The sequence below is a fragment of the Gopherus flavomarginatus genome, assembly GCF_025201925.1.
Source record: "Gopherus flavomarginatus isolate rGopFla2 chromosome 13 unlocalized genomic scaffold, rGopFla2.mat.asm SUPER_13_unloc_1, whole genome shotgun sequence".
NCBI lineage: Eukaryota > Metazoa > Chordata > Testudines > Testudinidae > Gopherus > Gopherus flavomarginatus.
The window spans coordinates 3573974-3636708 of record NW_026114609.1 but is presented as its reverse complement, the minus strand read 5'-3'; the positions used below and the strand labels follow the sequence as shown (position 1 = coordinate 3636708).

The window sequence follows — 62735 nt, the reverse complement described above, 5'->3', positions numbered from 1 at the left end:
CTACACTACAGAAACTGTGTCCCAGGGATCTGCCCCTCCCTTCATAAGGACATAAGAATGGCCATACTGGGTCAGACCAAAGGTCCATCCAACCCCATATCCTATCTGCCAACAGTGGCCAATGCCAGGTGCCCCAGAGGAACTGAACCTAACAGGTAATGATCAAGTGATCTCTCTCCTGCCATCTATCTCCACCCTCTGACAAACAGAGGCTAGGGATCCCATTCCTTACCCATCCTGGCTAATAGCCATTCATGGACTTAACCTCCATTAATTTATCTGCAAAAAGAACAAGGAGTAATAGTGGCACCTTAGAAAATGAACAAATTTATTTGAGCATCAGCTTTCCCGGGCTAAAACCCACTTCATTGGATGCATGCAGTGTAAAATACAGTAGGAAGGTATGTGTGTATATATATATATATTCACAGAGAACATGAAAAAATGAGTGTTGCCATACACACTATAACGAGAGTAATTAGTTAAGGTGAGCTATTATCAGCAGGAGAAAAAATCCGTTTTGTAGTGATAGGATGGTCCATTTCCAACAGGATGGTGTGAGTAACAGTAGGGGGCAAATAAACATGGGGAAATAGTTTTACTTTGTGTAATGACCCATCCACTCCAAGTCTTTATTCAAGCCTAATTTAATGGTGTCCAGTCTGCAAATTAATTCCAATTCAGCAGTCTCTTTTTGGAGTCTGTTTTTGAAGTTTTTTTGTTGTAATATCGTGACTTTTAGGTTTGTAATCGAGTGACCAGGGAGATTGAAGTGTTCTCCGACTGGCTTTTGAATGTTATAATTCTTGACATCTGATTTGTGTCCATTTATTCTTTTACGCAGAGACTGTCTGGTTTAGCCAATGAAGGAAGGGGCTGGATTCAATGGATCCTTCCAGTTCTAGGAGATAGGGTACATCCATTATCTTTTTTTTTTTTTCTTACTGCACATCAGACCCAGGACGTTCACCTAGCAGTTCTTGGGGCTGTGGGACAGAACTGAGCTTCAGTGGCAGCAGAGGGAGAACGGTTGGGACTGAGCTGTCTGGGGAATATTTTAATCCTTATTTAATTTTCAGAGGATTAAATCAATGCAGCTTCCACTTCTCTGTCTTTCCCAAGGAAATAACGTTTCTGTGTGAAGTACGCAAACCTTTTAACAATAAGAAGTGAAATGAAATGGCCACATGATGGCAACAGAATCTAAGAAATTTGTTAGTCTCTAGGGTGCCACACGTACTCCTGTTCTTTTTGAGGAAACAGACTAACACAACTGCTCTTCTCAAACCTGAGAAGCCATGTTCTTGTTCAATGAGCATTGAAGCTGAAAAGGGAGATGTTTTCTCTTTGACTTCTAGGCCCTCACCTCTAATCCATTAGACACACCTTTCCTCCCACAGCCAGGAATAGAACCCCACAGTCATGCTAATAGCACCCTCTGGCCCAATGAAAGAGAAGCTCTATGACCCCATGCTGTCCCATCACCTCCTTGCCTGCCCTGCCCTTGAAACCCAATGGGGTTTCCTTGGGCAGTTTTGACACTCCCAGAAAGGTGCAATTTTAGGAGCAGGTTCCAAATAGTGCAATTAACCAGCTAGAAGGGGCAGGAGATATCAGTGTAGGAGCCATTGAAATAACTCTGCACTTACTTAGATGCAGACATAACAAGCTCTGTGGTTGGTCAACTTACAGAGACTCTGCTCCTGCTCATGAACTAGCAGCCCATGACCTCTAAACAGCTGCCATTTGAATGCATCTGAAAGTTACAAGGAATAATGATCTGTGTTACAGGAAGGTTAACATTTGTTAGAGCCCCAATCGATACTGTGCGCACAAAGAGAGGTTTGAATGTGTAACAGAGAGTTTGGTAAATCTTGGTTATTTTATTTTTGTAACAGGCTCCTGTCCATCTCCAATAGAGTTTTCAGTCCGAGTGGCAACTTATTTACCAAATGTAATAGAAACTAGTCCATTCCTCCCAAGTGGATGTGGTTCTTGTTCTTCTGCACATTGTAGCCCATGGAGGCCAAGAAGCTGCAAATGTGACTTCATGTGCCTTTGTTTAATTGATGAAAACAAACCCAGACACGTAGAGGATTGGAACTGATTTCAGCAGAGGGACATGTTTGCTAGGTTTTTATTCATTTGCACAGGAAAACATTGAATGTGTCTATTTGTTGCAGGGACCCCTATTTAGTGGAGATTCTGAACATACTGGAAATGGAATCACTTTTGTTGAAAGAACAGGTTTGTAAGGGAGCACTTGGATTTGAACCAAGGACTATTTGATCTGCAGTCAAGCACTCTACCACTGAGCTATACTCCCATGACATTTACAAAGGCAAGTCAGTGCTCTTAAGGATTTTGACGGACTGGCTCTGCCTCAGAGAGCTCCTTTTTTATTCCCAGACCACAGGGGTTTTAAAAATGGGGTTTGATTAAACTTTATATATACATGTAGACACCACAGCTTGCACACCCACCAGCATAGCTTCCCCCAGTGACATATCTACCACCTCTCGGGGAGATGGATTAACTGCATGGACGGAACAGCTCTCTCCTCTCCACTTAGAGCATCTTCATTATTTATAAATAGGTGGGAAATAACCTCCTGAATGGACAGGAACCAATTTATCAAATATTGCTGTGTCTGCATTCAATATGGGGAACTGGTCAGATTGGGCTAGGTTAGTAGGAGCGTTGCCAGCAGATGGAGGGAAGTGATTATTCCCCTCCATTCAGCACTGGTGAGGCCACATCTGGAGCATTGCGTCCAGTTTCTGCACCCCTCTCCCAGTACAGAAACAAATTGGAGAGAGTTTAGGGGAGGGCAACAAAAATGATTAGAGGACAGAGGAGTTACAAGAAGAGGCTGAGGGCAGGGCCGCTCAGAGGGGGGGCAGGTGGGGCAATTTGCCCCAGACCCTGCAGGGGCCCCCATGAGAATATAGTATTCTATGGTATTGCAACTTTTTTTTATGGAAGGGGCCCCGAAATTGTTTTGCCCCAGGCCCCCTGAATCCTGTGGGCAGCCCTGCCCAGACCAAGGTGCTATCCCCCCACTCCACCCCCTTCACTCATTCTCCTCCATATGAGGCCCCACCTGTGCTCTGCCCTCACTCCCATTTGGCCACTTCCCACCCCTGCTCTTCCTCTCTGGCTGAGGCCTGCTGGTCCACCTTTCGCACGCTCCTCTCCTCCCCCAAGGCCTCCTCACGCCTCTCCACCCTTTACCCCAAGGTCTGCCTGCTGCCCACACCTCTCTGCCTCCTCCCCTGAGACTCACCCTGCCCATTGCCCACACCTCTCTGAGCCCTCCCCTGGGACCCCCCTGCCCACACCTCTCTGCCTCCTCCCCTGAGACTCACCCTGCTCATTGCCCACACCTCTCTGCCCCCTCCCCTGAGACCTGCCCTGCCCACACCTCTCTGCCCCCTCCCCTGAGACTCACTCTACCCATTGCCCACACCTCTCTGAGCCCTCCCCTGAGACCCGCACTGCCCACACCTCTCTGCCCCCTCCCTTGAGACTCACCCTACCCACTCCTCTCTGCCCCCTCCCCTGAGACTCACCCTACCCACTCCTCTCTGCCCCTTTCCCGAGACTCACCCTGCCCACCACCCACACCTCTGCCCCTCCCCTGAGACCTGCCCTGCCTACTGCTCGTACCTCTCTGCCCCCTCCCCTGAGACCCACCCTGCCCATTGCTCACACCTCTCTGTCCCCTCCGCTAAGACTAGCCCTGCCCACCACTTGCACCTCTCTGACCCTCACCTGAGACCTGCCCTAGCCCACTGCTTGTACCTCTCTGACCCCTCCCCTGAGGCCGGCCCTGCCCACCACCCACATCTCTCTGCCCCTCCCCTGAGACTCACCCTGTCCACCTCTTTCTTTGGCCATCTGTTGTTATTCCTTGAAACATCAAGGATGGAATAAAAAGCTGAGTTTACTCCAGGGTGAGGAAAGAAAGGAGCCATCAACCCCCTGGCAAAGCCCTGCGGATATGGCGGGAAGGGGACTGTCTGAATGATCAAGGCAGGAAATGGACAAGCTACAGCAACGTCATTAACCACGAACACACTCTCCTCATGCTCCAACCAGAAGGGAAAGGAGCAGGAATTCTTGCTGTTCAGCCATGGACACACTTACACAACGGCACAGCAGTGTGTGTGTTGTGGAAGCTGGTCTGAGGAAACCACTGGAATTGATCACTCAGTGAGAACAGAACTAGAGTGCAGTGAGAGCCACATGTCAAGCACATAGTTGTGGCCAAGTGGTTAAGGCAATGGGCTAGAAATCCATTGTGGGCTCCTTGCACAGGTTCAAGTCCTGCCAACTGCAGAGGAAGTTGTGGTCCTTTAATTTCAAAGGAGCTGGGTCTTGTCTCACATTCATGCTAGGCCTACAATAAAGGGGGATGTGGCTTTAGTAAAAATGTTTTAATTAAACAGCTGTTGCATGTCCATCCTGTGTCACCAGAGCACATCCATGCTAGCATCTCTTGGATGGCCACAGAGAGCAGTGCATTGTGGTAGCTATCCCACTGTGCAACTGGCTGCAGGGTGCTTTGGGAAGGGTTTGCAATGCCTCACGGGCTGGTACAGCATCACATGATACAGTTTTCTATCCCATTGTTCTATGGGCATCCTACTAGATTGCCAGCTGCTTTTCAACTGCAATGTGCGTGCTGGGGTAGAGAGCATGTGTGTATGGGGAGGAGAGACAGTGTGTGCGTTGCGGAAGAGTGAGTGTGTCGGCACACTGTCTCTAAGTTCAGACAGCTGCTGGAAGCAACCAGTCCTGAGGCAGGGGACAGCCCCAACATCAGCCCCTCTTCTCTCACTGGCTCAGCTCAGCACAGCACAGCACTCTCTGTCACACACACACACATACACGTACACACTGCTGCCTGCGTAGCTCTGTGTCAGGGGTGCTGGAACAGGGGGGTTAGAGGGCCATGGCCCCACCACTCTTTACTGGCTGTTAGGACAAATGATCGAGGGGGGGAAGGGTGCAGTCTTGGGGAAGAGGCGTTCTGTGGGTGTGGCCTCAAGGGGAGAGGTGCTGTGAGTGGGGGTCCTTAAGGAAGGGGTGTCATGGGGGTGCCACAGTTCGGATAACAGTGCCCCCCCCCACTGTAAGGAAGCTTCTGCCGCCCCTGCTTTGTGTTTGCAGAGCGGGAGAGAGCAGCATCCACGGCAGTGATTTGCTCCCCGGGGCTCCGGCAGGGGGGCTTGGGAGGTGATTTAAAGGTCCCGGGGCTCCAACCGCAGCAGGGAGCCATGGACCCTTTAAATCACCAGCCTGGGGAAGACGGGCCGGGCTGGCACAGCGTACTGGCTCTTGCCAGTACCCCATACCGTAACATACCGGCTTACTTTCACCTCCAGAAGGTCCTCACGTGGATCAATAACTGGTTAAAAGATAGGAAACAAAGGGTAGGACTAAATCGTCAGTTTTCAGGATGGAAACAGGTATCTGGTGGTGTCTGTACTGGGACCAGGACTAGTCAACATATTAATAAATGATCTGCTGAGCAGTGAGGTGACAAAATTTGCAGATGATCCAAAACTACTGGCTTGCTTCCTAGAACGAACGCTCCTTGAGTGGGGTGATCCAGAGGGAGTAGCTCAAACCTCCAAAGTGCCTGGCCAGGGGCAGGACATTAGCACAGCAAGGGAGGGGTGTGGCAGTGACATCACAAAAGCCTTTTGCAGGACCTCAGACTATTGGTCAAAAGTGGTGGGGAAGTGATGACCTCACAGAGAGATGCTGACATCAGCCAGGCAGGAGAGGGGCGAGGGGCCAGGGAAACCTCAAAGACCCCTGTGGCTTTGCTTCAGCAAGTCTCCTTCTCCAGGTCTCTCTTTGAGGACTGAGAGAGTATTCGGGTTCACGTACGTGAGCGCCAGGAGAAATCTCTCTCAAGTTTTCTCCTTCCCTTTGCCTGATTTTACTAGAAAACAGCCATTCCTGTTTAGAAGGTAAGAGCCTCCTCGAGGTTTGAAACCTGTTCAGTCTGATCAGTCTGGTGACAGCTGAATGCTAGGCATGGAAAACATGAGGTTAAGGAGGCAGAATTTTATTCCACACCTGAGATTTTGTCCCTTAGAATCACTGGGGACATTAGGGTTTGTCCTTTTTGTTTCACTTTTTCCTCCATCCATCCCTTCCTCCTTCCTCTTTGTCTCTTGCTTTTGTCCTTTCACCTGTTCCCCTCCCAACACCAAGAGTAAAGTGTGTGTGTGTGTGTGTGTGTGTGTGTGTGTGTGTGTGTGTGTGTTGTGGGGGAATGATCTGTAGCTCCCACTCTGGGAGGTCCACCCAAAAATGTGCGGCTGAGATAATGCTCAGGCAGTGATCCTCACCGGTGACCTGGGCCATACTTTGGGCTCTCTGGTGAGAACCCTCAGCCTCCCATCCTGAGTCTCTACCCTGATTGGCTGAGCAGGGGGTTATTGACAAGAAGGAGACTCAGGTCCTTGTTCTTCTCTTTTAAGACCAAGTAAATAAGTCATAACCAGTCATATGTTTGAAGAATTTTGCTGCTTCTCTGCATTAATGGTCTCTGAGCAGTTCGTGATTCTCTCTAACATTGCAGTTCTCCTCAGATACTTGCTGAATAATTACTGTGCACTGTTGTTGGTCTTGAGCTCATGTGAGAGCACTTTACTCAGGTCAATCCATGTATGAAATTCAAGATCTGATGGTTAGTTTCAAAATCAGGGCTCTTGAGTCCTTTTCCCTACTCTGCCACTGACTGGCTGTGAGACCTAAGACAAGTCAATTCTCCTTTCTCAGCCTTAGCTTCTCCCTCTTTCAAGTAGGGATAATAATGATTCGGTCTTACCTACCTCAACACACACACTGTCTCTCCCCGCACACAAACAATCTCCACACTGCAGCTGAAAGGCAGCTGGCAATCTAGTAGGATGCCCGTGGAACAATGGGATAGAGAAACCTGCATCACTGAAAGTACAGCCATGAAGACAAGACACACCAGCCTTTCCTAGCTGGCAAAAATCAAACCTCCACAGAAAGACCCCTAGGGTGTCATACCCCAGCTCCCTAAGCCCTCAGCCACAACCACTTAATACAGGGGCCTTTCTACACTCTGGTTCTGTTCTCACTGAAGGGGCATTTCGAATTGTTTGCTCAGACCAGCTACCCCAGCACACTCACTGCTGTGCAGCTCTGTACATGTGGCCATGGCTGAACGGCAAGAATTCCTGCCCATTTCCCTACTGGCTGGATTATGGTTAGAGTGTGTTTGTGGTTAATGATGTCACTGTAGATTGTTCTTTTCCTGCCTTGGGAATTCAGACAGTCCCTTTCCCAACATATCTCCAGCACATCAGTCCCTGGCTGGGTCTCCTGCGCAGTGGAAAACATCCCTTGTTTGGTGCTGCCAAGGGGAACGTGCAGAGCTGAGACGCCCCTCAGCTTGGATCAAAGGGGGATGTTGGATGGAATTTATCACACAACGCTCCCTGCTCCCCAGAGCCCCATGGGGAGAATCTAGAGAAGGAGGAGTCATTTCTCCCCTGCACTCCCAGAAGAGCTGCTAGGACTCCTTCCTGCCAGCTACTCACCCCTGGATTCCTCCTCAGCTCCTGGGATCTTTCTGCTCCAAAGGCTCCAGAGGCCTGGGGTAGGGAGGGCGTCACTGCACAGTCTGAAACACAAGGGAGGTTTCTGGGATTGAAGGAAGGAGCAGAAAATGGAGAGGAAAGAAACAGAGAGAAAACGCCTCATCTCTCCCCCTCCCCGTCCCAGCAAGAAATGTTATCAAGGATCAGCGTTAGGGGAAATGGTGCCCTGGGCAAAACTTGTACTTTAGCACTTCCCCATCGGCCCTGGACGATCCCCCTCCCCCTTTCCCCCCAGCTCCTGCACTCCTAACCCCTGCACCTCCTTCACCCCTATCTCCTGCCTCCTCCTGTGCCCTAACCCCTACACTGTGTCACCTTTGCCCTTAAGTCCCACACTCCCCTCCTGTGCTACCAGGCACTGCCCCTCTCCTGCCCCCCTTCACCCCTAACCCCTGCACCCCCTCCTGCACCCACGTGGGGACACTGACCTGTGTGCATGGAGCAGCTGGCATTGCTGCCCGCTTCTCCCTGGAAGGCTGCTCCTCCAGGCACCCCTAGGACCTGCGGGGGTGGGGTGCGGGGGCAAGAAGCGACATCATCCGAGCTCCCTGCATCCAGGTCGCTTTCCTCAGCCAGGCTGCATAAGGGGAGGGCAGAGAGCAGCAGCTTCTGATGCTCCCCTCACAGCACAGCCCAGGTGGGGAAAGTGACCAGGATGCATGGAGCACATAGTGTTGCTTCTCTCTCCCCCCAACCCCCTATGGGGCCATGGAGGAGCACTGGGGCAAGGGAGAGCAGTGAGCACCTTTGCACTGGCACACAGTGCCCTTTGACCCCCTGGAGCCCTGGGCGGCTGCCGGAGGGCCCCACCCCTAAGGCCAGCCAGGCTTCCCAGCACAAATAGCAGAGAACACAGAGAGACTGGCCACACACTGAGCAGCGGTAGCCTTGGCAGCACATAATGGAGACTTGGGGGTGGCTCAGCCTCCCCAAACCTTGTGTCACCAAGGGGCAGTGGAGCCCATGACTAGGGGCCCTGGAGAAATTAGGTCCCCCTTGAAAAGTCTCCCCCATGTCAGCCCCAGGGCTGGAGGAGCTCTCACTCCATGCTACGGCCCGGGGGCTCCAGAAGGGGCACAGAGCTTCTCTGGTCTTGGGGACACAGTGGGACAGGGGTAAAGGAGTGACAGGGTGGGGCTAGTGGGGGAAGTGGTGGAACAGAGGTGACATAGTGGATGGGGCTGTGGGTGGAAGGTGTGGCAGGGGGCAGAGCCACAGACAGAAGTGAGGGGGCCTATTTCCAGTGCTGGGGCCCCTGCACTTGTTCTCCCTTTCCCTGGGCTTTGGCATCACTAGCCCCTGCTTAACGTGTAGGGTTCAGTGGTCCCCAAAATGTGGGGCATGACTCCTAGGGGAACAAAGAGGAAGATTCATAGGGGCACCTCAGGGGCAGAGCCAGCCCCCATGGAGGGAGCACCAGTCAACCCGACTCTGTCCCAGCTCTTTTCCAACCCCACCCTCAGCCTGGGCCCCTGACTGCCAGCTCGGCCTTGACCCCCTTACCCCTGTCTGCACCCCACTCTTCAGCAACCAACACCCCACTCCCAGCCCCAGTTTTCAACTGTGGCTCCGAGGGCCCACAGCCATGGATAAAAGGGCACAGTGTGAAATGTTTGGGGACCACTGGTTTAGGTGACGTTCTGAATCACTTCTATGCAGTCCAATAAAAGCTATTCCTGACCCATCAGGACCGACTAAGTATGTTCTGCTGCCCTTCACTCATGCAGGAAGGATAATAACATTTCATACCACTCAGTGCTAAAGTGATTTGTAACCCGCCACCAGCTAAAACTGGTCATTTTGGGGAAGCGGCCCCATGATGCTGCATACCTAGGCAGAGTAGGTGTGTCTATGCAAACACGGTCTGTTCCTAAAGCCTTTCCCACAGCTGGTCACTAGGTGTTAAGGGGGGAGCTCATTCAGCCCCTGCTTCCGCTTAGTATTTAAAAATACCTTAGTGTCCCTATCTCTGCTGGCCTTAGATTTCTCATCCTGTCCATTTTCTGAGATCTCAGATGAGGTGGCCGAGTGGTTAAGGTGATGGACTGCTAATCCCTTGTGCTCTGCATGCATGGGTTCGCATCCCATCCTCATCAGATGCATTTAGTCTTTACTCCTCCTTTCAAAACAACCATCTCCCCTCTGATACAATGGCAGATCAAACAATGTTGTGTCCTGCCATACAAAAGCCTGCTCAGAAACCTCCTTGCTTTAAATAAAATGTCTAAATCTCAGATTTCTAAAAAAAAATTTCTCTAGTCCTGTATGTCTTAGTTTTTATCTCAAAAGGTAACAGTCTCAAAATCTCCCCCAAACACCCTGAGACCTCCCCAAATTATTAAAATACCCCAGTTCTCAGCAAGGCCATGACAGTGACCCACAGCTAGAGTGTCTAGGCTAAGCTGTTCTGAAGGAGGCAACTCAAACATTTTCTCCCTGCTTCCCTTGGCAAGGTCTGACTGGGAAAACAAAATTCCCCAAACTGAAAATTTTCAGCTGAAAAACCAGTACTAGCTATTTGGGGACTTTGGTTTGAATGTATTATTATTATTATCTTCTGATTTATGAATCAGTTTTGTCACACAGGTGTGTTTCCAGCTGTTGATTTGTGGGGGAGAGATGCCAAGTCATGATGTCTCTTCCCCTCTTTCATAGTTTCTTCCAACTTTCTAGAAAGCTCTTTTGCTATGATGTGAGTCAAGCAGTGTCCATTGTTGCTGTGTTATCTCGGTGAAGTCTGCATTGTTCACGGTTCCTGGGATAGTCCTTGGGACTGTAGCCACCTTTAATGGGCCAGCAGTGAGTCTGGCTCCTCCATTTTTGAACCTGAAAGGCTGGTGGGGGGCATTTCCCAACCTCATAACATATTTCTGTAATGCACACAGAGCAAACTTCATAACTTCCCAAACCAATGTGAGCACACAGAATGCAAGAAGACATTAAGGTTCAACAGATGAACAGTTCAAGATTTTTAAAATGATACCTCACCAGGCAGACTTTGTTCAAATGTATCATCACTATATGAGAGTGGTGAATATGGGGCTTGCAGGGTGCTGCTTTAAGCACAGTGTGCTACACCTGGGCTTCCATTGCAATGGGAACGTACCCTTAGAGTCCATCTTTCCCGGGATAAAGATGGCAGGATGGCTGGCCTGGGTCATCTGACTTGGGCTCATTATGCTAAAGCTGAGAGGCTAAAAACTGTGGTGCAGATATTTGTGTTCACACTGAAGCCTGGGTTCAAGTCCATATGTCTGCACTGTAATTTTATAGTCTTGCAGTCCAAGTCCCATAACCCTGAGTCAGCTGACCTGGGCTTTGAGACAGGTGACCTGGGTGTTTTAATCATAGTGTAGACATAACATTAGGATAGGTCTAGGAGCCCAGAAGGCTGGGAGGGAGTTTAGCAAGTGGAAATGGTAAAACTGCAGGGAAGTATCACCCTGGACTCATGGCAGTTCTCCATTGGTCTGTCTGCTTTTGAGGCAGGGATAATAACTGCCAGTGGTGCCCTGTTGAGTGGCTTTTGGGGTACCTGCTCTTGGCTGTTGTCAGAAGGACCTTTGGTCTAGCCCAGTGTGGGTTTTCTTATGGTTTAAATTACACACACAGGCACCGATAACAGAGTTACTGAACGTTTGGGAGTTAGGAGCTGGTAGGTCAGTGGTCCAGTCCCCTCATGGATGACCCCCTCCCTCTGGGACAGGGGCTGGTCTGAACTCTCACACCAAATGCTCATTGTGGCTGCCAGAATCTGTGGCCAGCTCATTTAGTTTATGCCGAAGGTTGAGTCCTGCTTTGTGCCTAGTGTCTGAGAATGAAAATCCTAAACCACCCTATGAAATAACGAATGCAGCAGGATGTGCTATTGTCCCTGCCCCAAAGCAGGCAGACCAATGGAGAAATGCCATTGAGTCCAGGGTAGCACTTCATTGCGGTTTTACCTTTTTTACTTGCTAAACTCCCTCCCAACTTTGAGGGGGCCCAGAGCCCAGTATTGAGCGTGAGCTGAGACATCTACACTGCAAATTTACCACCCCACGGCCAAAGCCTCGGGAGCCTGAGCTGGAATGGGGCAGCCCTGGGTGTTTCATTGCAGCGTGGACATAGCGTAATATTACGTCTGCACTGTCATAAACACACCCAAGTCACTATTCTCAAACCCTGGGTCAGTTGATTCAGGCTTGTGGGGCTTGTGCTGCTGGGTTATAAAATTACAGTGTAGACACTTGGGCTTGAACCCACCCTACAAGACCCCACAAAGGGTGAGGGTCTCCTAACCTGGGCTCCAGTCTGAGCCTAAATGTCTGCACTGCACTTTATAGCCTCACAACCTGAGCCCCAGGAGTCCAAGTCAGATGATCCAGGCCAGCCGGGCCACACAGCTTTTATTACGTTATAGATGCCCTCTCAGGGTATGTCTGCATTGCAATGTAAGCCCAGGGTTAGCAGAAGTCATGTCAGCAGCCCCAACGCATAAACATAAACCAAGAGGAAAAGACCCACCCACAAATAAGCTGGACAGTGTCCTTCCCCCTACAGTTCATAAGTCCAGCAACCACAAGTCCTTTAACATGAGCCATCCCCTCTCTGCACCCCACTCACAGCTGTTGTCCTTAGTCAGTACAAGTGTAGAGGTGCCTCTGTAGAGTTTACCTGCCATCCTGGGTGGATAAGGGGGAAAATAAGAAGGCACTATTCTCACTAACTTGTCTGCGGACTCACTCATCCCTCCACAGCCGCCCTGTCCTAACACTGATCTAACCCCTAAATTTTAGTATTAGGACCCATGCGCCAGCCAATTTGGCTTTCAAACCCCTGTCCCCTGCCTAGCAAGTGCTATTGAACTGAGCGTGAGTCCCTCAGTCGGGGTCTGCCGAGCACAGTTGTGCTGCCCTCAATTTACACAACAAGGATAACAACGCTTTATTTCTCCTACCCCAATAGCAAGGAGACTGGGAATCCAACACGAGCCAAAAGTGATCATTTTGGCAAGCAATGCAACATATTTCCAACACACTTGGTTGCCTGGGGCTCTCACCCAGAGTGGCTGTTTGACTCTCTTGTTCTTTAGTAGGCTTGCCTGATAGTCTAGACAGGACTGACTCTCCCTTTAGACAAAACTCAAAGAAGGGAATGACCTGGGGAGTCATTCCCATTTTTGTCCATGCGCCCCTGGCCAGCCTCACCGAGGCCGGCCAGGAGCACCCATGACAGCAGCAGATGGTTCAGTATAACTGGTAACTGTCACTGTCAACTTGCAAAGCAGCAGACGGGACGGTATGGCTGGTAACCATCTGTCATGGTATAATCCCCACTCTGAACCTTAGCGTCCAAAAGATGGGGCACCAGCAGGAATTCCTCTAAGCTTAATTACCAGCTTAGAACCTGTAGCGCTGCCACCAACCCGGAATTCCAGTGCCTGGTACACTCTGGTCCCCACAAAACCTTGCCCGGGGACCCCCAAGACCCAGACCCTCTGGATCTTAACACAAGGAAAGTAAACCCTTTCCCTCACCATTGCCTCTCCCAGACTTCCCCTCCCTGGGTTACCCTGGAAGATCACTGTGATTCAACTCCTTGAATCACAAAACAGAGAGGACAATTCACCTTCCTCCCTCCTTCTCTTTCCCCCTCCCAGACTCTTCCTGAGAGAAAGTAATCCTGGCACAGAGAGAAATCAGCCTCTCTCTCCCTCTTCCCTCCTTTCTCCCCACCAATTCCCTGGTGAATCCAGACCCAATCCCCTGGGGTCTCACCAGAATAAAAAAACAATCAGGTTCTTAAACAAGAAAAGCTTTTAATTAAAGAAAGAAAAAACAGTAAAAATTATCTTTGTAAATTTAAAAAAATGAAATAGGTGCAGGGTCTTTCAGCTGTAGACACTGGGAGCACCCTCCCAGCCTAAGTAAACAAGTACAAATTAAAACCTTTTCAGAAAAATACCAATTTGAACTCCTTCCAGCCCAATACACATTTGCAAATAAAGAAAACAAACATAAGCCTAACTCGCTTTATCTATCTAGTACTCACTATTTGGAATCTATAAGAACCTGTATCAGGGAGATTGGAGAGAAACCTGGTTGCACGTCGGGTCCCTCTGAGCCCCCAGAGTGAACAACAACCAAAACTAACAGCAAGGCATGAAAACTTCCCTCCCTCAAGATTTGAAAGTATCCTGTCCTCTGATCGGTCCTCTGGTCAGGTGACAGCCAGGCTCACTGTTCTTGTTAACCCTTTCCAGGCAAAAGAGATATGAAGCACTTCTGTGCTATTAACTCTTACTTATCTGTTTATGACACCATCTTTGCTAACTTGAAAAGGCAAGGGGATGCTGCTGTGTAGTGATGCAGTACCGCGTCTGTCAGCACCATCCAGTAGTCATACAGTGACAGTGAAAAAAGGCTGAACGGGCTCCATGGTTGTCGTGCTATGGCGTCTGCCCAGGCAATACAGGGAAAAGGGCGCGAAATGATGGTCTGCCATTGCTTTCACGGAGGAAGGACTGAGTGACGACATGTACCCAGAATCACCCACGACACTGTTTTTGCCCCATCAGGCATTGGGACCTCAACCCAGATTTCCAATGGGTGGGAGAAACTGCAGAAACTATGGGATAGCTATGGGATAGCTACCCACAGTGCAACACTCCGGAAATTGACACTAGCCTCGGTATATGAACGCACACCATCGAACTAATGTGCTTAGTGGGGCCGCGTGCACTCGACTTTATACAATCTGTTTCCAAAAACTGGTTTCTGTAAAATCGGAATAATCCCCTAGTGTAGACATACCCTGTGATTAACAACTTTGGTGGCTAACTGAAAGGCTGATGGTTCAAACCCAAGTGAAGATGGAGGTGGTTTTTTTTAGTGATGAGAATCCAGTTCATTTTAATGGGCAGAAAATCTCCTCAATGCTTGTCTAGCCTCATTGGGCAACCATAAGTGACACTGCCACCAGATGCATTAGTGGTATAGTGGTGAGTATAGCTGCCTTTCAAACAGTTGACTGGGGTTTGATTGCCAGCCAGTGCAGTGATGTGGTGTTTTCTCTGCTGGGAATTAGTTTAATTTCAGTCACATTGTATCAGTTTAGCAATGGAATGAGAGAATCAATGTTCTGCAGGTCATTCAACGCACAGTGGAGGAAGAAAGGGGTGGGACTAGACAATGAGCAGGTGGAGTTATCCTGGTATTACAATGTTTGGTTTTTTTAAAAAAACTTCCTTTACTTCCCTCTCCCTTTTAGACTCAGAGCCTTTAAGGTCAGAAAGGACCAATGTGATCATCTAGTCTGACCTGCTGCACCTTACAGGCCAAAAGACCCCCCACCCCTCCTGTAATAGACCCAGTAGGGGAGGCAGCTCTGTGCACTGCCCCTACCCCAGGCAGCACATGGACGACCTCTGACCCCCTCCCCTAATGGGTGTGCAGAGATGTGCCAGCAGCACTAAGGTGGCTCCCTGCCCACTCTGCCTCCGTCCCTCTGTGTCACTCCCAGAAATGGCCGGCATGTCCCAGCATCCTCTGGGTTGGGGGGAGTGTCTCCATTCACTACCCCTGCCCCGAGTACCAACTCCACAGCTCCCATTGGCCAGGAACTGCAGCCAATGGGAGCTCTGGGGGCAGCGCTTGCAGGCAGCGGCACACAGAGACCCCCTGGCACGGCCCACCTAGGACCTGCTCCCCAGGGTTGTGTGTACCAGTCACTTTGGGAGCTGCAGTGCCCGGGGTAAGCGCGACCCCTCCTGCACCCCAGCCCGCTCCCCCAGCACAAAGCCTGCATCCCACACCCAAATTTCCTCCCAGAGCTTTGCTTGTTTTCCTTTCACCCAGAACCATCCTTCTCCTGGGATGCAAGTAGCCATCCCTGGGAAGCCAAGAGGTAGGCACAGGATTCTACCTCCCAGCAGCCAACCGCACCTCCCCAGGCTTTTCAGGCTTTGTGGAACAAATGGGCTTAGCTTCTGCCCTGTCTTCCTCAGCTAGACTTTCCTCTTTTGCCCCATTCCTGCCTCACTCCCTCCTTTGGCAAGTCACACAAAAGAAGCCATCAGGAAGAGCCAGCCGCCATAGACCAACGTCCAAGGGCAGAGGAGACCAAGCCACAAGGCTTCAAAAGGTGACTGGCCAAGGTCCTCTAGCTTTCACCTGCTGATGCTAAGGCTTTTTCCCAGCACATTTCACCACCCTCTGTCCTGCAAGGGTTGAGCTTATTGCAGCTGTTACCCAAAATTGGGCCATCTAGTAAACGTAGGGAGGACGAATGACCCACCAGAGTTTGGCAGAAAGCAGCGGGTTTATTATACTGACAGCTAAGTTCAAAAGAAGAAGCGGGGGTGTCACACTCACACTTGCATACTCATGCTCCCAGGACTGGCACAGCACTGGAGATGTCAGGATTCTGCAAGGTAAGTGTCCCACAGTGCAGCTATGGACAGTGCGATGTAGGTAAGTCTTCCTGAGGCACAATGAAATACAACGCAGAGAACCACTGGCCATGCGGTCCGGGCAAAGGGCATTCACTGGAGATACAAGCTTGTGAGTGACTCCTGAGCATGTAGCCCCTTCTCCTTTTAAGGACCTGCACCTACTGGCCTGCGACTAGAGATGACTTGGCTGCATCTGGTTGGTCACACTCCACTTTGGGCAGTGTCCATGCTCTGGGTGTGTGAGTGCTGCCTAATTAGAGTCCTAGACACCTTGTCTACCTGGAAGCTCTTCTGCTCTTCTAGCTGTTCAACCAGCCCATTCATCCCACAAGCATTCCAGGAGGGGGACAGGGAAAACCACTTCACAGGTATTCAGAGAGGGAGAGGAGACAAAAGCAGGAGGGAGGGAAGTATAACACACCTATTGAGCATGCAGGTTATACATTGCATAGAAATCACTGCTGTTCCTACAACAGCAGGGACAGGCCAGTAGGAGCTGGGGAAAGGAAGCCATCATGTTTCTGCCTGGTTTTAAACCAGGGACCTTTTGCATGTCAAGCAAACATGATAACCACTACACTACAGAAACTCTGTTGCAGTGCTCTGCCCCTCCTTTCATAAGAATATAAGAATGGCCATACTGGGTCAGACCAAAGGTCCATCCAACCCCATATCCTATCTGCCAACAGTGGCCAATGCCAGGTGCCCCAGAGGGACTGAACCTAACAGGTAATGATCAAGTGACCTCTCTCCTACCATCCATCTCCACCTTCTGACAAACAGAGGCTAGGGATCCCATTCCTTACCCATCCTGGCAAATAGCCATTCATGGACTTAACCTCCATTAATTTATCTGCAAAAAGAACAAGGAGTAATTGTGGCACCTTAGAAAATGAACAAATTTAATTGAGCATAAGATTTCATGGGCTAAAACCCACTTTATCGGATGCATGCAGTGGAAAATACAGCAGGAAGATATATAGATATAGATACACATACAGAGAGAACATGAAAAAATGGGTGTTGCCATACTCACTATTACAAGAGTGCGCAGTTAAGGTGAGCTATTATCAGCAGGAGAAAAAACCTTTTGTAGTGATAATTGGGATGGCCTATTTCCAACAGTTGGCAGGAAGGTGTGAGTAACAGTAGGGGGACAAATAAACATGGGGAAATAGTTTTACTTTGTGTAATAACCCATCCACTCCCAGGCTTTATTCAAGCCCAATTTAATCGTGTCCACTTTGCAAATTAATTCCAATTCAGCAGTCTCTCGTGGGAGTCTGTCGTTGAAGGTTTTTTGTTGTAATATTGCGACTTTTAGGTCTGTAATTAAGTGACCAGGAAGATTGAAGTGTTCTCTGACTGGTTTTTGAATGTTATAATTATTGATGTCTGATTTGTGTCCTTTTATGCTTTTATGTAGAGACTGTCTGGTTTGGCCAATGTACATGACAGAGAGGCATTGCTGGCACATGATGGCATATATCACATTGGTAGATATGCAGGTGAAAGAGCCTCTGATAGTGTGGCTGATGTGATTAGGTCCTATGATGGTGTCCCCTGAATAGATATGTGGACAGAGTTGGCAATGGGCTTTGTTGCAAGGATAGGTTCCTGGGTTAGTGTTTATGTTGTTGGGTTGCTGGTAAGTATTTGCTTCAGGTTGGGGGGCTGTCTGTAAGCAAGGACTGGCCTGTCTCCCAAGATCTGTGACATTGAGGGATTATCCTTCAGGATAGGTTGTAGATCCTTGATGATGCACTGGAGAGGTTTTAGTTGGGAGGCTGAAGGTGACGGCTAGTGGGGTTGTATTACGTTCTTCGTTGGACCTGTCCTGTAATAGGTGACTTCTGGGTACTCTTTTGGCTCTGTCAATCTGTTTCTTCACTTCAGCAGGTGGGTAGTGTACTTGTAAGAATGCTTGATAGAGATCTTGTAGGTGTTAGTCTCTGTCTGAGGAGTTGGAGCAAATGTGGTTGTATCTTAGAGGTTGGCTGTAGACAATGGATTGTGTGATGTGGTCTGGGTGAAAGCTGGAGGCATGTAGGTAAGTACAGTGGTCAGTATGTTTCCAGTATAGGGTGGTGTTTATGTGACCATTGCTTATTAGCACAGTAGCGTCCAGGAAGTGGATCTCTTGTGTGGACTGGTCCAGGCTGACATTGCAGGTGGGATGGAAATTGTTGAAATCATGGAGGAATTCCTCAAGGGTTTTCTTTTCCATGAGTCCAGATGATGAAGATGTCATCAGTGTAGGGCAAGTAGAGTGGGGGCATTAGGGGATGAGAGCTGAGGAAGCGTTGTTCTAAGTCAGCCATAAATATGTCGGCATGCTATGTGGCAATGTGAGTACCCATAGCAGTGCTGCTGACTTGAAGGTATACATTGTCCCCAAATGTGAAATAGTTGTGGGTGAGGACAAAGTCACAAAGTTCAGCCACCAGGTTTGCCGTGACATTATTGGGGATACTGTTCCTGACGGCTTGTAGTCCATCTTTGTGTGAAATGTTGGTGTAGAGGGCTTCTACCTCCATACTGGCCAGGATGGGGTTTTCTGGAAGATCACCAATGGATTGTAGTTTCCTCAGGAAGTCAGTGGCATCTTGAAGATAGCTGGGAGTGCTGGTAGCATAGGGCCTGAGGAGGGAGTCTACACAGCCAGACTATCCTGCTGTCAGGGTGCCATTGCCTGAAATGATGGGGCATCCAGGATTTCCAGGTTTATGGATCTTGGATAGCAGACAGAATACCCCTGCTGCTTTTTTGGCCTGCTGCTTCTCTGTCTGGGATGTTTTTGTCAGCCCTGGCACACAAAAATGGCATCATTGTGAGCGCCCACGAAGGCAAGATGAATTTTGGCTGCCTTGCTCAGCTTGACTTGCTTCCTCAACCCATTCCTGCCTTAGATCCTGGGTCACCTGGTGGCTGAAGATGGTCCATTGTCTCAAGCGCTGCCAGAGCCTGACATAGTGCTCCTGGGCAGCCTTTGCTCTGCACATGCCGGCCATGCACATTTGCAAATACTTTAAAGTGCCTGTCAGTAAGTTCTGGGGACAGTTGCTCACCTTCAGAGGAAGCTCCCTAAAATTGGCCTGTCTCACCCAGTGGTACATTGACCTCTGTTCAGATTGAGCCAAAGGGTGGGTGGGGCTAGCTGCTGTGGCCGCCGCTGCTGTGAGGGCAGCCACTGTTGCGGATGAAGCCATCCTACAAGCACCTTCCACCAAGCCACCCACTGAAAATCCTGTAGGGTGTAAGGTGAGAGTAGAAGAACACTAGAGGGGGGGCCTCCTCCTTCCCTCATCATCGGCCATCTCATACCCGGAGCCACACCCAGTGGGGTAAAAATAATACAACCATATCAGAAGAGTCAGTTGCGTTCTTTGTGGTTGCCCCACCATTTCCCTTGGGCCTGACCTGCCTTCTAGCTCAGCCACCACTGAAAATTGAAACACAAAAAAGTAAAGCCGTACAAGGCTTCAAAGCCCACAAAACCCAACCCTCCTTCTAATACGGCAGAAAAGCCACATGTCTCCTGACTAGGTAGGGACGTCCTATTGCCCCACAGGAAGTGGAAGGCCATGGTGTTCAGTCTCAGCAGCACTCATGGAGCAGGGGGAACACATGGCTGAGGAAATTCCCCACAGCCAAAAGATAGATCTTGAGCATCACAGCTTTGTAGGCTAATGACAAGGTCCACTTATGCCACTGGCTGAGCCTTTCCTCACAGGCCAGCAACCGCTTCTCCCAGTTCGCGTTCCCCACCTCGTCCCCAACCAAATGGTAGAAGGCCCAGCTCATCAACCTGTCCACTCTTGCAGCCCTCCTCTTCCACCCTTACTGATAGGGAGGAGTATTGAGCCTCGCTCCCTTAGGCCCTTCAGCATTCCTGGGGACATCAACACTGCCCAAGTGACTTTGGGCCAGTAGGTCAACCAATAGGGCTGCCTCCAAGCCAGGCTGCAGCCCAGCTTCAGGACTCAGAGGAAATGGAGCTCTAATTCCAGGCACAGCCAGGCTTCTGGATCAAACATCCCCTCTTGTGCTCAAGTCACAACAGCTAGCGGGCAAAAGACAGACTTTCATGGCCTTTGAGAAAGCAAGACAGAGCCTTGGAAGACCCAGTAGGGTTAGGTGCCACAGGAATTGCTCTCAGATCCCACTGAGACTTCGACTCAGATTGCAGGATTCAAAGTCCTGAGTGCTGGCCCTTACACAATGGGACCAATAGGGAACACCCAGACCTCTGCTGAATTCTGATGAGGATGACCCTGTGTGAGCAACCCTGCATTTGCTCACCAAGTTGTCATGCAGCAGTTTGCTGCAGCTCCCAGAGGCCTTTCTTAATCCAGACTGAGAGGCCAGTGGGCATGTATGGAAGTTCCCCCTTCAGTCCTAGGCAATACATGGCCCTTCCTAGGAAAGGCCAAGTCCTGAAAAGGAGAAGCTGAAGTCAAGAAGTGTCCTCAAAAGATGCCTTCTGAAGATCTTACAGAGAGAATTGTTTTTTTCATTAACCAGTGACTTGAACCTTAGACCCTCAGATTAAAAGTCTGATGCTCTACCAACTGAACTAGCCAGGCTCGCATGCACAAATGGCAAATTTCATGCAGAAGAGAAATTAGTCATGAAAATGAGGGCAGGAAACAATACAGAAAACTTGCTACTCTTGCTTTCTTAGCAATCCTAGCCCCAGCCTGCTCCTCCATCTGGCGCCCTGAGGCCTTATTCTTTCTTTAGTTAAATATCAAATCCAGGAGTGTCATAACATTTCTTCCTAGATCTGGACCTTAGCGTCCAAAATATGGGTGTTAGCATGAAAACCTCCAAGCTTAGTTACCAGCTTGGACCTCGTAATTGCTGCCACCAGCCAGGAGTTATACAGTGCCTAGCTCACTGTGATCTCCCCAAAACCTTCCCTGGGGGACCCCCAGACTCAGATGCCTTGAGTCTTACAAGGAAGGGAAATAACCCTCTCTCCTTGTTTTCTTGTTACTTCCTCCCAGGCTCCCCTCCCTGGACAACACTAGGAGATTCCCTGCTTCCAGTCCTGGAAACACAAGTACTGAGAGACCTAATCTCTCTTCCCCCTCACCCAGAGGGTATGCAAAGTCAGGCTTAGTAAATCTAACACAAAGAGATTTTCCCCCTGACTTCTTCCTCCCACCAATTCCCTGGTGAGCTGCAGGCTCAATTCCCTGGAGTCCCCACTAAAGAAAAACTCCAACAGGTCTTAAAAAGAAAGCTTTATATGAAAAAGACATTAAAAATAGTCTCCGTATTAAGGTGACAATATACAGGGTCAATTGCTTAAAGGAAAAAAATGAATAAACAGCCTTATCCAAAAAGAATACAATTTAAAACATTCCAGCAACTACACACATGTAAATACAAAAGAAAACAATATAAACCTATTGTCTTACTATCCTTGTACTTACAACTTGGAAACAGAAGATTAGAAGCCAGGAGATAGAAAGATCACTCTCAGAGCCGAGAAAAAAGAACAGACCAAGAACAAAGGACTCACACCCAAAACTTCCCTCCACCCAGATTTGAAAAAGTCTTGTTTCCTGATTGGTCCTCTGGTCAGGTGTTTCAGGTTACTGTTGTTACCCCTTTACAGGTAAAAGAACATTAACACTTAGCTATCTGTTTATGACAAGGAGAAAACACAGTTATACAGAAATGTCATTGGAAATACAAAAATTAAAAAGGAAAGTGCAATTGCCATCACTTTATCATATCTGGGCCATTCCTGTATCGAGAGCACCCACTAAGGTCCCTGTGTGCTTACGAGAAACCTGGAGGAACTCATACCACAGCCTGAACATGAAACTCAACTGCTCCCAGGTGCCGCAGTAAAACCCTTTCCCTGCTGTGATGTTGAACTCCATAGGATTTTATGAAAATATGCTAATGAGTGTGAATATAAAGTAACTGAAATATGCTTCATGCAAAAGGTCTCTTGTAAGGTATCATTACAAAGTTTATAATCTACTGTGTGTGTTCATCCTATTTGTATGAACCGATCATTCCTGTATCTGAAACTAGAAATATGAAATATAACTCTGAGGTCCTATTGTAATGATGCAACGTGTGGGCCATTAATAGTGGTTTGGACCCTTGATGGCTCCCATTAACCAGGACAATTGACTGGAGATGGCTGTGTTCTGCACTATCTGTGAGTCAGGCCAGGAAGAATGAAGGCTTGGGGTCTCACAGGACATGTGACCATGTCACCTGGTACAGGAATCCATCTTAAACCTGGGGCTTTTCCCCAGCAGAGAGACAAAAGATTCCTGCCTTGTAGCAAAGCTGTATCAGGGGATGGAACAGAAGAAAGGTGGGTGCAGTCATGAGAAATCCACTAGCTACCTTGAGCTGGAACAAGGACTATACCTGGTGAAAAGATTGGGCCCAGACAAGAAATAAGTCTAGTCTGCGAAAGAAGCTTATTGGAAGATCTCTGAGGGTGAGACTTGATCTGTATTGAGTTTCATACTGTATTAGGCTTGGACTTGCACGTTTTTGTTTTATTTTGCTCTATGGAGAATACAAATGGCACAGAGAAGGAAAAGATAATGCCATAGAAAAGTCTGTGTGCATGTGTTAGATGGCTGGGAGGATGTCTAGAAACCACTCTCCTCTAGTTTCTTTTCTCTGATTTCCTTTGGGAAATCTGAAGCGGGGAGCAAACACCATTGCTACTTCTGAAGCTTGAACTTATGACTTTCAGACTATGAGACTGACAAGCTGTCAACTGCACTAAGAAGACTTGGTAAAGCTTTAGGCTCAGTGCATATAGGACCCTCCTACATCAGTGACTGGGTCAGGGAAGGAGCCAGGGGTGTCCTGGAAGAACTAGGGAGCTCTGGTGCCCACAGACCTGTCCTGGCAGCTTTCTCAGCAGCAAAGAAATCAATTTGCCCTGCCAGTGAACAGCCTACTGGAACTAATGGCAGCACAGGGGGGATGTTTCCAAACTATGCACCTACTGCCACATTTTAGAACTTATTCTCCTTTTCCTAGCAGGGCACTTTCCATGGGAATTCAGCAAAGCAAACTACACAGGTAAGAGGAACAAGCTGGGGAAGGTACATGGGGAACAGAACCCAGGGCTCTAGATAAGGCCTGAATTTACAATCCCAGCAGCTTTCCCTTCTGCACTAACCAATTGCACCACTGCAGATGCTGTTTAGATGGATTTGGGAAGCAGGCAGTTCCCAGTCTCTGTGGTTCACACCTTTGCCTGGTAATTGAAAAGCAGCTGGTTCAAACCTAATTCAAGATGCAGCTTTTCAGTGATGAGACTCCAGTACGTTTTAACAGGAAAAAAACCTCTATTCTGGTTTAGCCCCATTTGACTCCTTCTGCCCATCTTCTCCGCACCCCCCAGTCTCTTTCCTTCCCCACTGGGGCCATGCAGAGAGGAGCCCCAGTCAGTCTCTGTCACAGAGAGTCTGTATCCTACAAACGGAGGAAGGGGTCACTCTAAAACATTGATAACGGGGAGGGGAGGGGTGTGTGTGGTTAGGGGGAGAAAGGATGGAGACCTAACAGTAGGGCCCAGAGAGATTCCTCCAAACAGGGGAGATCCCCTGCTGCCCCCCATCTGCAGGAAGAACAACTGTGTGTGGGGTCTCCACATGCTGTCCCCGCCCCAAGAGCCAACTGTGGCAATGGGAGCTGCAGGGCTGGAGTCTGTGGGCAGCAGTGCTCAGAGATGCCCCCAGCCCTCCTGCTTAGGGGCTCCTGCCAGAGGGGGGTGCGGGTTGCTTTCAAGAGATGCCCGAGGTAAATGCTGCACCCTTCATCCTCTCCTGTACCGCCAACACCCTGCCCCAACCCAGAACCCACACCTGCACCCAAACTCCCTCCAAGCGCCTCCCCCTGCACACCTTCCTACAGCACAACCCCCTGACTGAGCCCAGACCCTGAACCCGAACTCTCTCCCACTTTGTTGGATGCATGTGGCGGAAATTTGCAGGGGCAGGTATAAATATGCAGGTAAGAATTAGTCTAGAGATATGGAGGTTAGTTCTATCAGGGAGGATAAGGCCCTCTTCTAGCAGTTGAGGTGTGAACGCCAAGGGAGGAGAAATTGCTTTTGTAGTTGGCTAGCCAGGCACAGAATTCCCACTCCATTCATCCGATGAAGTGGGGATTCACCCCTCAAAGCTTATGCTCCTGTACGTCTGTTAGTCTATAAGGTGCCACAGGACTCTCACTTTTTACAAATCCTGATTAACGCAGCTACCCCTGTGATACTCAAAAAGACAGTGTCTCCTGTTGGGTGTACATCACTGACCTCTCTCCTTTCCGAGCACTGACTGCCCCTCTGTTTTCTTGCCTCTCAGTCTGAGCAGATGGGAACTTTCCCTCCAGTGCTGGAGGATTCACCCTTCTCATCTACCCTTGTCTCAAGCAGCACAGCGAGAGGGAATCTTAAATGTACCAAGGTGACTTTGGAGCAGAAACCCCCCAGACCTTCCATGCAATTGGCACTTGCCCCTCACTGAGCAGGACTGAAACTGGTGCAGGGAGACTGGTGGGCCACATCCCCTCTGGGCATGAGCAAAGAGCAGGGTGAAAAAATGAACCTGGAAATTGAACACAGGGCCTCATACATGCAAAGTATGTGCTCTACCACTGAGCTACATCCCCAGATGGGCTGTATTTGCTATGGATTATACTCAGAGGCCTCCTGTTCTCACTGCATCCAGTGACCTATAAGCTTCATGAGAAGCCCATTCCCCTCTCTGAGGGCCAGGCCTGCTCTCCTGGAGGTTACTTGTTCATAGGGGTCACTTTGCAGCAGGGCCAGATTCTATGTGTGGGGTAGAGAGAGTTTGTGCCCTGGACTCAGGGGGCAGAGATACACTCAGCCATCTCCCCTCCCTTGGTTGGGGGGGGTGCTGCAATCCCCTGCTCCAAGGTCATGGTGGGGGATGCTGTGAGCATCTCAACACCTCACCCTGGCGGCAGAAGTGGGGTGGGGAGTTCTAGGTGTTTCCACCTGCCTGTGAAGTCCAGCTTTCCCCAGCACATTCACTGCGGTGCAATTGGGTCACTGTTTCTATGGCTGAACAGCAAAGAATCACTCCCAGTTTCCCTTCTATCCGCAGCAGGATTAGCCTGTGTCAGTGGTTAATGAGGTGGATCTAGTTGTAGATTGTTATTCATTCCCCACCTTGACACTTCACACAGTGCCTTTCCTACTCAAATCCCCAACACCTCAGTGATCCTGGTAGCAGGGGTTGGGGCCTGAGACTTTCAGGGTTCTTTTTATCCTTCACCTGGAGTGAACTCAGCTTTTCCCCCATCCCAGACAATCCATGAAATAACAACAGGGGCATAAAGAAAGAGGGGAGGGAACATCTCACAGCCAGGGCTGGATGTGCCCAGGGCCCCCTGCTTCTCCATTGTTTCCATGGAATTTGGCCCCCTGCTTTGCAAAAAGAACAGAGAAAGATCTTGCTGCTCCTGTGCCTGTGCAAGGAAAATTGTGCTTCTGTATGAAAGAGAGGAGGGAAATGGCCCCATGATGGGACAGTATCCTCAGGATTAAGCCCTAAGGACTCAGGCTGAGAACTGATTTAACTCCACTCATCCGGGATTTAACAAATTGTCTTCCATGGAGCAGGGCCAGTTCCAGCATTTTTGCCACCGCAAGCAGAAAAAAAAAATAAAAAAGCTGCAATCAGCGGCAGCTCTACCTCTGCTGCTTTTGGCGGCAAGTCTTTCCCTCCGAGAGGGACTGAGAGGGCCCAATTGCTGCAGAAGCCTCCCCATTCCATTGGCTGCTCCAGAAACCTGCTTGCTGCGCTAGTGCCTGGAGCCAGTCCTGCCATGGAGACACTGGGAAGATGGAGGCATCAGGAAAAAAACACAGATTTGTTTACATTGCAAGTGAAGAACAACTGAAGCTTTTTTGGTTTAAAATCACTTTTCCCTGACTGGGACTTGAACCCAGGGCATGGCAGCGAAAGTACCAAACCCAAACCACTAGACCACCATTGAACTGATAATAATGTTTTTCTTCCCTCTTATACTACACTTTCTTAGGCTACTTTCTATCCACTTTCTGACAGTGCTCCATTGTCCACTCCCTGAAGTGTTAAGAACAGAGAGTGCAGGAACCCCTGTACTTAGGGTCACAACCTCAGCCCAACACAAGCCACTGAAACAAACTCTAAGGATGCTTCCTCCAGCAGGATCACAGAGCCACGCAAAAAAAACCCAGGAGGAACAATCCTCCTCTGCCTTCATTTACCCCAGCACAACCCTCTCAGCAGCCGACTCTTGCAGGAAGGACACTCAGCTGATAGGCGCTCTGGCATAGAGACCAAGGAAAGGGTGTTGCTCCCCCTCGCTGTGAGCTGATCACATTCTGACTCCGTGGAACAGGGCTCTGAGCTTTGCCATCTTGTGAGTTCTGAGTGCTGAGCCCCCTGGACCCTTCTGCTGAGAGCATGGTGATTGCACAACAGTTGCAAGGCCTTTTTCCCTCTCTTTGTCCTCCTTGGCTTCCCCAGACTTTTCCCACAAATGATTCTATCAGGCGCTGGAGGGATCTAAGGACCTGTAGGTTTCCCTCACCCACCTCTTAAGGCAAACAGTGATTCCCTTCTCTGACACTCCTGGGTCTGGGCTTCTTATGAGTTTTTCTCCAGGGAACCTGATTCCCTGTGAAAATGTGTGTGTGTCATGTGGGGAACTCAGACTCAGATTCTCCCCCACTAGATGAGTCTAACAGCACTTCCCCTTGGTGGGAGAATCCTAAATTCCACCCTCCCCCATAGTTTCTCTGACCAGCTGATGATGGCAGCATGCTAAATCAACCCCAGCTTTCTGGGCTAGAAAGCAGCATCTAACCAGCCTTGTGACAGCTCCGGTTTGCTCGCTGGGTACATAACAAACCAGGAAAGAAGTCAAACGTCAGACAGAGAACCTCAGCTCACAAATAAACACCCTCAGGGATTGAGGGATTGAGAACTAGTTAAAAGATAGGGAACAAAGGGTAGGAATTAATGGTAAATTCTCAGAAAGGAGAGGGGTAACTAGTGGTGTTCCTTAAGGGTCAGTCCTAGGACCAATCCTATTCAATTTTTTCAGAAATGATCTGGAGAAAGGGGTAAACAGTGAGGTGGCAAAGTTTGCAAATGATACTAACCTACTCAAGATAGTTAAGACCAAAGCAGATTGTGAAGAACTTCAAAAAGATCTCACAAAACTAAGTGATTGGGCAACAAAATGGCAAATTAAATTTAATGTGGATAAATGTAAAGTAATGCACATTGGAAAAAATAACCCCAACTATACATACAATATGATGGGGGCTAATTTAGGTACAAAGGGTCAAGAAAAAGATCTTGGCATCATTGTGAATAGTTCTCTGAAGATGTCCACGCAGTGCGCAGAGGTGGTCAAAAAAGCAAACAGGATGTTAGGAATCATTGAAAAGGGGATAGAAAATAAGACTCACAATATATTATTGCCCTTATATAAATCCATGGTACGCCCACATCTCGAATACTGTGTACAGATGTGGTCTCCTCACCTCAAAAAAGAGATTCTAGCACTAGAAAAGGTTCAGAAAAGGGCAACTAAAATGATTAGGGGGTTGGAGAGGGTCCCATATGAGGAGAGATTAAAGAGGTTAGGACTCTTCAGCTTGGAAAAGAGGAGACTAAGGGGGGATATGATAGAGGTATATAAAGTCATGAGTGATGTTGAGAAAGTGGATAAGGAAAAGTTATTTACTTATTCCCATAATACAAGAACTAGGGGTCACCAAATGAAATTAATAGGTAGCAGGTTTAAAACAAATAAAAGGAAGTTCTTCTTCACACAGAGCACAGTCAACTTGTGGAACTCCTTACCTGAGGAGGTTGTGAAGGCTGGGACTATAACAATGTTTAAAAGGGAACTGGATAAATTCATGGTAGCTAGGTCCATAAAAGGCTATTAGCCAAGAAGGGTAAAAAATGGTGTCCCTAGCCTCTGTTCATCAGAAGATGGAGATGGATGGCAGGAGAGAGATCACTTGATCACTGCCTGTTAGCTTCACTCCCTCTGGGGCACCTGGCATTGGCCACTGTCGGTAGACAGATACTGGGCTAGATGGACCTTTGGTCTGGCCCGGTATGGCCGTTCTTATGTTCTTATAGGGCACCTTCTACACGGCGACTGGGCAGTTGACTGACTTTAAATCTAGCTAGCTCTGTTGGTAGAGCATGATGCTCTCAATCCCACCATCATAAATTCAAGCCCCATGGTGGGTGGTAGCGACAGCCCTTAGATGTCACTCTTCTGCTGATAGTCACAGTTCCAGCTGAAAAAAACTCTCTGTGCTCTTTGGAAGGTCATGTTTCTTCTTCTCTCTGAGTTTCACTAAAACATGAAGAGAGAACAAACTGACATTTGCATCCTGTGTTAAGAGAGTATTTTCTCCTCTTCCATTGTACCCAGGCAAGAAGAGGGGATAATAACTAATTAACAGATGATTGCAGAGGGAAAAGTTTGGTCTTTATAAATAGGACAATGATCAATTGGTCTCCATGTCCACTGATGGTAGGACAAGAAGTAATGGACTTAATCTGCAGCCAGGGAGATTCACGTTAGATACTGGGAACAGCTTTCTAACTCTGAGGGTAGTTAAGCTCTGGAATAGGCTCCCAAGGGTGTCTGTGGAGTCTCTGTCGTAGGAGGCTTTTAAGAACAGGTTGAACAAACCTCAGTCAAGGATACTCTGCATATACTTGGTCCCATAGACAACCTGCTCTGGCTCTGGTTCCCTCCTTCTGCTCCCTGCCTGGGCCGACTGCTGTGGGCACTTGATCCCACATGCCCCCAATGCATCATCTCTGCTTGGCTCTGCTTCAGCAGAGAGGGCTGGAATACATGACCTCTCCAGGGCCCTTGCAGCCGTACAGCTCTATAATTCAATGCCATCGCAATACAATATTAACAACAACAAAAATGGAAACACCCCAATCTAACATCTAACAATTCAGAGTGAACTGACATTCTACAGCACAAAGTGACAACATGTAGGAGTGCAAAGCCCGACAATTCATCACCATGAAAATGAACGCCCCATGGGGCAAAATGACGCACTGCAAAAGAGCTCAGCTCAAACCAGTGCAACACAAGCCAGTACAAAAACCATACAACATGAAACAATGCATCAGAGTGCAAAGTGACACTGTGCAAAACAGCTCAGCTTGGAACAGCGACACAGCACAAACCCACACAACAGAATCATATAGAAAGGTAGGGCAGGGAGGGACCCCGAGAGTCAGGACCAAGTCTCCCTTGGCCGTCCCTGGCAGGTGTTTGAAGAACAAGGAAACAAAGGGCACCACACACTTATGTTTTTTGGATGAGCAAAGAAAAGGGAGTAGAATTGTCCCCCTCGGGTAGCCCCTGTTCAATTCCAGGTCAGAAAACAAAACTCTTCTGCAAGAATATCCAGAAAATGTTGTGTTTCACTTTACTTCAGAAGTACAGTTGTGTGGCAATTAAATGATGACCCTAAAGTTTCATAAAAGTGTGGGAAATATGGATGTATCTGAGGAAATGGCTTGGAATGAAGGAAGACAAAAACTGATGAGTCGAGAGAACAGGCCCTGTTTCCCCCTGGTTTGGAACTTCTCTCACAACAACTGGAAGAGAAAAGCTAAGCAAATGGTGTTCTATTGTTGCAAAGGAGATTAAAGTGAGGCCATTTTCTGCAGATAGAATTAAATGATCATGTCAGGAGTGGGATTTGAAACCACGTCTCCATGCAGAGGCCAGAACACCCAATGGATTGGAAAAAACGAAACTTATAACTAGCACTTTAGACCAGTCCACCATCCTGATATTACAAAGAATGTGACTTATCAACCCTAGTTTCCATTAATAGTTGATGAACTCTTTAGGGAGGTCAAGATGGCACACCTCTTTCAACTTCTAGAGACCTTCTACAGCACAGCTGATTTTTAGACATACTCACCTGTACCTAAAGTTACACGTTTCCTGGAGCTCCATGAGTTCTGTGGTGTTGGAATCTCCCTGTTCGCTTTTTAAGTGAACAAAAGATGGGTGCTGGCATTCTGAGAGAGTAATGGTGAACCTCAAAATCCTCCCCTGTGCACCAGACAGTTAAGCAACCAGCACCCACCACCTCTTCTATGATAGCATCCTGTCTGTGAACAACTCATTTACCAACAGCTGGGGTGTGAAATCCTCATTTCCTTGCTGTTCTGTCACTGTAGTCCCCACTTTCCTATTGCTTGTCTGCATAATCTCTGTCTGGTTCTATAACTGTTTCTGTCTGCTGTATAATTAATTTGTTTTGTGTAAACCAATTAAGGTGGTGGGGTATAATTGGTTAGATAATCATGTTACACTATGTTAGGATTGGTCAGTAAAATGATTGGTTAAGATAGAGCTAAGCAGAACTCAAGTTTTACTATATAGTCTGCAGTCAATCAGGAAGTAAGGGGGGAATGCAAATGGGAATTGAGGTAGGGGAATTGGAATTATGTTTTGCTAAGGGAGGGAATAGGAACAGGGAAGGGGAACGGGGTCACAGGCAAGCCTCTGTGGTGTCAGAGCTGGGAAGGGGGATGCTGAGGAAGGAAACTGGAATCATTGCTTGCTGGAAGTTTACCCCAAAAAACATTGAATTGTTTGCACCTTTGAGCTTCATGAATTGCTGCTCTCTGGTCACGTGAGAAGGACCAGGGAATGGGAGGGTGATGGGATAAACCCTCTAACAAGTACATCGTTCAGGGTGTGAAACCCCCCAGAACCAGTATAATTAAGCTGACCTAAGCCATGGTTAGACAGTGCTAAATGGAAGGAAAAATTGTTTTGCCAATGCAGCTATTACAGGGATGGAAAACCCCTCTCCTCACTGTAGCAACTGTCTACTCCACAGTGCTACAGCAGTATTTTAAGCATAGCCAGCCTCAGAGGGAGACCAGATCTGGCTCCATGGATGCTCAGGCACTAAGACAGCAGCAATGACAATACACTAATGCTTTCACAGTTGGCAGGATTTGAACCTGTGTGGGGAGACTCCAATGGATTTCTAGTCCACCACCTTAACCACTCAGCCACAACTACTTGATGTACACCTGTTGCCCTACACGATGAACCTGTTCTCACAGAATTGTCACTTCAAATGGCTCAGACCACCTTCCCCAGCACACTCACGGCTGTGCATTAGTGTAATTGTGTCCATGGTGAACAGCAAGAGTTCCTGCCCATTTTCCTTCCAGCTGGAGCATGATTAGTGTGTTTGTGGCTAACGACATTGCTATAGATTGTTGTTCATTCCTCACACTGACAATTCAGACAGTCCCTTTCCAATTCGAATCTCCACCACATCATTCCAATAGCCGGGGGCAGGATTTCTCTGGGGCACTGAAATGTTTCAGGGGATTGGTGTGTGAGCTTAGCCTTGCATTCCATCCCTGATGTTTCATGGACTAACAACAGCAGCAGAAAGAAAGAGTCGAGCCAATATCTCCCTGGTAGGGATGCAGGTGACCACGTCCCCTCTGTCTGACCATTGCCATTGCAGGAGAGAAGGGTTCACTGGAATCGAATGCCCTGGCTCAGACTAGAGACACAGGGAGGTTTTACTGTTATTGGATCTGTGCAAAGGAAATTGTGTCTCTGTGTGAAATTGAGGCGGTAAATGAAACGTCCACATGGTGGCCCAGTGTCTTAAGGAATGTGGGCGATGGACTCTGGCTGAGAAATGATTTAACAGGAATTTGTATCAATGTATTGCCCTGATTAAAAGCTATGGCTGTAAGGTGCCACTGTTGTTAGTACTTGAACCTGTGTGGAGGCACCCGAGTGGGTGTCAAGTCCATTACATTAATGAGGGGTAGCTGATTATTTTGTCAAGACCCAAATTTCTTGGTCAAGGTCTAGTCAATGTCTAGATGACAGAGAAAATAATACACTGATGATAATAAGATGAATTTAGAAATATTTACAGTTGCTATGGGCATAACTATGATGATTGTTTCATGTTTCACCCTTTATATCTGACACTACCATCACCTTTCCCTTTAGCCTTGTAGTTTACCAAGGGTAAAACTAAACATCTCTTCAGATACAAGGGAGTGTTTGTGTTCATTCCTGCTAGCTACACAGAGGCTTGATGTAGCTGCTTTCATTCCTCCGGCTCTGCCCTGATAAGTAACGTTTCAGGGTGTCACTGAACTGAAGGAGGGAGATCATTTTTTGACAGATTACGCCTTCTCTTAAAGGTGTTTGTCTGGCTGGCAGCCCTGGTTCCCAGGTCTCTCCTGAGGGAAGAAAGTTTCTGTGCAAAATACTAAAACTTTTAACAGAGAGGAGGGAAAGGCGATGGCCACATGATGGGGCCAGTATGTACCACAACATGATTATTTTATGTGGGATGACTCTGAAGATTGACTGATCTCCACTTCCTTGGATTTGAAGAGATGTTTAGTTTCATACTTGAGAACCTGTAAGGCTGAAGCAATTTTATGGATGATGACACTATGATTGCAGGGTTATTTAATGTTGTAGAAATCATTAAAAACACTTAGTTTCAACTTGAGCTGCCTGTTATTAAAGGCTGGTTTCCCCACGTCAGTTCCATAAGCTCTGCTAGAAAGGCCCTGGGTTCTCTCCTGCCTTGGTGGGAACTAAAGGCAATCGTCCCCTGCTGCCCTTGGCTTCAGGCTGAGTTTTCTGGGGAGGGGATGTGGAATTGGTTTGTTTGCTATTGAGAAGCGAGCCAGGCCAGTTCTCAGGGAACGAGAACTCCTAGCATCTTCTCAGCCCAACCCAGGCTGCTGCCCTGTCCCAGCCTCTGTTCCCCTGGGAGCCCTGCTTGTTTGACTCTAGAGCAGGCTGGGAGCAGCAGCTGAGGCAGAGGACAGCCTGGGCTGGGCAGATGCTAGGAGCAGAGCACCAGAGCCCTGTACTGGCTCCCTCCTCAGCAGCAAACAATCAGTCCCCACACACACCCTGGGACAGCAGCCTGGAGCCAAGGGCAGTGCCCAGTGGGGGGTTCTCTTTTTCCTCTTCCTGGAGTGAGCAGGGACCTGGGGGTGTTTCTAGCAGGGCAGTTGGAACTGAATTGGGGAACAGGCTTTTAATAATAGGCAGCTCAAGTTCAGACTAATTTTGTTACAATTTTCTTTATAATGTAAAATAAATCAAAAGTAAATGGGCAGGAATGATTAGAACTCTTTTCTCCCTGTCACACAAAGAAATGGCTTTTTGGCTTTTCATGATACAGGAGTCAGGTTCGTTCACTGTGCAGAATCAATGTGCACAGAAGCCTGTTGTGTTTCATTTCTTAGGTTCCACTGCCATCATGTGGCCATTTCCTTCCCCTCCTTTCTGTCCAAAGCGCAGAGCCCAGTTCCTCTAGGGAGAGAAGGACATCTTTCTTCTTTCCTTCCTCAACAGCCCCCTTCCTTGGAGAGCCCTTTGCTGGGTCTGGGTGGGGAACAGCCATTCCTGAGGATTAATTTCACACCATAATTGGGGTTGATATATAGATTTTACAGCCAGACTAGATCACTAGGTACCTCTGCTCTGACCTGATCCAGAACAGAGTGCAGAGAATTTTACCCAGTGACTCCTACACCCACCCCAAGATCTTCTGGCTGAACGAGGCGGGTTCATTCAGAAAGTCATGGTGTTTGGATGTGAAGGTGGGAAATGATGGGGAAATTGGCCCCTCTTTCAAGTTTCAATGTTGTAACTTCTACACCTAGACCGGGATGGCCAACCTGAGCCTGAGAAGGAGCCAGAATTTCCCAATGTAACTGCCAAACGTGCACCTTTGTATGCAACTACTGAGTCAATTGTGAACCTTCCCATCATTATCATTATCTCTTTGAAATAATGATGGTGATGGACACTTGGCTCGATATCCCAACATGCCCTGCACGTCTACAGGCTGCATTAGCCAATCCAACCATTCGGCACTTGCAGCTGGGCACCTCTGTTCTGTGCCTGAGTCTTGTACAGCTATGAAAGGCTGGTAGATGCCAATATTTCCCTGTCTTTTTAACCTGCACTAATACCAGGCCAGGCCAGGGCTGGGAAGAGAGACAGAGCAGCAGGTTTCCCATATTGTATCCATTTCCCTTTCTCTTGACTAGTTTCTCCTCTGCATAACTTGTACTTCTTTTGCTGTGAGATTGGCTAACTCAGCTGGTAGAGTGTCAGACTTTTAATCTGATGGTCCAGGGTTCAAGACCCTGGTCAGGTAATAAACTACTCGCTATACCTTTAAAAATTGTTCTTCTGATGTCCTCTTTGGTGTTACTTTTTGTCTTCAAGACTGTGCCTTTCCTAAGAGGGGCCTTTGTGTGTGTGTGTTTGAAGGGGCAACTTCCTGACATCCTCTCTGTCCTTGCAGCCTGGAGGAATAAAGGCCTCTGGGCATACAGCATGTTCCTCCCCTGCATGCACACGCACACACAGAAAACACAACAGAATATCCCTAAGGAATTAGAATCACCTGCTGCCTTCCTCTATCCTGCTGGATCCCAAATGATGATGCTCTTCAACCTAAACCCATGTCCTCTCTACTCTCAGTGCCCCTCAGTCCCAATCCAGTGCCCCTCCTGTGCATACTGCTCCTCACTCCCAACCAGAACCTACTCCTCTTCACCCTTCTCCTCTGTCCCAACCCACAGCCCCCTCCTTTTTACACTGCTCCTCAATCCCAACTCACAGGCGCCTCCTATTCCCAGTGCCTCTCGATCCCAAACCACTGCTCCCTCCTTCCCTCCAGCAGCAGGTGCCTCAGACTCCCTCAGGAAGATTTTCTTGCAAGGTTTCGTGTATGAGTCCGCATGTGGATTTTACAGTGCGTTGGAAATATGTTGCGTTGCTTGCCAAAATGATCACTTTTGGCTTTTGTTGGATTCCCAGTCTCCTTGTTATTGGGACAGGAGAAATAAAGGGTTGTTATCCTTGTTGTGTGAATCAAGGGCAGCACAACTGTGCTTGGCAGACCCCGACTGAGGGACTCACCTTCAATTCAATAGCACTTGCTAGGCAGGGGACAAGGGTTCCAAGGCCAAGTGGGCTGGGGTCCCAATATTAAAATTTAGGTGTTAAACCAACTTTAGGACAGGGTGGCAGTGGAGGGATGAGTGAGTTCCTAGACAACACAGTGAGTACGGTACCTTCTTATTTTCCCCATTTTCCACTCAGGATGGCAGGTGAACTCTACAGAGGCACCTCTGGGCTTGCACTGACTAAGGACAACAGCTGTGAGTGGGGTGCCGGGGGGGGCTCATGTTTAAGGACTTTTGGTTGCTGGATTTACAAACCGTAGGGAAAAGGACACTGCCCAGCTTATTTGGGGGTGGGTCTTTTCCTCGTGGTTTATGTTTATGTGTTGGGGCTGCTGACATGACTTCTGCTAACCTTGGGCTTACATTGCAATGTAGACATATCCTAAGAGGGCATCTATAATGTGATAAAATCCCGCTGGCCTGGATGATCTGATTTGGGCTCCTGGGAATGGAACTGGAGCCCAGGCTTGGAAAACCTCACCCCTCGTGGGGTCTCGGAGGCTGGGCTCCCAAGGCTTTGGCCGTAGGGTGGTAAATTTTCACTGTAGACATCTCAGCTCAAGCTCAATATTGGGCTCTGGGAGCCCTCAAGGTTGGGAGGGAGTTTAGCAAGCAAAAAATGTAAAATGGCAGTGGAGTAATACCCTGGACTCAATGGCATTTCTCCATTGGTCTGTCTGCTTTGGGGCAGGGACAATAACACGTCTTGCTGCATTTGTTATTTCAAAGGGTGGTTTAGGATTTTCATTCTCACCACACGGTGCATGAAGCAGGGCTCAACCCTTGGTGCAAACTAAATGAGCTGCTCACAGATTCTGGAAGCCACAATGAGCAATTGGTGTGAGAGCCCAGATCTGCCCCTGTCCCAAAGGGAAGGAGGTCATCTGTGAGAGGCTGGACCACTGACCTATCAGCTCTTAACTCCCAAACTTTCAGTAATTCTGTTATCAGTGCCTGTGAGTATAATTAAAACTGCTATCCTGGGCTGGACCAAAGGCCCATCTATCTCTGTGTTTTGTCCACTGACAGCAGCCAATACCAGGTGCCCCAAGAGTTAATCAACAAGGCACCACTGGGAGTTGAACCCAGGATCTCCTGTTTACAAGACAGGGGCTTTAACCAGCTAAGCCATGGTGCCCACCTGTTGCTTAACTACAGTGTCTGACCACACCTGACTCCCTGCCATCCTCACTGGGGCCTGACAAGCTTTGCTTGTGTTTGGATTCTGCAAAGCAGAGAAGCAGGTGAGCTTTTCCTTGCAAGCTGTGTGTGTGTGAATCTTTGGCCAGGTCTGCACTACAAAGTTATTTCAGCATCATTATATTGCTCAGGTGTGTGAAAAACACACAACGCTCCCTCGTTCAGCAGCTTTTGGCTGGTGCACACACTGCAATGCCAGGTCTGGCGACAAAACTGCTCTGTTTTGGTGACAAAATAAAACCACCTCGACGAGAGGCCTAGAGCTTTGTGCAGCAAACTTAAAGCGACAAATTGTCAGTGTAAATGCTGCTGGTCATTATATCACCATAACTGGCCTCCACCAGTATCCCATAATGCCCACTGTGAACTCACCTGCCCTGCATTCCTGCTACAGAGGCTGGGCCTCTCCCCTTTCATAGCTCCAGAAAGTTCTGACAGCTGAGCCGCTATCTGCCCTGGGATTAGGTTGATATACTGCATTGCCAGCCTAAGTAACGTAATTACACCAACCTAATTTTGTAGTGTAGACTTGTCCAAAGAATCACACACACACCTAGGGAGCAAAACTTCACCTGCTCCTCTGCTTTACAGAAGCCAAACATGAGCAACGTTTGTCAGGGCCCAGTGGGTATTGGCAGACAGTCAGGTGTGGGCAGACACAATGCTTTAAGTAACAGCAGGTACCATGGCTTAGGTGGTTAAAGCACCTGTTTTGTAAACAGGAGATCCTGGATTCAACTCCCAGTGGTGGCTTTTGGGGCACCTGGCATTGGCTACTGTCAGAAGACAAGATTCAGAACTAGATGGACCTATGGTTTAAATTACACTCACAGGCACTGATAATAGAGTTACTGAAAGTTTGAGTGTTAAGAGCTGATAGGTCAGTGATAAACTCCCCTCAATGCAGTTTTACTATTTCCACTTTCTAAACTGCCTCCCAACCTCTATAAAATTACAGTGCAGACATATGGGCTTGAGCCCAACCTCTGAGGCTCCACGAGGGGTGAGGGTTTTTGAACCCAGGCTTCAGTGTGAACACAAATATCTGCAGCACAGTTTTTAGCCCCTCAGCTTTACGTCCATGAGCCCAAGTCAGATGACCCAGGCCAGCCCTGCTGCCATCTTTATCCCAGGAGAGATGGACTCTAAGGGTACGTCTCCATTGCAATGGAAGCCCAGGTGTGGCACGCTGTGCTCAAAGCAGCACCCTGGAAGCCCCATATTCACCACTCTCATATAATGATCACATGGTTTGTACAACTCTGCCTTGTGAGGATGGACACTGCTTGATTCACATCCTAGCAAAGAAGCTTCCTAACAAGCTGGAAGAAACGATGAAAGAAGGGTAGAGACACCATGACTGGGCCTCTCTCCCTCATAACTCAACAGCTGGAAACACACCTGGAGGACAAAGACTGAGCTGAACTGATTCAGAAATCAGAAGAGAATCCTAATAATACATTCAAACCAAATTCCCCAACCAGACTAGTATTGGTTTTTCAGCAGGATTCCTGGGCCCAGCCTTGTTGGGGTTACGAGGACTCTGCCACACATGAGAGTAGAAAGAGAGTCCTTGGGGTCAGGCAGGCCTCTGGTAACGGGGTGGGGACTCAGTTCCTTTCTCTGGCCAATTGCACCAGGGTCATGTATAAACCAGAGAAGTTCCCCACAATAGCCAGACCAGAACCCCCTGTACACTTGCCCTCTGTACTCATTGCTTCTCTGTCTCTCTTCCTCTCCTCTCTGTTGCTCTCCCTCTGAGCTTTCTCAGCACCTGGCCCCACAGTGCTTCCTGCCAGCCAGAGACTGCATGTTCTAGGCCTGTTCCTGTGGATGTGGCCTCTCTCCTGATTCCTGAGGAAAGGAACCTTTCCAGGAAATGGCCATGGCTTCTGGGAATCAGCATGTGGCTGGTGGACAGCACCAGGAATCATTTGGTTCCTGACACACAAGGCAACTAAAAAGCTGAGCACTCAGACAAAGACTTGAACCCTGGCCCTTCAGAGTAAAAGCCTGATGTTTTACCAACTGAGCTACCTGGGTTTGTTGAGACTATTTTCACCATTCACCACAAGAGCAAGCAGGTAGGCAAAAGAGAGGCAAAAAAAGTCCCAGGAATCCTTCATGTGGCCTAATGGATAAGGTATCTGAGTGTGGATCAAAAGATTGAGGGTTTGAGTCCCTTGGTGGTGGTTTTTCTGCAGCTTTACCTTTGTGCTGAAAGTCCTGCTCGCTTCAGGGTTGGAAGCTCTTCTTGGCTGCTCAGGCCAATGCTCTGGCTTCAGCTAGAGCCCCGGGAAGGAGTTGGGTGTCACAAAGGCTGTGGCAGGAGCCCCAAGTGCTTCCAGTCTAGCCTTTGCCATTCCTGGCTTGCCAAAGAAAGTGGGCGACTGCCCGGGCCGGCGTGTGCACCTGTCCCTGTGCTGGAGGGTACTTGCTACATAGCATTTTCGGAGCCTGGGTGTTTCTCTGCTTCTCGCCAGCTCAGGAAAAGCCTCTTGGGATAAAATCTCCTGCCCCACTGCAAAAGTGAGCACCGTGAGTGGGACCAGTCAGAGGCCCCAATATAGGGGCTGGCCCTGCTTTCCTACCATCTTGTGATGTTGGCCACAGAACATCAGCAGCTGCCCCGCATGCTGGTGACCTTCAGTGGGTGTTTGGCATGGCAGGGAGCAGCCTGGCTGGGTGTTTTTGTGCCTGTCTGAAGGCCACACATAGGCATGGTCCTGCCCTCCTCTAGGCCTGACCTCAACTGCTCTGTGGCTTTTAAGCCTTCCCTTGGAGCTGTCAGCACCAGCTGCCTCTGCTCTAGGTGCCCAGAGGAGGAGAGGTGTGTTGGGTCACTTTTACAGATCCCCCTTTCCTGGTATTATCCTTGCTCAGCTGCACAGAGGAGCTTCCATCCCCAGTCCCTGCCCAGCAGCCCTCTGGCACCATTCCTGAGGGCTGCCCTGCCTCACTTTCTTCCTACCATGTTGGGAAAGACAGCTCTCATCATTAAAGGTCAGGTGGGCCAACTAGGGGCAGACGCTCATTCTGTGTTTTCCTACTGCAGAGCCCAAACTCAGGAACTCACCTTGGGTGCAGACATTGCTATGCTCCCAGAAAACAAGCCACCCCTGCACAAACAGGGCCTGTCAAAGCCTGAGATTGAACCAAGGACCTTCAGATTTTCAGTCTAGTGCTTGCGCGACTGAGCTACTTTAACAGCTCCATGATAGCACTTTGGCCTGTTGCTTCTCTGTCTGGGATGTTTTTGTCAGCAGTTGCACACAGAAAGGACAGGAAAATGAACGGCTGCTTCACACCCCCACCGGAGGAACCCGGCACCCTTAGCTGTGGTGAGTAAGAAGTGTCTGTTGGCTGGCAGGGTCTGTCCCCTAGGAGCTGGAACAGCAGCTGCCACCTCCCCCTCGGCTCCAGGCTGTGGGAAATGCTCATTGCCTGGCTGCATAGGTGGATGCTGCTGCATGCTCTGGAGAGCATCTGTATTGGTCTGTCAACCCCCCATCTTCACTGAGCCAGTCTGGTAAGGTCCCAAGTGCCCCCTCCGGCCTGGCAGCTGAGAGTCTGTGCAGACATCAATCCCCCTGCCAGTCCCACAGGTAGCAGCAGCGCCAGCTCCCCCAGCACCACAGGGGCACTCAATGAACTTCCTGTGGTGAAATGGCTCCTTTTTGTCCAGCTGCTAGAGTGAGAGCCAGGAGAGAGCAGTGTCTGGCTCACCATGCAGGAGAGAAGAGACCTGATGAGTGTGGATCTCCCTCAGTCTCCCCTGGAATGCTTGTCAGTTTTATTGTCACTGTGATAGTCAGCGTTTCCCTTCAGGGCCAGCCCTAGAGGGGTCTGGGGTCTGGGACAAAACCCTCCTTTTGTCCCCAGGCCCTGCCCCACCCCCCCTGACCCCTGTCCCATCTCTTCCCATCCTGCACCTTTCTGCCCCATTCCTCTCCCACCCCCACCTCTTCCCGTCCCTGCTCCTTCCCCTCCCCACCCAGCGGCTCCTGCACCCCACTGAACAGCTGATCACTGGCAAGTGGGAGGTGCTGAAGGGGAAGAGGAGGAGCTTGTCAGCAAGGCCTGTAGTAGGCGGGGAGGGGGGGAGCTGGCTGCCAGTGGGTGCTGAGCACCTATTTTTTCTCTGTTGGTTCTGCAGCCCCCTAGCTCCCATGGAGTCGCTGACTTGGCTCCTTTCGCACTCTAGAGAGAGGAGCAGAACCAGGGCTATGGCTGATCTATGGGGCACCAGGTGAGTGGCAGAGGCTTCAGGTGCTGAGAGTTTGCCTGACCCCTCAGGGACACAGTGTGAGGTGGTGTCCCAGGGATCTCTATGAAAGGAGCAGAACAGGATTTACTTGGGGTGGGGAGAGAACTGAGAGTGTCTGAGTGGGTTGCAGAGAGGTGTTGCCCAGGTGAGATACTGGCTAAAACACAGGCCTTGCTGTGAGCAAGATTGGAACCTGCACAGGGGAACCCTATTGGAGTTGGTGCTGGGAACTAGCCAACCAACCACCCCCCACCCACACTAAGTTTTAGTAAAGGGCCAAGAGCCCCCTTACACAAGCAGCCCCATGAGGGTCACCGATGTGCAGAGAAGGCAGCCTAAGCTGGTCCCATGGTGTAATGGGCAGCACTCAGGACTCTGAATCCTGTAATCTGAGTTGAAATCTCAGTGAGACCTTATGGTAAAGCCCCAGAGCTCAACTTCCCTGTTTCTAGGTGTGTAAGAATGAATCTTTCCTCTCCTGTTGGGGTGACTCACACCTCCAAGAGCCACATCTTTGGCTAGGGTGTCCACAATGGATTAGGGCTCTAGAACTTGCTATGCTGATGGTCAGGGCCGGCTTTAGGAAGTGCAGGGCCCCATTCAAACACTTTATGCAGGGCCCTGGCAGGGGTGACTTAAAAAGAAAAAAGTGTAAAAAAAAAGCCTTCCATGTACTATTTACTTTCCATAACTATATAAATAATAAAATTGTTTATTATGTACATTGCATCATATATGCTGTTGATTGGTTATTAACGACTGCTGTTTCACATGTGTGGGTCCCCGCCACTCCCTGGGGGTGTGCACATGTGTGGGTCCCCGCTGCTTCCTGCCCCCCTCATTGAAGCAGGTGTGCAGGTTAATGGCCTGGGAACTGCAGGGTGGCAGTGGACATGGGGCTGGTTAAAAGCAGAGCAGGGGCTGACTGGAGGTAGAGTCTGGCTGCAGGCAGGGCAAAGGGTGCAGGGCTGGCTGGAGACAGGGGAGTGTGGGGCGGGCTGGCTTCGGGCAGGGCCGCAGGGGGTTGGCAGGGGTTGGCAGGGCTGGAGACAGGAGTATGGGACTGGCTGGCGTCAGGTAGGGGGGTGCAGCAGGGGTTGGCTGGAGACAGGGCAGGGCGGACAGTGCAGGGCTGGTGCGGCAGGGGTGTGTGGCAAGGGTTGGCTGGAGAGAAGGCAGGGGGTTTGGTGGGGCTAGCTGTGGGCAGGGGTTGCAGAGCTGGCTGCAGGCAGCGGGGGATGGGGCTGGTGCGGGCAGGGCAGGGGTTGCAGCAGAGGCAGCAGGAGCCCCGGCCCTTTAAATAGCCGCCAAGCCCCCCGCTATCCCAGGGCTCTGGGGGCTATTTAAAGGGCCTGGGGCTCTCCTGCTTCTACCCCACCCCAGACCTTTTAAATAGCTGTGGGAGCCCTGGGGAATGCATGGGGGCGGCGGGGCTCCGGCGGCTATTTAAAGGATAGGGTGGCAGAGGCAGCTGGAGCCCTGGCCCTTTAAATAGCTCCCAGAGCCCCCTGTTACCCCAGGGCTCTGGGGGCTATTCAAAGAGCCCGGAGCTCCAGCCGGGGGCAGGGGGCTTGCGGCGCTCGGGCCGGAGCTCCAACCGGGGGCACGGGGCTTGTCGCGCTCTGGCTGGAGGTCCAGATGGGGCCACGGGGCTTGAGGTGCTCGGGCCAGAGCTCCAGCTGAGAGAGCAGGGCTGTGGGGCAGCTACACTCCCGCCGACGCTTTGGTCAGGGGAACGGGGCCATGGAAACCCCGGAGCAGACCGCAGCCGGGGTAAGTAAAAAAAAAATTAAAAGGCGCCTAAAGCGTGGGGCCCTCTTAGGCGCGGGGCCCGATTCCCAGGAATCAGGCAAATCGGCCTAAAGCCGGCCCTGCTGATGGTTAGGATTCTTGCTGCTTCACCTGCTGTCCACAAGCTTGGCTCTTGTGCTTCCTACCACACGTTTCCTCTGGCCCACATGGCGCTTGAAGAAAGGAGTGCCAGGGCTGGGATTAATAGTCCGGGCTTGGCAGGAGGGAGGAAGAGTCCCAGGCTGGAGCCCCTCACACCTTCCCTCCTCTGGGCACCTAGAGCAGAGGCAGCCCAGCTCTGTCCGCTGGATACCTCAGCAGAGTAGGTGAGTTCATGTAAATATAGTCTGGTCCCAACGCCTCCTCCCAACCCTGGTCATCAGTAGCTGCCAGGGGAGAGCTCATTCACACCTTGCTTACAAATCATCATTTGAAATTCTAAGGTTGGCCAACACTGCCGAAGCCAATGCACCCACATTGTCAGCAAACACAACAGCTGGGTGAGGAAACCCGGCTTTGTCCAGACTTTCCAAACCTATTTTACTTTCTCAGGTACAAGTAGTTTTCATACGTTGTATCTGCTTTTAAAGTGTGTGTTAACGTTTCAATTTCAATTCACATTTGCAACCAATGACAACATTGGCAGCGCTGCATGTAACTACCTGACCACTGAGGGAGGGGGTGTTGGGGAAATTCGGGGGAGGGGGTGCACAGCCCCCTGACTGGGGGGCATATAGGGAATGCCCAGTTTCACTGAATTGAGTCTCCTACTGCAGCACCTGAGTAGGTTACATCAGAGAGGAGCTGCAGTGTCTAGGCAGTGGGATGCCTGTGCCTTTAAGAGTCCAGGCCTGGGAAGCCCATGCTGAGAGGTGCTGCCTGTGGGAGGGGAAATAAAAAGCCCTCTGCTCCCCCCACCCATGTTTGCAAACACTGGAGTCTCAGCCCACCGGGATCACTGTTACCCCTCTGCCCCTGCCTGTGCCAGGGTTTAACCCTCTGGCAGCGACTCCCTCTGGGCTTAACTCCGGCTCCTTCCCCCTCCCTGACTTTGCCTTCAGTCTCTCTCCCAACTCTGCCTCCAGCTGCTTGACCCCCTGACCAGGCAATTTCCACCCCCTGCTCAGACCCTGGCCACCCACTCCTCTGATTTGCCCCCCTTTGCCCCTTTTTAATCCCTGTAAAAAGTAGGGGGTGCTGGGTCCCGTTCTCTGGAGGGAGGGCTGGGTGCCTGGCCCCTGCCAGCCCAATGCTCAAAGTGCCCCATGATCTTGTGGATGTTTGCTGAGTGCTGCAGGGTCACCCGAAGGGGGAGAGAGATGTGGTTAGGAGGTGATGCAGCCAAGGGTGCCTCACCCAACACTGAGATGCAGCTACCTCTGGGGTGAGTTACACAAGTCAGCAAATGAATATGGAACAAGAAACACATTGAAAGGACCAAGGCAGCTGCAGTAGGTGGAGAAAACCAGAAAAAGCAGTATCCCTGGATCCCAGCCCTGCCCCTCCCCCACTCTACCCCCTAATCTCCACTCCCCTCCCACATTTGAGGGGAGAACCCAGGAGTCCTGGTCCCCAGCCTTGCCCATCCCCATATTTTGATATGGCTCCATCCAACAGCTGCCCCCACAATTGCAGGGCAGTGCCACAGGGCACACTGGGGCCTGCTTGTTTGCACAGGATGGGCAATGCCAGTGCTCCAGGATGGGGAGAGATGATGCTAAGGGAGAAGCAAGCAGCAGACAGCTCCCATGACAGAGAAAGAAATGCTAGGGGGTGCTGTGCTTCAAGGACTGAAGGGAGTTGGCAGGGAATGGGAGGATCTTCCCTCACAGCAGGTGCGTCTGTCTCCCTCCCAATTCCTCCCCAGCCCTACCCCAGCCCAGGCAAATCCCGGCCCAGCTACCAGGGTTAAATTTGGCCTGGATTCCCCAGCTGCTAGGGGTGGGCCGTGGGGCTGGGAAGCATGAGCCTTTACTCCTCCTTCCCCAGACACAGTTGCATGGGCACAGACCAAAGGAGCCTGCAGCACTGCTGCCTAGAGGAAACTGAGGCACCAGCAACTGATAGACACATCATGGCTCTCCTCATCCTCATCCTCTTTTCCATGTGCAACCTGGCCAGGGGAGGGAGGGGTAAACTCAAGGCAGTTGCATAGTTAACCTGTGGAACTCCTTGCAAGAGCATGTTGTGAAGGCCAAGACTAAAACAGGGTTCAAAAAAGAACTAGATAAGTTTATGGTGGGTAGGTCCATCAAGGGCTATTAGCCAGGGTGGGCAGGGATGCTGCCTGTAGCCTCTGTTTGCCAGAAGCTGGGAATGGGCAATAGGGGACGGATCACTTGATGATTCCCTGCTCTGTTCAGTCCCTCTGGGGCACCTGGCACTGGCCACTGTCAGCAGACAGGAGGATACTGGGCTAGATGGACTTTGCGTCTGAACCAGTCTGGCCGCTCTTATGTCTCCCTTGGAGCAGCAGTGACCCCCAGTGGGCAGTCAGAGTAATGCACAGAAGGTGTTTCCCTTGATACAGCAGTGACACCCAGTGGTCAGGTGGCGTAATGCACAGCATGTGTCTGCCCTCTACTAGCAGTGACACCCACGGACCAGTCACGGTAATGCACAGAATGTGTTTCCCACCAATCTGGGTAAGGCACAGAGCATGTTTCCCATGGAGCAGCAGTGACACTCAGTGACCAGCAGGGGTGGCATCAGACTCTTCTCCTTTAGTGGGGGACTGAGGCTACATCTACACTACAGGATAATTTCGAATTAGCTTAAACCGATTTTATAAAACAGATACTATAAAGTCGATTGTGAGCCTCCACACTAGGCACATGAATTCGGTGGTGTGCGTCCATGGTCCGAGGCTAGCGTCGATTTCTGGAGCGGTGCACTGTGGGTAGCTACTGTAAAATAATGAGGCCAATAACGTCAATTTGCGTCCACACTAATCCTAATCCGATATAGTAATATCGATTTTAGCGTTACTCCTCTCATTTTGTAGGAGTACAGAAATCGATTTAAAGAGACCTTTAAATTGATTTAAAGAGCAGTGTAGTGTGGACGGGTGCAGCGTTAAATCAATTTAACGCTGTTAAAATCAGTTTAACAGCATAGTGTAGACCAGGCCTGAGATGGGCTAGACAAAAAAAATTGGGGAGCTGTGCCCCCCATCACCTGGCCTCACCCTTCACGGGGGCCAAGCCTCTGTTCCTTCTCAGTTAAAGGCCAGGCTCATCTCCTCTCCCCTCGGCTAGGGTTTACAGCAATACAAACTTTATTAAAATAAAACAGTAAACAGGGTTTACTTAAAATATTCTAAATCTGTCCAAATTTTAGTACTGAATCCAAAGTTCTCTTAAAGATCCCATCAGTAACCAAAACCTAAATGAAAAATTGAAACCAAAAACAAGGCTTAATTTAAAACCCAAACATTAAGAAAAACTTTGTTTATAAAAATAAAAACTAACAAATGCTGTAAATTAATAATTTCAACATTTTATCAAAAAAGTCTGCTACAGCAGAATGATAAAATAACATCAAATAAATAAGCATGACCACTAAAACCTCCTATAAAGGAATTGAATCCTTGAATACTGGTCAAATCGTAATAAAATATGCAGAACTATGTCAAAACTAGTGTTGCAAGTCAGCCATTTCAATCCAGCAAATGTCAATTAAAAGCTCCATTCCAACTAAAAAAACCAAAACAACCCAATAAACCAAAATGGTCACAGCCTGAAACAAACCTACACAGAAGCAAAATTAAACCTGTACCAACATTGGAACAAACGATGTAAATTTCTATTTCTAACTTCTTGTGTCTCCCAGGAGGAAGGTGTTTTGCACCCCAGTAGCCAGGCTGTCACTGCAGCTTTCCTTTCACTAAATAAGATTTGTACCAAATATAAATTGCCCTCCAATTTCTCTAAGAGAAATTGAAATGGTATCTTTGCACTAATATCCCAAGTGTGCAAGTCCATCCCCTCAGAGCAGCCCCACACCCTGAGGCCAGGGGAGAATCCCAACTGGTTTGTGCATTTGTAACCCTGGGGCCTGAAGCTGATGAGAGAAAGCGAAATGAGCCATCTTGGAGCTTTCCGATACCACCTGCGGGGAGCACAGGGATTTGACTGAGTGACATCCTGGCTAATATTCACCTTGTTCTCCGCCAGCAGGCTCCACTGGAGAGCTCGGGAGTGACTTGACCATGGCAGCACCCTATTTACATATTAAAAGACGGCATTTTGGGGCCAATGGGGTAAAATGTGAGTACTTTTGGGGTTGGGACCCACATGAGAAGGGATGTGGACAAACTGGAGAGAGTCCAGAAGAGGGCAATAAAAATGATTAGGGGACTGAGACACATGACTTACGAGAACCTACAGGCCATATCCTGTATGTTAAGCTAAGGCAAAGTTAGCATATGTATATTGTGACCTTTTACTCAGAGAGGAAAATCGACCTTTATCACGTTACTTAAAAAGATAAGTACCCATGCCTGTCCAAGACCTTTACTTAGACCAATCGACAATGGAGAATAGCATAGGGTTTTATTCAGTGTTGTACCCACAGATTTAACAGGTACAGTACAAGGTAACTTATGTGCATATGTACATGTCATCAGCAAGCACAAACATACTAGCCTATGAAGTAAATGTACCCTAATTTTTTGTGGGTGAGGAATGAAATTTGAGCATAGGAGGAAGGATTTCCGGCCCTTGTGCCCTATAAAAGAGGTAACCCACCTCACTAGAGCACTTTGCTCTATCATTGTGACTTAATTCCTCCACTCTCTCTCTATGTACTATCAGTAGGCTGTACTTTTTCTTAAATTTTAAGTTTCAAGGGAACTAGGCTAAGTTCGGTTTCCCTACGTTTTTAGTCTTTGTTTATTAGGTTTTGATTTTAAGTTTAACATATTCAAGTAAACCCTAAGTAACACTAACATTTTCTAAGCACCGCATCTTTCATTTAAGAATTGAGAAACCTGAACTGCAAGGCTGGTCCTGTGTCTCTTACCACCAGGTTATCAAGGAAGGCTGTGAGTATATTAACCAAATCTTTGTTGCATATAATGCCATATGTATCTTTTGAAGAGCAGTAATGCAAATGTAACTTCGTAACTCAATTAAATTAAATAACATGTAAGCTAATCAATTAAATTTTCATCAAATTATCCAAATTAATATTATTAGTACACCCTAAACCACGGTACATGGGACAGAGAGTTGGAGTGCAGAGGGGTGAAGGCACTGGTTCTAGAGGTGCTGACTCTGAGGTGGGGTTAGAATGAGACATTCAGAATGCAGTAGAGGACTCAGGGTTAGGATAGAGAATTGGGCTGTGAATGGTCTGGAATGAGGCCAAGAAAGAGAAAACTGAGATGCAAGAGAGAAATCAAGCTAGAGAAAAAACCAGAGAAGAAATATGCGATGTGAGCTGCAAAGGGGAAAAAAACCCTCTGCCTATCCCCTCTCACCAAAGCATCTAAGAACCAGATGAGAGACATCTCTCTCCCACTACAACAACAATTCCAGTTGACCTGGACTGAGGAAGGAAATCTTCTCCTTTGCAGCACTAGCAAACCTGGACTGAGTCATGAACACCTCCCCACATCCAATCTGGTGTTCCTGGCCTGGGACACGGGAGGCGCTCCTCTCTTCTCCATTTGGGACATGACGGGATAACAGAAGTGACAGGGCTTTATGGGAAATAATTATCTGACTGATTCTTGTGCAAGTCCTAGTCCTTCTTAACACAAACAAATGGTTTATCCTGCATGCTGATGCCAGTTTGGAGGGTCTGGGAGCAGTCCCGTACCAGGAAGTGGAAGGAAATGTAAATCTGTAGGCTTTGCCAGCTGAGGACTGTCTGATAGCGAAACTCGCTATCCCATCCACCAGCAACAGTTCTTGGTCTTGAAATGGGCCATCACTGAGAAATTTCGAGACTGCTTGTGTGGTGCTCAGTTTCAGGTGTGGACAGAGAACAATCCACTGACTTATGTGTTAACAAGGACTAAGCTGGATGCTACAAGGCAGAGATGGGTGGCTACTTTTGCTAGCCATAACTTCGCATTCAATATCAATGAGTTAGTATAATAGGGAATGTGATTTATCAGGACCACCAATTCTTGGCTGGCGGGAGGATGTAAGCAGGGTCGCTATGAACCCTACCCTGCCATCTGTTGGTGATCTGTTGTAAAGGCCTTTTGAGGCTGCTGTCATTTGCATGGTTCCACCCACGCCGGATTGCATGATGGGAGTGCTTGTCCAAACGGTCATTTCAGCTGCTGTGTGATCCCCAGTCTCTTTGTTATTAGGGCAGGAGTAATGCAGTGTATTTTGCTGTTCGTTTTGGATCAAGGAGAGAGTAACTGTAGCTGGCATTTGAGGCCTGAGAGCTTCACCCTCGCCTGAAAAGTACTCATCATTAAGGGGTCTGGGTTCCCAATGCCCAAGGCTTGTGAGAGGCTGGAATGGATGTTTGTTTGGCTTTTGGCAGCCGGTGCGTGCTGGTTTTGTTTCTGCCGTCCCTGGTGTGTAAAGACAGAGGTGTTTTGGAATCTGTTTGAGTTGTTGTTAGTGGTGCAGTCGTTGGCCTTAAGCTTATGCGGTTTGATCTCTTTCAGGGTGTGTTTTGGTTCTGAGAGGTAAAAGGCAGCTGCTGTGTGTGTGGTGTTATGGAGTGAGGTGGCAAAGGTTGATTTGCAGAGGTGGTGCATGTGCCACAAAAGTTGTGGGGGCCCACCCCCAGCTCTGGTCCCAGAGGCCAGAATTTGCATTAACCCACCTGCTGACCTCTGACTAGGAATTTCGCCCTGCTAACTCTTCCAGCAAAACAGGCCAAAGAAAGTGTACGCAAGCACTGTACCGCAGCCCTTGTGCTCTTTTCGGTTCCTTCCCACAGAACTTAAACTGCATACCAGTCCAGTCCCTTGCTGTTGCTTGTCTAAGAACTGCATGCATATGCTAGACCGTACCCTGTGCTGATTCCCGACTTTTGTGCTCCATACAGCCTTGCCGGTCTGTGTCTCTGTGGCGCAATGGGTTAGCGCGTTTGGCTGTTAACCGAAAGGATGGTGGTTCGAGCCCACCCGGGGACGGCGATGAGCCCGTGCTACTTCCTTGCTTCCCCGAGGCCTGTAGGGAGCCTCCAAAGTCCCCTTTTGCTGCCTCTTGGCCTCAGTGCTTTCAGCTGGTGGCCCAAAGAGCGTGCTGGATGCCATTCAGAAACCCGTCTCCCAGCAGCCGTGCCGGAGGCTCAGGCTTAATCCTCGAGGCCGAGCACAAAAACTTTCAGCCGGGAACATTTTGCTCCCTTCCCGCCTCCGCCAAAGCGGCAAGGGAGAAGGGGACGAGACACGCCTGCTCAGAGACGCCTCCCTCCCACTTCCCTGTAGGCTGTGCAAAGCTGTTGGCCTGCCTCATGCCTCGTCAGGAAAGAGCAGCCATGCTGCCCAAGCCTGAGTCACGTGCGCAGCCAGGCCCGCCCCGGCTGACGGCGCGCAGAGCCACGTGAGTCAATGGCAGGTCGAGTCGGTAGCCTCGGCTCTTTCCCCTCACAGCCACACAGCACTGTCTAGCGCCCCGAGAGCCTCCCTCGTGTTCTCCCGCAGCCTGCCGGGGTGGGTGGGAAAAGGGGACCAAGAAGCACTGCAGCCTCATTCTGGGACAGGAGGCCCTTGCCACACCCAGACCTCCCTCTTGCCTTCAGCCCAGGTAGCCAGGGAGCTCTCTGGCAGGCCACCGCCTCAGCCACCTCTTGCCGCTGTGCTGGTCACCGCCTCGCTGGAAGGCTCAGAGGGAAAAGCAACAAACACACACGTAGCAGAGGATGGTTTCGATCCATCGACCTCTGGGTTATGGGCCCAGCACGCTTCCGCTGCGCCACTCTGCTGGCTCTTCACAGCCCTGCCACCCAGCCGGCACTATCCAGATTAGGGCCTTACGCGCTCTCGTGCTGGCAGGCGGATGTGCAGGCTGCTGGCAGCTGCCCTGGTCACAGGATTTTACAGCATCTGCAGGGTAAAAGGGATCTCTTTGGGGTTTGGACCCCACTGGGAGCTGGGTAGCTGAGTGACGGAGACGGGAGCAGTTCTTAAACTGTTCTCAGTTAAGCCTTCAGCTGGTGGGGGATGTGGTTCAGCCTTGGATCCCTGTCTGCAGCACGCAAGCGCCTCTGGCTCAATCGGACCCCCTCGCTGTCTTAGCAGACTAAAACCCGGAGCAAACGCACAAGCCTTGCAAAGGAAGAGGAGCCGGGATCTCGAACAAATGTCAACATTTTATTAAGATGACGTTCAAAGAAAAAAAAAACGGGTACGGTACAGCGTTTAGGAGCAGAAGTTTCTGGTGATCAGGGAACAACGTACAGATTACCCGGGGGTGCGAAGTTCGGTTTAAGATCAGGTGGCATAAGGAATACATAATGTGCAATAGCCCCGACTGGGGGTAAAAGGTTAACGTACAGACACTGAGTTAGGAGGGTATGTTGTCCATGTGAGGGCTAAGTTCAGGTGTGGAGTATAAAGAGCGGATAGGACGATGAGGATGGATTGACCCGCATTTGGCGAGTTTGAACATTCAGTGTTTTTTAATCTTTTCCACAATCTTGTTTAAGCAGGGTCGCTATGAACTCTACCCTGCCATCTGTTGGTGATCTGTTGCAAAGGCCTTTTGAGGCTGCTGTCATTTGCATGGTTCCACCCACCCCGGATTGCATGATGGGAGTGCTTGTCCAAACGGTCATTTCAGCTGCTGTGTGATCCCCAGTCTCTTTGTTATTAGGGCAGGAGTAATGCAGTGTATTTTGCTGTTCGTTTTGGATCAGGGAGAGAGTAACTGTAGCTGGCATTTGAGGCCTGAGAGCTTCACCCTCGCCTGAAAAGTACTCATCATTAAGGGGTTTGGGTTCCCAATGGCCAAGGCTTGTGGGAGGCTGGAATGGATGTTTGTTTGGCTTTTGGCATCCGGTGCGTGCTGGTTTTGTTCCTGCCGTCCCTGGTGTGTAAAGACAGAGGTGTTTTGGAATCTGTTTGAGTTGTTGTTAGTGGTGCAGTCGTTGGCCTTAAGCTTATGCGGTTTGATCTTTTTCAGGGTGTGTTTTGGTTCTGAGAGGTAAAAGGCAGCTGCTGTGTGTGTGGTGTTATGGAGTGAGGTGGCAAAGGTTGATTTGCAGAGGTGGTGTATGTGCTACAAAAGTTGTGGGGGCCCACCCCCAGCTCTGGTCCCAGAGGCCAGAATGTGTGTAAACCTACCCATTGACCTGTTACTAAGAATCTGGTTTCAGAGTGTGGCACAAAAGCTGTGCCCCACAGCTTACCTCTCAGAATCTAATCTGCAAAAATTTTTTTGCTGTGTGAGTGGTGAGGAGCTTTTTCCCCAACTATGGAGTTGTTTTCAACTTCTAGTGTGGAAAAGAGATTACAGCGTAGCCCTTTAGAAATACTGGAAATCTGCTTTGAGTCACTAACCACTTTTTATCTATGGCTAGTTCTAAACATGGGTTAGAAACATAAAACATTTTATTTTTGAACTGGAGAGACACAAAGAGCATAAAACATGCATTTTAAGATTCCACAAGAAACCCATAACACTAAGTGCAAATATCCCTTTTCAGTCTCTCTTATTTCACCATGTTTTGGAACCCATGTCCCTTGCCTAACGACATTCATGGAGGTTCGGGTGAGTCCCGAAATCATGAACCGCTAAGTTCCGTTCTACTGTCCTTGATTCATATCACCGGAATAACTGCACTTTATTACCACTGCCCTAATAAGAAAGAGACTGAGGATCCCACAGCAGCCGAAATGATCCTTTGGACAAGCACCCCCATCATGCAATCCGGGGTGGGTGGAACCATGCAAATGACAGCAGCCTCAAAAGGCCTTTACAACAGATCACCAACAGATGGCAGGGTAGAGTTCATTCTCACCCTGCTTACATCCTCCCTCCAGCCAGGCAGATTGGACAAATGACCCGGAAATAGTATAAAAATATTGCTCAGGCAGGCAGAAGTGAAATCAGGAAGGGCAACTCAGGCTTGGAGTTGTAGCGAGCAAGAGATGTTAAGAGTAACAACAAGAAGGGTTTCTTCAGGTATGTTAGCAACAAGAAGAAAGTCAATGAAAATGTAGGCCCCTTACTCAATGAGGGAGGCAACCTAGTGACAGAGGATGTGGAAAAAACTAATGTAGTTGATGCTTCCCCGTCCCCATCTTCACGAACAAAATCAGCTCCCAGACTGCTGCACTGGGCAGCATAGCATGGAGAGGAGGTGACCAGCCCACTGTGGAGAAAGAAGTGGTTCAAATCTATTTAGAAAAGCTGGACGAGCAAGAATCCTTTGGGCTGCATGCGATGCATCCGAGGGTGCTAAAGGTGTTGGCGGGTGTAATTGCAGGGCCACTGGCTATCTTTGAAAAGTCATGGTGATCGGGGGAGGTCCCAGATGACTGGAAAAAGGCTAATGTAGTGCCTATCCTTCAAAAAGGGAAGAAAGAAGGAGGATCAGGGGAACTACAGGCCAGTCAGCCTCACCTCAGTCCCTGGAAAAATCATGGAGCAGGTCCTCGAGGAATCAATTCTAAAGCACTCAGAGGAGAGGCAAGTGATCAGGAGCAGTCAGCATGGATTCAGCAAGGGCAAGTCACGCCTGACTAACCTAATTGCCTTCTGTGAGGAGATAACTGGGTCTGCGGATGAGTGGAAAGCAATGGAGGTGTTACTCCTTGACTTTATCAAAGCTTTTGATACAATCTCCCACAGTATTCTTGTCGGCAAGTTCAAAAAGTATGGGCTGGATGAATAGATTATAAAGTGGACAGAAAGCTGGCTAGGTCGTCGGGTTCAGCGGGTAGTGATCAATGGCTCCACGTCTAATTGGCAGCTGATATCAAGCGGCGTGCCCCAAGGGTTGGTTCTGGGGCTGGTTGTGTTCAACATCTTCATTAATGATCTGGAGTATGGCTTGGACTGCACTCTCAGCAAGTTTGCAGATGACACTAAACTGGGAGGAGCGGTCGATACGCTGGAGAGTAGGGATAGGATACAGAGGGACCTAGAAAAATTAGAGGATTGGGCTGAAAGAAACCTGATGAGGTTCAGCAAGGACAAGTGCCCAATCCTACACTTAGGACGGAAAAATCCCATGCACTGCTCCAGACTAGGGACCGAATGGCTAGGCAGCAGTTCTGCAGAAAAGGGCCTAGGGGTTACAGTGGATGAGAAGCTGGATATGAGTCGACAGTGTGCCCTTGTTGCCAAGAAGGCTAACGGCATTTTGGACTGTATACGTAGGGGCATTGCCAGCAGATCGAGGGACGTGATCGTTCCCTTCTATTCGACATTGGTGAGGCCTCATCTGGAGTACCGTGTCCAGTTTTTGGCCCCACACTCCAAGAAGGATGTGGAAAAACTGAAAAGAGTCCAGCCTAGGGCAACAAAAATGATTAGGGGGCTGGAAGACATGACTTATGAGGAGAGGCTGAGGGAACTGGGATTGTTTAGTCTGCAGAAGAGAAGAATGAGGGGGGATTGATCGCTGCTTTCAACTACCTGAAAGGCGGTTCCAAAAAGGATGGATCTAGACTGTTCTCAGTGGTACCAGGTGACGGAACAAGGAGCAATGGTCCCAAGTTGCGGTGGGGAAGGTTTAGGTTGGATATTAGGAAAACCCTTTTTCATGAGGAGGGTGGTGAAGCATTGGAATAGGTCCCCAGGGAGGTGGTGGAATCTCCTTCCTTAGAGGTTTTTAAGGTCAGGTTTGACAAAGCCCTGGCTGGGATGATTTAGTTGGGGATTGGGTTGGACTAGATGACCTCCTGAGGTCCCTTCCAACCCTGAGAGGCCATGATTTTTAAGCTGTTCCCGTGTATCAAGGTGAGCTGCAGCTCAGCGAACCCCAAGGATCTGAGGCCAGCTACTTTGCAGGAGAGACAGACCAAGCAGCAAGTACAACACGGGGTCGCACCCCGGCCGGCAGATAGAATCTCATGTCTGAGATCCCGGCTCCTGTTCCTTTGCAAAGTGTGTGCTTTTGCTCCAGATTTTAGCTGTGGGCCAAGTGCCCTCTGGCTTCTCGTCCGGGCTCCGTCCTCCATGTGCCTGGCCATCAGCGGGACTGTCTCAGGAGAGCAGCTTCCCCACCCTCACTGCATCCCAATCTCCGCCCAGCTGGGGAAGGAGCAGAGGCAGCTTGGAGAAAAGACTCCTTTGAGCACCGGAGACGGCCGGAGCATCTTATTTGCATACCCACAGTGCGTTGCCTGCAGTGAAGCGAGTCCCTGGTCAAGGGGCTGGTTTTGCTCCCTGAGTCCCCGGTTCCCATGATCCAACTCAGGCTGTCAATCGGTTCAATTCCATTTCCTCTAAAAGCTAGCAGTTTAGTGGGCTGTGAGAGTAGTCACTCTGACTTGTGGTAGGATATGCGCTTGCCCCGGCAGAGACTCTGCTTTTTTTTTTTCCTTTTTCTTTTTTTTTCTTCCTTCTTCTTCTTTTTCTTCTCTCCCCTTCCCAGTTTGTATAAATCTTTTGTCTTTTACTAAAGATTTTTGTGGAGAGGAGCATTTATGAATTTGTACCCAATTTTTTTGAGGCTTTGTTTTGGTAAGGCAGTTCCCTGTTGTGAAAAAAACAGAAGGATACTATCTCAACTAGTGTCAGTAACTCAAGCTTTTCTATTAGTGTATGAAAACAACTGAGAGCTCTGAAAATGACTGTGTGGGATTTTTTGCCCTTTTTTTTTTTTTGAGCTCATCGTGTTAGTGAGATGGCTTCCTAGCTAACAGGGGACTGTTTTGTGGTGTGTATTCTGCTGGCTCTTTGGTTTCATAAGTTTTTGGTTATCACACTTAAAGAGCAGCAAAGAATTGCGTTGTTGTTTGTGTTAACGTTTGGTCTGTCCTAAGAGTGTATGGTTTGGAGTCATTTGTAACTCTTGGGTTAGTTATTGTCAACAGCTTATTTTTGGGTCCCTGAGTTGAAAGGCTGCTCTTGCGGATTTCAGTTTCTCATTGTTGGAAGGTCAGTTAAAGAGCTGCTTTCTTAATCTAGTCCATGAGGGTTCTTACACCGCCCTCCTTAATATACCTTCCAGAAGGTAATTGCATGGTTTCCCTCGTCTCCCCACAGAAGAGAAATTGTCCATCCCTTTCCTGTTGGGAAAACACCAGTGTTTTTAAATGTTTTGCCCAGATGAGGGATAGTTCATAGGAGCAGAAGAGGAGGAAGTTTGTGGCCATTTGAGTCAGATTCCTAGCATTTAAGGCCAGAAGGAACCAGCCGATCACCTCAGAGGGACTAAGGGGCACCAATGCCCCAAATAGCGAGGAACTGCTTTGATGCAATTGACTGTATGTTTGATATAGTTGCATGGGAAGGAGCAGAAAAGAGCACTGGGGCTGCGGAATAGCGCTTGCATAGGCTTTCTTTGCCCTGGTTTCCTATAAGAGTTAACAGTGAGTGATTGGTAGTCACAGGTCAGTGGGTGGGTTTATGGAAATTAGGAGTCTAGAGGGGAAACCAGGGAGAGGAAGGCATCTGCAAGACTTGTCTGTCTTTGAACAGAATTGTGTGTTAAGGGTTCTTGCTTTGAATTCTTCCACTGGAGTCATTTCGGGGAAGTGATTCAGTCTTCCGTAGAGTTCCCTAGTTATGGTGTTTGTTGCATGTCTGGGAGCTCGTCCTGGTGAGGTAGAAATGGGTGGGTGCAGGGGTGTGCGTGCGTGGCAGAATGTCAGTATTGTTTCTTGGCTCCCTGGAGCTAAGATCAAAGCATAGTGTCTGTTCATTATAATCTGTCTTTGATGTGAGCACTGTGTATTAGCTTGATTTTTGAAAGAGAAGAATTAGTGAGAACAGGAGCTTGCTTTGTCTACCCCATGCATGGATCTGGTATTGCAGTGTTTCCAGGAACAGTGTATCTGCTTTAGGGGAGAATCTTCTGGTTAGAAAAACAGAAAAGAGTTAAACTGTGATGATTTTTTTTTCAAGCAGATTTTTTTTTTTGAAAAAGCAGAAAAATCTGGTGTTTTTAGTGGTTTTGTTTCTTTATGATAAACACAATACAGTTACACTTTCTTGGAAGTGTTTTGTGAGTCTGCAGATGTGAGAGGTTCTTCTTTGTCTTGCTAGATAATTATTTAAGAGGCTGGACTTCTTCTTTCTGCTGTGAGTCTTTTCAACAGTATGAGGGACAAATGCTTTCCGGACTCTGGGTCTGTTGGGGAGATGGTTGTTTTTTTTGTTTTTGTTTTTGTTTTTCTTGGGGTGGGGGCTTGGTAATATTTGAGATTACGTGTACATCAACAACTGCACGAGTTACACAGACTTCTCCGTACCCGACCTACGTTCTATGTATCTTGGTTCGTAAGATCGAGACAAGGCACTAGATGTCGTGCTGCATCCAGCACACAAGGGCCCCAAGCCTGATTTTTTCCCCCCAAACTGACTGTAATCTAAATGCTAAATAATTACCCTTAACTTCTCATTATTGCCACCCTCACTATTGGAAAATCCCCAAAATCACAACAGTGACTTACAAATCATGAGAATTCTTTGTTTAAAAAATGTAATGTGGGTTCTCTATCTTTCCTTTCCAGTGTTCTGAACCAGGCAAGCTTGAAACTTACTTTTCTAGTGCAGCCAGAGCCCAAGAGAGCAGGAGCCCCTGGAGCCTGGGGCTGGCAGGCAGTGGGGTTCCTCACGGTTGTGTATTTCACACACACTTTGATCTCACCCACCAAGCATCAAGTGTGATCTCCTCAGGCACAAGAACAGCCTTAACATGGAGTCACAGACAGCCCCCTTGGGCACCCTCACTCTAGCTTGCCACCCAGGTGTAGTAGAAGCTGCTGTAACACTCAAACTCTGTATGTCCTTTAGGGCTAACCCTAGCCAAACAGCCGGGATCCCTTGCTTATGCTTAGAAGGCATGCCGTCTCCCTGAAGTCCAAGCAGCATCGCGGGTGGGGACAACAGTTTCTTCCTGACAGAGATTTTTATTCCATTCCCCCAGAGCTCAAGCTGATGGGGGCAAGTGTTTGTGCAGGTCTCTGCCTCCTCGTGGGTGTGTGAGGGGGAGCAATCAACCAGGTCTTTTGTCCATGGATGATCCACAGTGGCCTGTCTGATGTCTCAGTCAGGGCCTTCTCCTGTTGGAAAGGAGATGACGCTTCTTCTGGTAAACTAGCGTTTCACACTTGGTAATGCTTCTCTCCTGACTGGTGGCGGAGTGGCAGCAAGGGGGTTTACAGCTTTAGTGCCAACGCTTATATATCACCTTACAACACAGGCTACGGCTATTATAGGTGAGAAGAATGCATGCAGCAACTGACGAGCTAGTCATAAACTCTAAACACATTTTTATGAATCTAATGCCTGTTTTAACAACACTAACAAACAGGTGAGCAAGACTAGTTTCCAGCCATGCGTTTGTCACTTATCAGTAAGGCCTAGGGGCCTTGGCGTGAGCTGGCACCTGGTCTGCCAGCGTCAGAAGAGGATCTTCCCTCTCTTATCCCCAGGTGTTTGTACTGGGAGCAGTACTGTTTAACTTATTCATAAATGATCTGGGGAAAGGAGTAAACAGTGAGGTGGCAAAATTTGCAGATGATACAAAATTGCTCAGGATAGTTAAGTCCCAGGCAGCCTGTGAAGAGCCACAAAGAGATCTGACACAACTGGGTGACGGGACAACCAAATGGCAGAGGAACATCGGCGCTGTTAAGTGCAAAGTAATGCACGTTGGAAAACAGAATCCCAACTATCCCTATAAAAAGATGAGGTCTAAATTAGCTGTTACCACTTGAGAAAGAGATCTGGGAGTCGTTGTGGATAGTTCTTTGAAAACATCCACTCAATGTGCAGTGGAGTGTTGGGAATCATTACGAAAGGGATAGGTAAGAAGACAGAAACTATCATATCGCTTCAATATCAATCCACGGTACGTCCACATCTTGAATACTGTGTGCTGATGCAGTCGCCCCAATCTCAAAAAAGATCTATTGGAATGGGAAAGATTCAGAAAAGGACAACAAAGATGATGAGGGGATATGGACCAGCTTCTGTCTAAGAAGAGATTCATAAGATTGGGACTTTTCATCTTGGAAAAGAGACGACTAAAGGGGGATACGACGGAGGTCTATAAAACCATGACAGGTGTGGAGAAAGTAAATATAAAAGAAAAAAATAGCTGTGGCTCTTTGACGGCAGCTCAACCACACTGCTTCTTCTGCGGCAGTTCGGCGGCGTGTCCTCCCTCCCTTCCTCTTTGGTAGACATTTGGTGGCAGCTCAAAGACTAAGACAGGAAATGGGGGACCCGCCGCCGAATTTCCGCCAAAGACCAGACATGCTGACCCGATACCAGACGGGCCGCCCCTTTGAATTGGCTGCTCCAAGCACTTGCTTGCTACGCTGGTGCCTGGAGCCAGCCCTGCTCCCGTGACAAGCAGGGGCTGGTGCAGAGCATGGCAGGGCAGGGATATGACATCTCCTCTAATAGCGGGGCCCTTTCACAGCAAGGGAAGCACCTCCTCGCAGTAGCACAGACCCACTTACTCCTCCTGCTTTCTCCTGACACCAGCACCACCCTTCCCGGCAGCACCTGCTTCCAGACTCGCACCAGAAATGGGAAGTTTAGGCCGGGCCTGGCAGCAGCTGTCAGGAAATGGAAGCAGGAGACACAAACACTCCCATTGTGCTGTGCGGCCCATCCTGGCTGGTGGGAGATGGAGGCAGTGGACACTACCACCCCCATGGTGCCGTAGGGTTTTCAGATAGGGTGCCCTCCCCAGGGTTGGGCTCCATGGGAGGTTTGGCATCTTAAGGGACTGGGTGAAGAGGCTTGGAGGAAGTTTGAAGACCAACAGTGAAGGGGAAGTTGGACACTGGCCAGAATACCAGAGAGACAAGGCAGGTGAGGTGATACCTGTTACTGGACCAGCTTTGGAGTCACACAAGGTCTTCTTCATGGAAGGGAAAGGTGCTCAGAGCATCACAGTTCAACAGAAGGTGGAACACTCTGCCCCGAACACCAGACTTTCCCCTACTTACTGGAAAGGGGCTGCAGTCCCCACTGTCCTGTCAACAGCCCCAACACGTAACCCAGAGGTGGCTGCATCTTAGCACCAAGACACCAGTGGTTACCGCTCCAGAGGAGATGGTACATACAGGCCACTGCCCTACGTGGCCACCAGACGTCACAGACTGTGCTCTGTCTTAGCTGGCCCCACATGTTACTGCCCCAAGAGGTGAGGTAAACACAGGCTACTACTCAAACTGAGCACCTGGGGTCACTGCAGCAAAGGTTAAGGGGGATACAGGCAGGGCACTGTTGCACATGGCCACCAGGTGGCACTGCTGCAATGGCGCTGGTGCGGTCGAGATGATAAACAGGCCACTGCCTGATGTGGCCACTACCACAATGGCGTGGGGAGAGGGGGAGGGAGATACCAATAGGGCACTGCCACACCAGGGCACCACGGGGAGGTCACTGCTCCAATTAGTAGAGATACACATCGGGTAGTGCCCCAACTGGGGGCCCTACTCTAGAGAGAGGGGGGGCTGGGGAGAGAAGAGGAAATCAAAGGCCACTGCCTCACTTAGCCATCGGGGTCACTACCTAAATAGGGGACACACACACATAGGGCACTGCCCCACTTGACCAGCAGGGGTCACTGCCCCAATTGGGGGATATACAGAGTGTATTGCCCAACAGGAATGTCAGGGATCAGTGCCTGCCATATCTGGCACACGGGTAGAGGGGATAGGGTGACCAGATGTCCCGATTTTATAGGGATAGTCCCGATATTCGGGACTTTTTCTTATGTAGGTGCCTATTATCCTCCACCCTGTCCCGATTCTTCACACTTTCTATCTGGTCACCCTGGGGGCGGGGGAGGGAGGGGGCTACACAAAGGGCACTGCCATACTGGGCCAACCGTGCACATCCCTAGTGGGGGAGTGATACACACCAGAAGCAGGGCTCACTGCCACAAAGGGGTTGGAAGACACCCAGGGCACTGCTTGACACAGCCACCCAGGCACCCTGCCCCCTTGGGGGAGGTGAAGAATACACCTTGGGCACTGACTCCTCTGGCTATTAGTGGTCACATGCCCAATATAGGGGTTGGGGGGGAGTAAATATACACAGGGGACTGCCCCACCTGGGGAACACGTGTCAACGAGATGAGAGTGAGATACGCAGAGGGCCCTGCCCCAATGGCTGATATACACACAAGGCCCTGCCTCACCTACCCACCAGCACTCACAGGCACAATGGCAGTAGTGGGGTCACACAGACAACTGACCTCAGTTGCCACCAGGGGTCACTGCAGCAATGCTAGGGGGGATACATGCAAGACATTGCTGCCCCTCGCCACCAGGAGTCACTGCTCCTACAAGAAGGCACCTACAGGACACTCCCGTGCCTGGCCAGCAGGGGTCACTATCACTGGGGAGGGGCTATGGGGAAGCTGAGAAAGCGCAACTACATGCAGTGGGGAAAATCATAATCTACCAGGGAGAAAGAACGGACTCCGTTAGGACATCACACCAACTCCGGCCAGGCTGGATACCAGCAATTCGGGGCTGGAGCAGCTCCAGCTAGAGGCTGGGTGGAGACAGGTGACCTCGGTTTCTGCGCTGAGCAGGCTGCTTTGGCAGCGAGGAGGGACAGGGAACCCCCTGCCCAGGGTCTTGTTGCCCAAGGAAGGGGAGATCTGCGGCACTCTTCGGAGTAGCTGGTTCAGCAGCCGTGAGCCACATGCTTCTCCCTGCCTGAGCTCTCCAGGAGCACATTACGTACAGGTGTGCGCTGGATGTAGGCACCAGTGTAACAACAGGGCCAGACTCCGCTGAGTGCTGCCTGTGAGAGACAGGGCCAGAGTCAGATGGGCAGATGGGGGAAGGACATGACAGAGCCAGCGGCCATGAGCTGATCCCATCACAAGTCCAGCCTGTGACATCACCATCCGTCCCTGCAGCTCTCCATCTGTCCCGCTGTCCGTCCAACCCTCAACCCCCCATCCATCCCCAACGTATGCCACACATACCCCTTCACCCATCTGCCTCACACACTCATCTATTTCCTCATGCATCCTGCTGTCCCTCTGATTGTCCCTGCAGTGCCTAGCACAAGGAAGCATAGTGGACCCTGAGTGAGGCTTTTGGGTGATGCATAATGGAGCTAGCGGGTGAAAGGGGCATCTCTAATCCCAGCCCCACTTCTCCTCTGCCCAAAGCCACGACCATGAGCCCACCCCTCTCAGTCTCAGACCTCACAGCCCCAAAGACATGAACGGCCACTCACACTGTGACCTAGTTACAGCAATGAGGTCTTCCCGAAGATAGGAGGTGGGAGGAGCAACCCTCAATCCTAGCAGGCAGGACACATCCTTCCCAGTATGGCAGAGATCCTGCCCATGGGCAGATAGACCCAGCTGAGCCCATAGGAGACTAGGGGAGGGGGAGCAGAGGAAGAGAATGCAGGCAACTGAACATGACAGGTGTCCATGAAAGGAAAGAGAGAGAGTTTGAGTGAAAGTTGGCCAACACAGAGATAGAGACCTAGGAGGACGAAAGAAATTCACAACAGGGAGTCACCCTCATGGATCCAACTTTCTGCTAGGGAGCACACACCACTCCTGGCCAGAGAGATGATCAGCTCTCGCAAATGGCAACATCATCTCCCCTGAAGCCAAAGCTAGTCCGGAAACCAACACCCAGGTAACAAGAAGTCCCTGCCTGGAGCCAGGACGGCTGTGACCAGAGCCCTTCCCAAACCAGATACACATCTCACCAACAGAGACGGTTACTCTTGTCCCAGTTAGGCAGCTCTTGCCTGACATCAACAGGATTCACGCTGTCACTGCTCTCGATCACTTTCCATCTCACCTCAGGGCTGGACTCCATTCCTGCAACTTCTTTTCCCTTGGTATGAAACACAACACAAGAGGAAAAGAAAAAGCAATGGTGGTGAGGCTCCTCTTCTCGCTACTCCCGCACCCCAGGGCTTCGGCTTCAACCCTCCTCCCATTCTGCCATCACAGCTACAATTAGAAATCTGAACCCGGGGCTCACACCTGGTTGTCTCCCCAATCCTAGGCCCTGTCCAGTATGTCTCCCTCCACAGAAGTTATCTGGCCTCATCTTGCACTCCATCTTCATATTGCTCTTCTCCTTCCCAGAGCTCCTACTCTGCTCCTCAGGCCTGTCTGTCCTCAGCTCTGCAGGCAGAGGGGAAGGGGCATGATGGGAACACACACACTCCATTCCAGACACCACACAGCATCCACAGGCT

General features: G+C 49.5%; 3 long non-coding RNA genes and 9 other non-coding genes across 12 annotated transcripts in view; 7 read left to right on the top strand and 5 right to left on the bottom strand.

Annotated features, from left to right (window-relative positions):
- LOC127041007 (uncharacterized) overlaps window positions 1–1100 on the top strand; it is a 23385-nt gene extending 22285 nt beyond the window's left edge. The window contains exon 2 of the long non-coding RNA XR_007771591.1: window positions 845–1100. This is a non-coding gene — a long non-coding RNA (uncharacterized LOC127041007). The remainder of the gene's footprint in view (window positions 1–844) is intronic.
- Window positions 1–9543, bottom strand: part of LOC127041004 (uncharacterized) — a 24506-nt gene extending 14963 nt beyond the window's left edge. Inside the window, exons 1-2 of the long non-coding RNA XR_007771585.1 lie at window positions 9483–9543; window positions 7593–7675 (exon numbers count right to left, since the gene is read on the bottom strand). This is a non-coding gene — a long non-coding RNA (uncharacterized LOC127041004). The remainder of the gene's footprint in view (window positions 1–7592; window positions 7676–9482) is intronic.
- TRNAC-GCA (transfer RNA cysteine (anticodon GCA)) lies at window positions 2255–2326 on the bottom strand. Its single transcript has one exon. It is a non-coding gene; the product is annotated as a tRNA-Cys (tRNA).
- A 123-nt stretch (window positions 9544–9666) lies between the features above and the next one.
- Window positions 9667–9748, top strand: TRNAS-GCU (transfer RNA serine (anticodon GCU)). The gene has a single exon. It is a non-coding gene; the product is annotated as a tRNA-Ser (tRNA).
- A 6854-nt stretch (window positions 9749–16602) lies between these two features.
- Window positions 16603–16675, bottom strand: TRNAV-GAC (transfer RNA valine (anticodon GAC)). The gene has a single exon. It is a non-coding gene; the product is annotated as a tRNA-Val (tRNA).
- A 17606-nt stretch (window positions 16676–34281) lies between these two features.
- TRNAK-UUU (transfer RNA lysine (anticodon UUU)) lies at window positions 34282–34354 on the top strand. Its single transcript has one exon. It is a non-coding gene; the product is annotated as a tRNA-Lys (tRNA).
- Window positions 34355–36235: 1881 nt separating this feature from the next.
- On the bottom strand, window positions 36236–36309 carry TRNAT-UGU (transfer RNA threonine (anticodon UGU)). The gene has a single exon. It is a non-coding gene; the product is annotated as a tRNA-Thr (tRNA).
- A 3266-nt stretch (window positions 36310–39575) lies between these two features.
- On the top strand, window positions 39576–47441 carry LOC127041006 (uncharacterized). The gene is made up of 3 exons (XR_007771590.1): window positions 39576–39712; window positions 46605–46697; window positions 47409–47441. It is a non-coding gene; the product is annotated as an uncharacterized LOC127041006 (long non-coding RNA).
- Window positions 47442–49463: 2022 nt separating this feature from the next.
- TRNAN-GUU (transfer RNA asparagine (anticodon GUU)) lies at window positions 49464–49537 on the top strand. Its single transcript has one exon. It is a non-coding gene; the product is annotated as a tRNA-Asn (tRNA).
- A 722-nt stretch (window positions 49538–50259) lies between these two features.
- Window positions 50260–50331, bottom strand: TRNAM-CAU (transfer RNA methionine (anticodon CAU)). The gene has a single exon. It is a non-coding gene; the product is annotated as a tRNA-Met (tRNA).
- Window positions 50332–54931: 4600 nt separating this feature from the next.
- Window positions 54932–55048, top strand: LOC127041039 (U5 spliceosomal RNA). The gene has a single exon (XR_007771621.1). It is a non-coding gene; the product is annotated as a U5 spliceosomal RNA (small nuclear RNA).
- Window positions 55049–56174: 1126 nt separating this feature from the next.
- On the top strand, window positions 56175–56361 carry LOC127041021 (U2 spliceosomal RNA). The gene has a single exon (XR_007771604.1). It is a non-coding gene; the product is annotated as a U2 spliceosomal RNA (small nuclear RNA).
- The last annotated feature ends 6374 nt before the right edge of the window (window positions 56362–62735 follow it).